Source organism: Oryza glaberrima, chromosome 12, assembly GCF_000147395.1.
Source record: "Oryza glaberrima chromosome 12, OglaRS2, whole genome shotgun sequence".
In the NCBI taxonomy this organism is placed as follows: domain Eukaryota; kingdom Viridiplantae; phylum Streptophyta; class Magnoliopsida; order Poales; family Poaceae; genus Oryza; species Oryza glaberrima.
In genome coordinates this window covers 19949781-20007047 of record NC_068337.1, presented here as the reverse complement: position 1 = coordinate 20007047, position 57267 = coordinate 19949781, and the positions used below count along the sequence as shown (strand labels likewise).

Below are 57267 nucleotides of genomic sequence, written 5' to 3'. Positions count from 1 at the left end.
GGTTTTCACGTATGGCCGCCAGAGAAAAAAAATAAGTCGACGCCATGAAAAATCGATTTTGTAGTAGTGAGCGTGAGGAACGGGTGGAGAGAAACGGTTGAGAGAGAGGAGGGGAATGGATAATATGGAAGGTGGGGGTGCGAGGGCTGGGCGGCGGGTGGAGCGAGGCGTGGGGCGCGGGCGCCCGATATTCTCGTTCCCATCGGGCGCCCGAGTCAAAGGGGTTTCGTAATCTTTACCTATTATTAAAATTTAAGATGATTCTGTAGCCACCCACCTTTCGTCCGTCGTGACATCAGTTTACTGATTTTTCGTAATCTTTATCTATTATTAAAAAAAATTTCCCAGGTAGCCATACGTGAAAATAATCTTCGCCTGGAAAAATAAATGCACCTCGTATGAGAAAATTGTATTCCTAGTAGTGGGTGCTCCCACTGCAGCCAGCACTGCTGTCCAACGCACTTGCGTGCCGCAGCCCAACAGAGCCGACGCCCGCTGCAGTCCATGTCGGGAGCAGAGAAGTTGTTTTTATCGAAGTAAATCGTTTACTCCGATAAAGGTGGGAGCGGGATGGTAGGACGTGGGGTGGGGTAGGGAGCAGGAAAGTTGTTTTTATCCAAGTAAATCGTTTACTCTGATAATGGTGGGAGCGGGATGATAGGACGTGGGGTGAGGTGGGCTTGGCGCTCGGAATATTAGGAGCACGTTGCGCTCCCAGTAGTATCTCTATATAACTCATAGATTTTTCTTTTATTTTGTAAGGTGTACTCCCTCCATTCCATATTATAAATTGTTTTGACTTTTTTGAATTTAACCAAGTTTATAGAAATATTAGCAACATCTACAATACCAACTTAGTTTTATTAAATGTAGCAATGGATATATTTTGATAATATGTTGTTTTGTGTTGAAAATATTGATATATTTTTCTACAAACTTGGTCATACTTAAAGAAAGTTTAACTAGGAAAAAATAAACCTACTTCATATATAAAATCACAAGACCTTTTATCCAAAAATTGAAACTTTCAGCTAAAAGTTCAAAAAAAATTATACTCTTGACTCAAACTTTCAATATAAAATCCCAAAACTTTTAATCCAAAAACTGAAACTTTCCAAAAAAAAATATCAAAAACTTTGTGCTCATGGCTCTCAATCTTTCGATATGAAGTTACAGAATTTGGGAAAACTTTCAACTGAAACTCCTCACGAGGGTGTCAAGTAGGGATGAAAACGGCCGGAAACGATCAGAAAACACAGACTCAAGCATTACCATAACCATATTTTTCTAAGAAACAAAAACGATATCAGAAATATCGAAAAACCAGGAAGAGCAGCTACGCTGGATGGGCTCTCCAATTTATCTTAATTTAATAATTCCCTCAATAACAAGAAAAATGATCCTCAGTCAATTTCTTAACCATTGTTCTACAATTTTACTTATAACCAAATTTTACTTATGACTTTATAAAATCGCATAGCTATGGGTGAAAATGGTCACAACAATTCCCGATCGACCAGGCGCCGTTTCTGTTTAAGGGTACCGTTTCCGACCATACTGTTTTTGGCTATTTTTAAATTTTTTTTTCTAATTTCTTTCTGCATCGTATTAATATCGATATTGAGTAGTATAAATGATAAATATGTTCAATTACCGAGTGATCGAGCATCGTTTCCGAAGAGATGCTAACGATTACGACCGTTTTCACCCCTACCCGCACCAACGTGCTGGATATCACCCAACAAACATATAAAAAAAACATATAAAAAAACACACCATGTTCTAGTGAGCATCTTGATCGTGGTAGGATAGCTAGCTAAATAAAGGGACGGATGCGACAATGGGTGCTAGCGAATAGAGCTTTTTTGCCTTGCTGAATCGTCATTGATACAAGGAAAGATGGGAGGAGGAACAAGCTAGAGGGAGAGGAGCAACAGTTTGGGGGATGATCCCCTCCATTAATTTCTCATTCTGGATCTGTGCTAGGGATGGATAAATAATGTTATCCCAAACAGAAAAAGTTACGTACGGCCGGGTATGTGCTTCACGTGAAATGGGAAATATATGTGCAATCAATGACGACTAATTTGGCAGCATGCATACGTGCTTGGGCCAGTTTGATTCGATCAGCAACCGGACGACTGAGAGCAAAACACATGATGCATGCATAATGCGTTTATATACTCGCTCGTGTATCACGCATATCAATGATCGATCACATGCAACACCGACAAATTAAATTGACCCATATGCATCGATCAATCCACCTCTCTAGCTATGCATGCCTATTTATATACGCCATATGCATGATGATATATACGCAAGCTTACATATATACTCTCTCCAAAGCTAATAATATTGCTGATATATATAGCTCACCATCATCAATCGATCATGGCCGGAGTTGTGAGGTCGGCGGCGAGCTCCGGTGGCGAGGAGGAGCGGAAGACGTCGTGGCCGGAGGTGGTGGGGCTGCCGGTGGAGGAGGCAAAGAAGGTGATCCTCAAGGACATGCCAGACGCCGACATCGTCGTGCTTCCAGTGGGGTCGCCGGTGACCAGCGACTTCCGCCCCAACCGCGTCCGCATCTTCGTCGGCACCGTCGCCAGCACCCCCACCATCGGCTAGCCTCCCTCATCTGCCTTCCTTCAGCGACCGGGCCCCGGCCATCTTTATCTTAATTAAATAATGATCACATGCACGCAAGTGATATGTACTGTGTATGTTTCAATCGATCCATCCCCATCTGAATAATGTTTTACCCTATGTACGTACTACGTGTTAATGTTTTTTCCTACGAATAAATAAAGAGACCTTCATTTAATGCATGGTAGCCACCTACAAATCGAACGTCCCATTTTATTATTTTTCTTCAAAAAGTGGGCGATGTTTCGCCCCTCATAAACTAATGATTTAGCATTTAGAGAAAAAATGTTTCAGTTCTTAAAACAAAAAATGAAACACAATCGGATAGTCATACGAAACAATTTGCTTCAACATGTCATTGAAACATCAATAAGATTCAAGTGAAAATCGAAGAGAAAAAATGAAACACTATAAAAAAAACCCCACGAAAACACTTCGATACATCCATACCATTTTTTTTATTTGTGAGGTGAATTTGTTCTTACTGTGGATATGTGAATTTGTGATGTCAATTTGAGTATGTTCATTGGATCTGTGAATTTGTGGATGATTTTGTGATGTTTTGTGAATGGGGATGATTTTGTTGTTGAGATTGGTTTGAAATCAATATAATTAGCAAAAAAATAATTAAAAATAAAAGGAAAAAAAAGAGTACAGATGGGAACTTCAGCCACGTGGCGCTCCGATTTTTAGTCACGAACCGGGACTAAAAATGGATTTTTTTTTCAACCGGGATTAAAGATATCCATCTTTCCCTGTTATTTCAATTAGGATTAAAGATACCCATAGTCCTGGATTCATAGTCCTGGTTATATAACCGAGACTACAGAGGGTTACGAACCGGGAGTGAAGGCCCTTTCTCTAGTAGTGCACGGTCTCTGATATGCTATTTTGACCAACAATATATATAGAAGTAAAATGTTTTAAATAAAAAGAGTTGCATATTATGATAGTTTGTTTAATGATAAATCTAGTAACATCAATTTTACATAATTGATCTTTTTTATTTTTTTTATTAATTGTCATAGTTAAAAATGTTGGACTTGTCACTATGCTAAAAATGCTTATATTTTGGGACGAAAGAAGTAGTATATATATAGGATAATAGTATGTTTTAAACTCTCTATCAAGAAAGGGCAGCTACGTTGGATTGGCTCTCCAATTTATCTTAATTTAATATATTCCCTTAATAACAAGAAAAATAATCAATTTCTTGACCATTCTTCTACAATTTTACTTATAACAGAATTTTACTTATAACTTTATAAAGTCCCGCAGCAACACACTGTATATCACCTAGTAAACATAAAAGACACACCATGTTCTTTTATGAGCATCTTCATAGTGGTATGATAGCTAGCTAAATAAAGGGACGGATGCGATATGGGTGCTAGCGAATAAAGCTTTTCTGCCTTGCTGAATCGTCACTGATACCAGGAAAGATGGGAGGAGGAACAAGAGGGAGAGGAGCAATAGTTTGGGGGATGATCCCCTCCATTAATTTCTCTTTCTGGATCTGTGCTAGGGATGGATAAATAATGTTATCCCAAACAGAAACAGCTAGTGTTACGTACGGGTATGTGCTTCACGTGAAATGGGAAATATATACAATCAATAATGACGACTAATTTGGCAGCAAGCATGCATGCATGGGCTAGTTAATTAATTATATATGCTAAATGGATTGTTTGCCTCTATCAGCTACCGGACGACTGAGAGCAAAACACATGCTGCATGCATAATGTGTAGGATCGAATAGCAAGAACTAAACCAACCAGAGAAGGGTGAATGGTTGGTGTACCTAGAAACCAAAACTTTTAGCAAAAATAAAAGTTACCCTCAAATTCGACGAATCACGGTCTGACCGAAGATGTTGCGCCGGTCTAACCGCTGAGATACCTTCGGTTTGACCGAGGTAGTAGCTCCGGTCGAACCGCCTAGATCAGCGGATGCCGTCTGTAGCCACCGCCGGTCTGACTACCGTTACTCCGCTGGTCTGGCCGCCGCGATGCTGCCGGTCTGATTGCCGGTATTTCGCCGGTTAGACCGACGAACCCGAGCAAACACAAATCGAAGAACTCTAGATGTAGATGACAACTTTATTACTTCTCTTTGTGTCTACAAAGTGCAACAACAGCGCTCCTCACCAAAATTTCGACTAAACTCGAAACCCTAACTCAACTCTTAACTCAATGCTCTCAAAAGCGATACCGGGAAGCCTCACGCTCCCTTTCTATTTATACATGAGGTAGGCAGCCTAAAGCCACGAACCAAACTCATACAAGAAGGCCTAATCTACCTAGAAAACCTTCCCGTACAATAAACAAACTTTACAAACTCCAATCATACCAAATTTGGATACATTCCAAATTCGACTCCACATCCCATGCGCACACAATATCTCCATCGTATGCCATATGAAATCTTCACCAACCACGTGCATCGAACTCTAGCCTAAGTATCTCGCATGATATCTGACCATCACGGATGTCGTCTTATCCCCAAGTCGACTCTCGATCCATCACCAGCAATACTGTCCTGAGGCATCAAGGCACCTACACATGAATCAAACAAAGAAATCATATTTTGAGACCAAGCTATCTCCAACTTGACTCATTGTTAGCAAACAACAGTATTATATACGTATAGTATCTATCTAGAAGCTATAAACATGAAACAATCACGGATATCCAAACAAACAACCCGAAACCGAAACCAACACAGAGTCGGCTGGTCAGACCGCGCGAATACCTCCGGTCTGACCGGCAACCACTGTCCGGTTTGACCAGTTCTCACCTGTCAGCAGCACCTATTCATCACCTGAAAATACAATCATCTTCAAAACCAGTTCGCTAATAATCTCCAAATATCAAAACCAATAATCACATATGCCAATTGTTCATCACATAATAAGAATAAAACCACTTTAATATTTTTACATAATGCATTTATATACTCGCTCGTGTATCACGCATATCAATGATCGATCACATGTAACACCGACAAATTAAATTGACCCATCGATCCATCTCTCTAGCTATGCCTATAAATATACGTCATATGTATGATATATACGTAAGCTAATTAAGCTAGCTACATATATACTCTCTCCAAAGTTTACATTAATTGCTGATAGCTCATCATCAGTTGGTCGTGTCCGGAGGTGTGAGGTCGGCGATGAGCTCCGGCGGCAAGCAGGACGGTGGTGCGGCGGCGGGCGGTGAGGAGGAGCGGAAGACGTCGTGGCCGGAGGTGGTGGGGCTGCCGGTGGAGAAGGCGAAGAAGGTGATCCTCAAGGACATGCCTGACGCCGACATCGTCGTGCTTCCGGCGGGGTCGCCGGTGACCAAGGACTTCCGCCCCAACCGCGTCCGCATCTTCGTCGACACCGTCGCCGACACCCCCACTATCGGCTAGAGCTACCCTCATCTGGCTGCCTTCAGCATCTTGCTTATCTTAATTAAATAATCACATGCACGCAAGTGATATGTACTGTGCATGTTTCGATCGATCCATCCCCATCTGAATAATGTTTTACCCTACGTGTTAATGTTTTTTTCCTACGAATAAATAAAGAGACCTTCATTTAGTGCATGGTAGCCAACTACCTAGCTAATCTTTAGGAAACAACTACAAATCGAACGTCCTATTTTATTATTTTTCTCTAAAAAAATCGGGCGGCGTTTCGCCTCTCGTAAACTAATATTGGAGCATATAGTGAAAAAATGTTTCAGGTCTTAAAAAGAAGTGGAACACAATCGGATAGTCATATGAAACAATTTGCTTCAACATATTTAAAAAGAAATGGTTACAAGAGTCTCAGTAGCACCATAGGTCCTGGGTTCGACTCCCATGGGAACGAATTTTCCAGGATTCATCGGCTTTGTGCTTTCAGTGGTAGGCGACGTATCCGTCGACAGCGAGGCATCAGTAGTGACTTCGTCAACTCCAGGATGGATTTGCCGGCCCAGTCTTCGAAGATGCTCATAAGGGTAGGGTTTGCGTGCGTGCGTTCATAGGGGTGAGTGTGTGTCCGTTGTGAGTGTCTCTGTGTTGTACTGTGTAATTCTCAAAAAAATCAAAAAGATCCAAATGAAAATCGAAGAGAAAAAATGAAACACTATAAAAAAATCCCACTAAAACACTTTGATCTAACTAATGAAACATTCAAACCATTTTTGTTCGCTGGCATCGAGTTTTGCAAGCAGGTGTGCTAGGACAGTCGCTAGCAAAAATACCATTTTTGCAGGCGGCAAACTAAAGAGGACAGCCAGTGAAAACATGTTTTGGGATAAAAAAAATTGAAAATCGAGATGTTGTCGTATGGTGGCAGGGCAGGGTCGACAGCAGCGGTCGGCCTGCGAGGGTCGACGGCCGTGGTCTGGAGGACCACCACTGCCGGATCTACCTCCTTCACCGCCCCTCATCTTCGCCGCCACGAAGGCGGATCCAGTGGTATCGAACACCGCCGTAGTTGGATCTATCCCCTACACTGTCGCCCCCGATCTCCATTGCCGATACGGAGAAGGATATATGCCAAGGGGAAGCCATAGCCGAGAGGAAGTCGTTGCCGCCAGATCCGCGCCATCGTCACCCGCCACCATCGGATTCGCACCAGCGTGACCCGCTATCGCCAGATCCACGCCCCTGTGACTCGTCGCCGCCGGATCCGTGCCCCCATGACCCGCTGCTGCCGGATCTGCACCCTCACGACCCGCCGTCACCAGATCCAGACCGAGCCAGACCCTCCCCTCCGGCCAGATCTAGGAGGGAGGGGAGAGTCGGGCCACCGCAGCTGCTCCCTATAGTGCGACTGTCTCGTCGTCGCGGCCGCGTGCTGGACGGAACCACACCGCCGCCTCCCCTCTGTTGCCACCGACCTCTGCTACGTAGCTCTCCTTGCTGCCACCAAGCATGGCCAAGTCGTGCCGCCGCCGCCAAGCGCCGCCATCGTTGACCACCGCCACTGCACTCCTTCGCCGCTACTAGCTAAAGAGAGAGAGAGCACGCAAGAGATTGAGAGAGAGACAGAGAGAAATAAAGAAAGAAACAAAGAAACAAAGAGAGAAGGGTTGGATCTGGGGGGTCAAGGAAGAAAAGAGGGAGCACGTGTTGTTTATTCTCTCCCACGATTTTTGCAAGCGGGGCTCCCAACCCCCCGCCAGTAAAAATCGATTTTTTTTTTACTGGTGGCATCTTAAGAGCACTGCTAGTAAAAAATACCTCTATTTTCGCCGGCGGCCCTCTTAACCCGGCCGCCAGCGAAGATCCATTTTTGCAGACGGCCCTTAGCCCCCCACCATTGTTACAATTTCGCTGGTGGTTTTCATGTATGGCCACCAGAGAAAAAAATAAGTTGATGCCATGAAAAATCGATTTTGTAGTAGTGAGCGTGAGGAACGAGTGGAGAGAAACAGTTGAGAGAGAGGAGGGGAATGGATAAGATGGAAGGTGGGGGTGCGAGGGCGTGGGCGGCAGGCGGAGCGAGGCGTGGGCGGCGGGTGGAGCGAGGCGTAGGGCGCAGGCACCCAATATTCTCATTCCCATCAGGCGCCCGAGTTATTAAAATTTAAGATGATTTTGTAGCCACCCACCTTTTCGTCTGTCGTGACATCAGTTTACTGATATTTCGTAATATTTACCTATTATTAAAATAATCTTCCCAGGTGGCCATACGTGAAAATAATCTTCGCCTTGAAAAATAAATGCACCTCGTCTGAGAAAATTGTATTCCTAGTAGTGGGTGCTCCCACTGCAGCCACCACTGCTGCCCAACGCAGTTACGTGCTGCAGCCCGACAGAGCCAACGCCCACTGCAGTCCACGTTGGGAGTAGAGAAGTTGTTTTTATCGAAGTACATCGTTTACTCCGATAATGGTGGAAGCGAGATGGCAGGACATGGGGTGGGGTGGGGAGCAGGAAAGTTGTTTTTATCAAAGTAAATCATTTACTCTGATAATGGTGGGAGCGGGATGATGGGACGTGGGGTGAGGTGGGCTTGGGCTGATGCATGCTTGGCGCTCGGAATATTAGGAGCACGCTGCGCTCCCAGTAGTATCTCTATATAATTCATAGATTTTTCTTTTATTTTGTAAGGCGTACTCCCTCCATTTCATATTATAAATTGTTTTCACTTTTTTTGGATTTAACCAAGTTTATAGAAATATTAGCAATATCTATAATACCAAATTAGTTTTATTAAATATAGCATTGGATATATTTTGATAATATGTTGTTTTGTGTTGAAAATTTTGATATATTTTTCTACAAACTTGGTCATACTTAAAGAAATTTAACTAGAAAAAAAATAAACCTACTTCATATATAAAATCACAAGACCTTTTATCCAAAAATTGAAACTTTCAACTAAAAGTTCAATAAAAAATATATACTCTTGGCTCAAACTTTCAATATAAAATCCCAAAACTTTTAATCAAAAAACTGAAACTTCCAAAAAAAAATTAAAAACTTTGTGCTCTTGGCTCTCAATCTTTCGATACGAAGTTATAGAATTTACGAAAACTTTCAACTGAAACTCCTCATGAGGGTGTCAAGTAGGGATAAAAACGGTCAGAAACGATTAGAAAACAGGCTCAGCCATTACCATAACCATATTTTTCTCAGAAACAAAAACGATATCGGAAATATCGAAAGACCAGAAAGGGCAGCTACGCTGGATGGGCTCTCCAATTTATCTTAATTTAATAATTCCCTCAATAAGAAGAAAAATTATCCTCAGTCAATTTCTTGACCATTGTTCTACAATTTTACTTATAACCAAATTTTACTTATGACTTTATAGTAATAAAATCCCGTAGGCCGCAGCAACGTGCTGGATATCACCCAACAAACATAAAAAAAAAAACATGCCATGTTCTAGTGAGCATCTTGATCGTGGTAGGATAGCTAGCTAAATAAAGGGTCGGATGCGATATGGATGCTAGCGAATAGAGGTTTTCTGAATCGTCATTAATACAAGGAAAGAGGGAGAAGGAACCAGAAGGAGAGGAGCAATAGTTTGGGGGATGATCCCCTCCATTAATTTCCCATTCTGGATCTTTGCTAGGGATGGATAAATAATCTTATCCCAAACAGAAAAGGCTAGAGTACGGGTATGTGCTTCACGTGAAATGGGAAATATATATACAATCAATGACGACTAATTTGGCAGCATACATGCGTGCATGGGCCAGTTAATTAATTATATATGCTAAATGGATTGTTTGCCTCGATCAGCTGCCGGACGACTGAGAGCAAAACACATGCTGCATGCATAATGCATTTATATACTCGCTCGTGTATCACGCATAATAATACTATACTACTCCTATGTATCAATGATCGATCACGTGCAACACCGACAAATTAAATTACCCACCATCGATCCATCTATCTAGCTATACCTATATAAATATACGCCATATGAATGACATATACGCAAGCTACATATACACTCTCTCCAAAGTTTACATTCCTGATATATAGCTCATCATCAGTTGATCGTGTCCGGAGGTGTGAGAGGTCGGCGATGAGCTCCGGCGGCAAGCAGGACGGTGCGGCGGCGGCGGGCGAGGAGGCGCGGAAGACGTCGTGGCCGGAGGTGGTGGGGCTGCCGGTGGAGAAGGCGAAGAAGGTGATCCTCAAGGACATGCCTGACGCCGACATCGTCGTGCTTCCGGCGGGGTCGCCGGTGACCAAGGACTTCCGCCCCAACCGCGTCCGCATCTTCGTCGACACCGTCACCAGCACCCCCACCATCGGCTAGCCTGCCTTCAGCATGCTTATCTTAATTAAATAATGATCACCTGCACGCAAGTGATGTGTACTGTGCATGTTCCGATTGATCCATCCTCATCTGAATCATGTTTTACCTACGTGCTAATCTTTTTTTCCTACGAATAAATAAAGAGACCTTCATTTAATGCATGGTAGCCAACTACCTAGCTAAAAACAACTACAAATCGCACATCCCATTTTATTATTTTTCTCTTAAAAAAATCGGGCTGTGTTTCGCCTCTCATAAACTAATGTTGCAGCATTTAGTGAAAAAATGTTTCAGTTCTTAAAAAGAAGTGGAATACAATCGGATAGTCATATGAAACAATTTGCTTCAACATATAAACAAATGATTTAAAAAGAAGTGGTTACAAGAGGCTCAGTAGCACTATAGATCGTGGATTCGACTCCCCATGGGAGAGAATTTAATGGCTTTGTGCAGCCCTAGATTCAACTCCCCATGGGAGCGAATTTTTCAAGATTTAACAGCTTTGTGCTTTCAGTGGTAGGTAACATACCCGTCGACAGCAAGGCGCCTGTGGTGACTTCATCCACTCCAGGATGAATTTGCCGGCCCAGTCTTCAAAAATGCTCATAGGGATAGGGTTTGCGTGCGTTCGATCATAGGGGGTGATTGTGCGTGCGTTGTGAGTGTCTGTGTTGTACCATGTAATTCTCAAAAAAAAACATCAACAAGATCCAAGTGAAAACCGAAGAGAAAAAATGAAACACTAAATAAAACCCATTAAAACACTTCGATCTAACTAATGAAACATCCAAACCATTTTTGTTCACTGGCATCGAGTTTCGCAAGCAGGCATGCTAAGACAGCCGCTAGCAAAAATACCATTTTTGCAGGTGGCAAACTAAAGAGGATAGCCAGTGAAAACATGTTTTGGGATAAAAAAAAAATTTGAAATTCGAGATGTCAACGTATGAGGGTAGGGTAGGGTCGACGGCAGCGGTCGGCCTACGAGGATCAACGGCCGTGGTCCGGAGGACCACCGCTGCCGGATCTACCTCCTTCACCGCCCCTCATCTTCGCCGCCGTGGAGGCGGATCCAGTGGTATCGAACACCGCCACAGTCGGATCTATCCCCTATACTATCGCCACCCGTCTCCTTTGCCGCTATGGAGGAGGGTATATGCCAAGGGGAAACCATAGCCGAGAGGAAGTCGTTGCCACCAGATCCATGCCATCGTCACCCGCCGCCATCAGATTCGCACCGCCGCAACCCGCTGTCGCCGGATCCACGCCCCCGTGACTTGTCGCCGCCAGATCCGTGCCCCCGTGACCTGCTGCTGCCGGATCTGCACCCTCACGACCCACGATCGCTAGATCCGGACCGAGCCACCCCTGCCCTCCAGCCAAATCTAGGAGGGAGGGGAGAGCCGGGCCATCGTAGCTTGTCCCTGCAGCGCGAACGTCTCATCGTCGCGGCCGCGTACCGGACGGAACCACACCACCGCCTCCCCTCCACTGCCGCCGACCTCCACTACGTGGCTCTCCTTGCCGCCGCCAAGCATGGCCAAGTCGTGTCGCTGCCGCTGAGCGCCGCCATCGTTGACCGCCGCTCCTGCACCACTTCACCGCTACTAGCTATAGAGAGAGAGAGCGCGAGAGATTCAGAGAGAGAAAAATAAATAAATAAATAAATAAATAAAGAAAGAAAGAAAGAAAGAGAGAAGGGTTGGATCTGGGGGGTTGAGAAAAAAAAGTGGGAGCACGTGCTGTTTATTCTCTCCCACTATTTTTGCAAGCGGAGCTCCCAACACCCCGCCAGTAAAAATCGTTTTTTTTACTGGCAGCATCTTAAGACCACCGCCTGCAAAAATACCTCTATTTTTGTCGGCGGCCCTCTTAACCCAGCTGCCAACGAAGATCCATTTTCGCTGCCGGCCCTTGTTAAAATTTCGCTGGTTGTTTTCACGTATGGCCGCCAGAGAAAACAAATAAGTTGACGCCATGAAAAATCGATTTTGTAGTAGTGAGCGTGAGGAACGGGTTGAGAGAAATGGTTGAGAGAGAGGAGGGGAATGGATAAGATGGAGGAGGTGCGAGGGCGTGGGTGGTGGGTGGAGCGAGGCGTGGGGTGCGAGCGCCCGATATTCTCGTTCCCATCGGGCGCCCGAGTCCAAGGGTTTTCGTAATCTTTACCTATTATTAAAATTTAAGATGATTATGTAGGCACCCACCTTTTCGTCCGTTGTGACATTAGTTTACTGATTTTTAGTAACCTTTACCTATTATTAAAATAATCTTCCCAGGTGGCCATACGTGAAAATAATCTTCACCTGGAAAAATAAATGCACCTCGTCTGAGAAAATTGTATTCCTAATAGTGGGTGCTCCCACTGCAGCCACCACCGCTGCCCAATGCAGTTGCATGCCGCGGCCTGACAGAGCCGACATCCGCTGCAGTCCATGTCGGGAGCAGAGAAGTTGTTTTTATCAAAGTAATTTGTTTACTCCGATAATTGTTGGAGCGGGATGGCAGGACGTGGGGTGGGGTGGGGAGCAGGGAAGTTGTTTTTATCAAAGTAAATCGTTTACTCTAATAATGGTGGGAGCGGGATGAAAGGACATGGATTGAGGTGGACTTGATGCATCAAGAGCAGGATGACGGGACATGGATTGAGGTGGACTTGGGCTGATGCATGCTTGGCGCTCGGAATACTAGGAGCACACTGCACCCCTAGTAGTATCTCTATATGATTCATAGATTTTTCTTTTGTTTTGTAATGAGTACTCCCTCCATTTCATATTATAAATTGTTTTGATTTTTTTTGGTTTAACCAAGTTTATAGAAATATTAGCAACATCTATAATACCAAATTAGTTTTATAAAATGTAGCATTTGATATATTTTGATACTATGTTGTTTTGTGTTAAAAATATTGCTATATTTTACTACAAACTTGGTCATACTTAAAGAAAGTTTAACTAGGAAAAAAATAAACCTACTTCATATATAAAATCACAGACCTTTTATCCAAAAATTGAAACTTTCAACTAAAAGATCAAAAAAAAACTCTTGGCTCAAACTTTCAATATAATATCCCAAAACTTTTAATCCAAAAACTGAAACTTCCCAAAAAAAAAATCAAAAACTTTGTGCTCATGGCTCTCAATCTTTTGATACGAAGTTACAGAATTTGGGAAAACTTCCAAAACTCCTCACGTGTCAAGTTGGGATGAAAACGGTCGGAAACGATCGTAAAACAGGCTCAACCATTACCATAACCATATTTTTCTCAGAAACAAAAACGATATCAGAAATATCGAAAAACCAGGAAGAGCAGCTACGCTGGATGGGCTCTCCAATTTATCTTAATTTAATAATTCCCTCAATAACAAGAAAAATGATCCTCAGTCAATTTCTTAACCATTGTTCTACAATTTTACTTATAACCAAATTTTACTTATGACTTTATAAAATCGCATAGCTATGGGTGAAAATGGTCACAACAATTCCCGATCGACCAGGCGCCGTTTCTGTTTAAGGGTACCGTTTCCGACCATACTGTTTTTGGCTATTTTTAAATTTTTTTTTCTAATTTCTTTCTGCATCGTATTAATATCGATATTGAGTAGTATAAATGATAAATATGTTCAATTACCGAGTGATCGAGCATCGTTTCCGAAGAGATGCTAACGATTACGACCGTTTTCACCCCTACCCGCACCAACGTGCTGGATATCACCCAACAAACATATAAAAAAAACATATAAAAAAACACACCATGTTCTAGTGAGCATCTTGATCGTGGTAGGATAGCTAGCTAAATAAAGGGACGGATGCGACAATGGGTGCTAGCGAATAGAGCTTTTTTGCCTTGCTGAATCGTCATTGATACAAGGAAAGATGGGAGGAGGAACAAGCTAGAGGGAGAGGAGCAACAGTTTGGGGGATGATCCCCTCCATTAATTTCTCATTCTGGATCTGTGCTAGGGATGGATAAATAATGTTATCCCAAACAGAAAAAGTTACGTACGGCCGGGTATGTGCTTCACGTGAAATGGGAAATATATGTGCAATCAATGACGACTAATTTGGCAGCATGCATACGTGCTTGGGCCAGTTTGATTCGATCAGCAACCGGACGACTGAGAGCAAAACACATGATGCATGCATAATGCGTTTATATACTCGCTCGTGTATCACGCATATCAATGATCGATCACATGCAACACCGACAAATTAAATTGACCCATATGCATCGATCAATCCACCTCTCTAGCTATGCATGCCTATTTATATACGCCATATGCATGATGATATATACGCAAGCTTACATATATACTCTCTCCAAAGCTAATAATATTGCTGATATATATAGCTCACCATCATCAATCGATCATGGCCGGAGTTGTGAGGTCGGCGGCGAGCTCCGGTGGCGAGGAGGAGCGGAAGACGTCGTGGCCGGAGGTGGTGGGGCTGCCGGTGGAGGAGGCAAAGAAGGTGATCCTCAAGGACATGCCAGACGCCGACATCGTCGTGCTTCCAGTGGGGTCGCCGGTGACCAGCGACTTCCGCCCCAACCGCGTCCGCATCTTCGTCGGCACCGTCGCCAGCACCCCCACCATCGGCTAGCCTCCCTCATCTGCCTTCCTTCAGCGACCGGGCCCCGGCCATCTTTATCTTAATTAAATAATGATCACATGCACGCAAGTGATATGTACTGTGTATGTTTCAATCGATCCATCCCCATCTGAATAATGTTTTACCCTATGTACGTACTACGTGTTAATGTTTTTTCCTACGAATAAATAAAGAGACCTTCATTTAATGCATGGTAGCCACCTACAAATCGAACGTCCCATTTTATTATTTTTCTTCAAAAAGTGGGCGATGTTTCGCCCCTCATAAACTAATGATTTAGCATTTAGAGAAAAAATGTTTCAGTTCTTAAAACAAAAAATGAAACACAATCGGATAGTCATACGAAACAATTTGCTTCAACATGTCATTGAAACATCAATAAGATTCAAGTGAAAATCGAAGAGAAAAAATGAAACACTATAAAAAAAACCCCACGAAAACACTTCGATACATCCATACCATTTTTTTTATTTGTGAGGTGAATTTGTTCTTACTGTGGATATGTGAATTTGTGATGTCAATTTGAGTATGTTCATTGGATCTGTGAATTTGTGGATGATTTTGTGATGTTTTGTGAATGGGGATGATTTTGTTGTTGAGATTGGTTTGAAATCAATATAATTAGCAAAAAAATAATTAAAAATAAAAGGAAAAAAAAGAGTACAGATGGGAACTTCAGCCACGTGGCGCTCCGATTTTTAGTCACGAACCGGGACTAAAAATGGATTTTTTTTTCAACCGGGATTAAAGATATCCATCTTTCCCTGTTATTTCAATTAGGATTAAAGATACCCATAGTCCTGGATTCATAGTCCTGGTTATATAACCGAGACTACAGAGGGTTACGAACCGGGAGTGAAGGCCCTTTCTCTAGTAGTGCACGGTCTCTGATATGCTATTTTGACCAACAATATATATAGAAGTAAAATGTTTTAAATAAAAAGAGTTGCATATTATGATAGTTTGTTTAATGATAAATCTAGTAACATCAATTTTACATAATTGATCTTTTTTATTTTTTTTATTAATTGTCATAGTTAAAAATGTTGGACTTGTCACTATGCTAAAAATGCTTATATTTTGGGACGAAAGAAGTAGTATATATATAGGATAATAGTATGTTTTAAACTCTCTATCAAGAAAGGGCAGCTACGTTGGATTGGCTCTCCAATTTATCTTAATTTAATATATTCCCTTAATAACAAGAAAAATAATCAATTTCTTGACCATTCTTCTACAATTTTACTTATAACAGAATTTTACTTATAACTTTATAAAGTCCCGCAGCAACACACTGTATATCACCTAGTAAACATAAAAGACACACCATGTTCTTTTATGAGCATCTTCATAGTGGTATGATAGCTAGCTAAATAAAGGGACGGATGCGATATGGGTGCTAGCGAATAAAGCTTTTCTGCCTTGCTGAATCGTCACTGATACCAGGAAAGATGGGAGGAGGAACAAGAGGGAGAGGAGCAATAGTTTGGGGGATGATCCCCTCCATTAATTTCTCTTTCTGGATCTGTGCTAGGGATGGATAAATAATGTTATCCCAAACAGAAACAGCTAGTGTTACGTACGGGTATGTGCTTCACGTGAAATGGGAAATATATACAATCAATAATGACGACTAATTTGGCAGCAAGCATGCATGCATGGGCTAGTTAATTAATTATATATGCTAAATGGATTGTTTGCCTCTATCAGCTACCGGACGACTGAGAGCAAAACACATGCTGCATGCATAATGTGTAGGATCGAATAGCAAGAACTAAACCAACCAGAGAAGGGTGAATGGTTGGTGTACCTAGAAACCAAAACTTTTAGCAAAAATAAAAGTTACCCTCAAATTCGACGAATCACGGTCTGACCGAAGATGTTGCGCCGGTCTAACCGCTGAGATACCTTCGGTTTGACCGAGGTAGTAGCTCCGGTCGAACCGCCTAGATCAGCGGATGCCGTCTGTAGCCACCGCCGGTCTGACTACCGTTACTCCGCTGGTCTGGCCGCCGCGATGCTGCCGGTCTGATTGCCGGTATTTCGCCGGTTAGACCGACGAACCCGAGCAAACACAAATCGAAGAACTCTAGATGTAGATGACAACTTTATTACTTCTCTTTGTGTCTACAAAGTGCAACAACAGCGCTCCTCACCAAAATTTCGACTAAACTCGAAACCCTAACTCAACTCTTAACTCAATGCTCTCAAAAGCGATACCGGGAAGCCTCACGCTCCCTTTCTATTTATACATGAGGTAGGCAGCCTAAAGCCACGAACCAAACTCATACAAGAAGGCCTAATCTACCTAGAAAACCTTCCCGTACAATAAACAAACTTTACAAACTCCAATCATACCAAATTTGGATACATTCCAAATTCGACTCCACATCCCATGCGCACACAATATCTCCATCGTATGCCATATGAAATCTTCACCAACCACGTGCATCGAACTCTAGCCTAAGTATCTCGCATGATATCTGACCATCACGGATGTCGTCTTATCCCCAAGTCGACTCTCGATCCATCACCAGCAATACTGTCCTGAGGCATCAAGGCACCTACACATGAATCAAACAAAGAAATCATATTTTGAGACCAAGCTATCTCCAACTTGACTCATTGTTAGCAAACAACAGTATTATATACGTATAGTATCTATCTAGAAGCTATAAACATGAAACAATCACGGATATCCAAACAAACAACCCGAAACCGAAACCAACACAGAGTCGGCTGGTCAGACCGCGCGAATACCTCCGGTCTGACCGGCAACCACTGTCCGGTTTGACCAGTTCTCACCTGTCAGCAGCACCTATTCATCACCTGAAAATACAATCATCTTCAAAACCAGTTCGCTAATAATCTCCAAATATCAAAACCAATAATCACATATGCCAATTGTTCATCACATAATAAGAATAAAACCACTTTAATATTTTTACATAATGCATTTATATACTCGCTCGTGTATCACGCATATCAATGATCGATCACATGTAACACCGACAAATTAAATTGACCCATCGATCCATCTCTCTAGCTATGCCTATAAATATACGTCATATGTATGATATATACGTAAGCTAATTAAGCTAGCTACATATATACTCTCTCCAAAGTTTACATTAATTGCTGATAGCTCATCATCAGTTGGTCGTGTCCGGAGGTGTGAGGTCGGCGATGAGCTCCGGCGGCAAGCAGGACGGTGGTGCGGCGGCGGGCGGTGAGGAGGAGCGGAAGACGTCGTGGCCGGAGGTGGTGGGGCTGCCGGTGGAGAAGGCGAAGAAGGTGATCCTCAAGGACATGCCTGACGCCGACATCGTCGTGCTTCCGGCGGGGTCGCCGGTGACCAAGGACTTCCGCCCCAACCGCGTCCGCATCTTCGTCGACACCGTCGCCGACACCCCCACTATCGGCTAGAGCTACCCTCATCTGGCTGCCTTCAGCATCTTGCTTATCTTAATTAAATAATCACATGCACGCAAGTGATATGTACTGTGCATGTTTCGATCGATCCATCCCCATCTGAATAATGTTTTACCCTACGTGTTAATGTTTTTTTCCTACGAATAAATAAAGAGACCTTCATTTAGTGCATGGTAGCCAACTACCTAGCTAATCTTTAGGAAACAACTACAAATCGAACGTCCTATTTTATTATTTTTCTCTAAAAAAATCGGGCGGCGTTTCGCCTCTCGTAAACTAATATTGGAGCATATAGTGAAAAAATGTTTCAGGTCTTAAAAAGAAGTGGAACACAATCGGATAGTCATATGAAACAATTTGCTTCAACATATTTAAAAAGAAATGGTTACAAGAGTCTCAGTAGCACCATAGGTCCTGGGTTCGACTCCCATGGGAACGAATTTTCCAGGATTCATCGGCTTTGTGCTTTCAGTGGTAGGCGACGTATCCGTCGACAGCGAGGCATCAGTAGTGACTTCGTCAACTCCAGGATGGATTTGCCGGCCCAGTCTTCGAAGATGCTCATAAGGGTAGGGTTTGCGTGCGTGCGTTCATAGGGGTGAGTGTGCGTCCGTTGTGAGTGTCTCTGTGTTGTACTGTGTAATTCTCAAAAAAATCAAAAAGATCCAAATGAAAATCGAAGAGAAAAAATGAAACACTATAAAAAAATCCCACTAAAACACTTTGATCTAACTAATGAAACATTCAAACCATTTTTGTTCGCTGGCATCGAGTTTTGCAAGCAGGTGTGCTAGGACAGTCGCTAGCAAAAATACCATTTTTGCAGGCGGCAAACTAAAGAGGACAGCCAGTGAAAACATGTTTTGGGATAAAAAAAATTGAAAATCGAGATGTTGTCGTATGGTGGCAGGGCAGGGTCGACAGCAGCGGTCGGCCTGCGAGGGTCGACGGCCGTGGTCTGGAGGACCACCACTGCCGGATCTACCTCCTTCACCGCCCCTCATCTTCGCCGCCACGAAGGCGGATCCAGTGGTATCGAACACCGCCGTAGTTGGATCTATCCCCTACACTGTCGCCCCCGATCTCCATTGCCGATACGGAGAAGGATATATGCCAAGGGGAAGCCATAGCCGAGAGGAAGTCGTTGCCGCCAGATCCGCGCCATCGTCACCCGCCACCATCGGATTCGCACCAGCGTGACCCGCTATCGCCGGATCCACGCCCCTGTGACTCGTCGCCGCCGGATCCGTGCCCCCATGACCCGCTGCTGCCGGATCTGCACCCTCACGACCCGCCGTCACCAGATCCAGACCGAGCCAGACCCTCCCCTCCGGCCAGATCTAGGAGGGAGGGGAGAGTCGGGCCACCGCAGCTGCTCCCTATAGTGCGACTGTCTCGTCGTCGCGGCCGCGTGCTGGACGGAACCACACCGCCGCCTCCCCTCTGTTGCCACCGACCTCTGCTACGTAGCTCTCCTTGCTGCCACCAAGCATGGCCAAGTCGTGCCGCCGCCGCCAAGCGCCGCCATCGTTGACCACCGCCACTGCACTCCTTCGCCGCTACTAGCTAAAGAGAGAGAGAGCACGCAAGAGATTGAGAGAGAGACAGAAAGAAATAAAGAAAGAAACAAAGAAACAAAGAGAGAAGGGTTGGATCTGGGGGGTCAAGGAAGAAAAGAGGGAGCACGTGTTGTTTATTCTCTCCCACGATTTTTGCAAGCGGGGCTCCCAACACCCCGCCAGTAAAAATCGATTTTTTTTTTACTGGTGGCATCTTAAGAGCACTGCTAGTAAAAAATACCTCTATTTTCGCCGGCGGCCCTCTTAACCCGGCCGCCAGCGAAGATCCATTTTTGCAGACGGCCCTTAGCCCCCCACCATTGTTACAATTTCGCTGGTGGTTTTCATGTATGGCCACCAGAGAAAAAAATAAGTTGATGCCATGAAAAATCGATTTTGTAGTAGTGAGCGTGAGGAACGAGTGGAGAGAAACAGTTGAGAGAGAGGAGGGGAATGGATAAGATGGAAGGTGGGGGTGCGAGGGCGTGGGCGGCAGGCGGAGCGAGGCGTGGGCGGCGGGTGGAGCGAGGCGTAGGGCGCAGGCACCCAATATTCTCATTCCCATCAGGCGCCCGAGTTATTAAAATTTAAGATGATTTTGTAGCCACCCACCTTTTCGTCTGTCGTGACATCAGTTTACTGATATTTCGTAATATTTACCTATTATTAAAATAATCTTCCCAGGTGGCCATACGTGAAAATAATCTTCGCCTTGAAAAATAAATGCACCTCGTCTGAGAAAATTGTATTCCTAGTAGTGGGTGCTCCCACTGCAGCCACCACTGCTGCCCAACGCAGTTACGTGCTGCAGCCCGACAGAGCCAACGCCCACTGCAGTCCACGTTGGGAGTAGAGAAGTTGTTTTTATCGAAGTACATCGTTTACTCCGATAATGGTGGAAGCGAGATGGCAGGACATGGGGTGGGGTGGGGAGCAGGAAAGTTGTTTTTATCAAAGTAAATCATTTACTCTGATAATGGTGGGAGCGGGATGATGGGACGTGGGGTGAGGTGGGCTTGGGCTGATGCATGCTTGGCGCTCGGAATATTAGGAGCACGCTGCGCTCCCAGTAGTATCTCTATATAATTCATAGATTTTTCTTTTATTTTGTAAGGCGTACTCCCTCCATTTCATATTATAAATTGTTTTCACTTTTTTTGGATTTAACCAAGTTTATAGAAATATTAGCAATATCTATAATACCAAATTAGTTTTATTAAATATAGCATTGGATATATTTTGATAATATGTTGTTTTGTGTTGAAAATTTTGATATATTTTTCTACAAACTTGGTCATACTTAAAAGAAATTTAACTAGAAAAAAAATAAACCTACTTCATATATAAAATCACAAAACCTTTTATCCAAAAATTGAAACTTTCAACTAAAAGTTCAATAAAAAATATATACTCTTGGCTCAAACTTTCAATATAAAATCCCAAAACTTTTAATCAAAAAACTGAAACTTCCAAAAAAAAATTAAAAACTTTGTGCTCTTGGCTCTCAATCTTTCGATACGAAGTTATAGAATTTACGAAAACTTTCAACTGAAACTCCTCATGAGGGTGTCAAGTAGGGATAAAAACGGTCAGAAACGATTAGAAAACAGGCTCAGCCATTACCATAACCATATTTTTCTCAGAAACAAAAACGATATCGGAAATATCGAAAAACCAGAAAGGGCAGCTACGCTGGATGGGCTCTCCAATTTATCTTAATTTAATAATTCCCTCAATAAGAAGAAAAATTATCCTCAGTCAATTTCTTGACCATTGTTCTACAATTTTACTTATAACCAAATTTTACTTATGACTTTATAGTAATAAAATCCCGTAGGCCGCAGCAACGTGCTGGATATCACCCAACAAACATAAAAAAAAAAACATGCCATGTTCTAGTGAGCATCTTGATCGTGGTAGGATAGCTAGCTAAATAAAGGGTCGGATGCGATATGGATGCTAGCGAATAGAGGTTTTCTGAATCGTCATTAATACAAGGAAAGAGGGAGAAGGAACCAGAAGGAGAGGAGCAATAGTTTGGGGGATGATCCCCTCCATTAATTTCCCATTCTGGATCTTTGCTAGGGATGGATAAATAATCTTATCCCAAACAGAAAAGGCTAGAGTACGGGTATGTGCTTCACGTGAAATGGGAAATATATATACAATCAATGACGACTAATTTGGCAGCATACATGCGTGCATGGGCCAGTTAATTAATTATATATGCTAAATGGATTGTTTGCCTCGATCAGCTGCCGGACGACTGAGAGCAAAACACATGCTGCATGCATAATGCATTTATATACTCGCTCGTGTATCACGCATAATAATACTATACTACTCCTATGTATCAATGATCGATCACGTGCAACACCGACAAATTAAATTACCCACCATCGATCCATCTATCTAGCTATACCTATATAAATATACGCCATATGAATGACATATACGCAAGCTACATATACACTCTCTCCAAAGTTTACATTCCTGATATATAGCTCATCATCAGTTGATCGTGTCCGGAGGTGTGAGAGGTCGGCGATGAGCTCCGGCGGCAAGCAGGACGGTGCGGCGGCGGCGGGCGAGGAGGCGCGGAAGACGTCGTGGCCGGAGGTGGTGGGGCTGCCGGTGGAGAAGGCGAAGAAGGTGATCCTCAAGGACATGCCTGACGCCGACATCGTCGTGCTTCCGGCGGGGTCGCCGGTGACCAAGGACTTCCGCCCCAACCGCGTCCGCATCTTCGTCGACACCGTCACCAGCACCCCCACCATCGGCTAGCCTGCCTTCAGCATGCTTATCTTAATTAAATAATGATCACCTGCACGCAAGTGATGTGTACTGTGCATGTTCCGATCGATCCATCCTCATCTGAATCATGTTTTACCTACGTGCTAATCTTTTTTTCCTACGAATAAATAAAGAGACCTTCATTTAATGCATGGTAGCCAACTACCTAGCTAAAAACAACTACAAATCGCACATCCCATTTTATTATTTTTCTCTTAAAAAAATCGGGCTGTGTTTCGCCTCTCATAAACTAATGTTGCAGCATTTAGTGAAAAAATGTTTCAGTTCTTAAAAAGAAGTGGAATACAATCGGATAGTCATATGAAACAATTTGCTTCAACATATAAACAAATGATTTAAAAAGAAGTGGTTACAAGAGGCTCAGTAGCACTATAGATCGTGGATTCGACTCCCCATGGGAGAGAATTTAATGGCTTTGTGCAGCCCTAGATTCAACTCCCCATGGGAGCGAATTTTTCAAGATTTAACAGCTTTGTGCTTTCAGTGGTAGGTAACATACCCGTCGACAGCAAGGCGCCTGTGGTGACTTCATCCACTCCAGGATGAATTTGCCGGCCCAGTCTTCAAAAATGCTCATAGGGATAGGGTTTGCGTGCGTTCGATCATAGGGGGTGATTGTGCGTGCGTTGTGAGTGTCTGTGTTGTACCATGTAATTCTCAAAAAAAAACATCAACAAGATCCAAGTGAAAACCGAAGAGAAAAAATGAAACACTAAATAAAACCCATTAAAACACTTCGATCTAACTAATGAAACATCCAAACCATTTTTGTTCACTGGCATCGAGTTTCGCAAGCAGGCATGCTAAGACAGCCGCTAGCAAAAATACCATTTTTGCAGGTGGCAAACTAAAGAGGATAGCCAGTGAAAACATGTTTTGGGATAAAAAAAAATTTGAAATTCGAGATGTCATCGTATGAGGGTAGGGTAGGGTCGACGGCAGCGGTCGGCCTACGAGGATCAACGGCCGTGGTCCGGAGGACCACCGCTGCCGGATCTACCTCCTTCACCGCCCCTCATCTTCGCCGCCGTGGAGGCGGATCCAGTGGTATCGAACACCGCCACAGTCGGATCTATCCCCTATACTATCGCCACCCGTCTCCTTTGCCGCTATGGAGGAGGGTATATGCCAAGGGGAAACCATAGCCGAGAGGAAGTCGTTGCCACCAGATCCATGCCATCGTCACCCGCCGCCATCAGATTCGCACCGCCACAACCCGTTGTCGCCGGATCCACGCCCCCGTGACTTGTCGCCGCCAGATCCGTGCCCCCGTGACCTGCTGCTGCCGGATCTGCACCCTCACGACCCACGATCGCTAGATCCGGACCGAGCCACCCCTGCCCTCCAGCCAAATCTAGGAGGGAGGGGAGAGCCGGGCCATCGTAGCTTGTCCCTGCAGCGCGAACGTCTCATCGTCGCGGCCGCGTACCGGACGGAACCACACCACCGCCTCCCCTCCACTGCCGCCGACCTCCACTACGTGGCTCTCCTTGCCGCCGCCAAGCATGGCCAAGTCGTGTCGCTGCCGCTGAGCGCCGCCATCGTTGACCGCCGCTCCTGCACCACTTCACCGCTACTAGCTATAGAGAGAGAGAGCGCGAGAGATTCAGAGAGAGAAAAATAAATAAATAAATAAATAAATAAAGAAAGAAAGAAAGAAAGAGAGAAGGGTTGGATCTGGGGGGTTGAGAAAAAAAAGTGGGAGCACGTGCTGTTTATTCTCTCCCACTATTTTTGCAAGCGGAGCTCCCAACACCCCGCCAGTAAAAATCGTTTTTTTTACTGGCAGCATCTTAAGACCACCGCCTGCAAAAATACCTGTATTTTTGTCGGCGGCCCTCTTAACCCAGCTGCCAACGAAGATCCATTTTCGCTGCCGGCCCTTGTTAAAATTTCGCTGGTTGTTTTCACGTATGGCCGCCAGAGAAAACAAATAAGTTGACGCCATGAAAAATCGATTTTGTAGTAGTGAGCGTGAGGAACGGGTTGAGAGAAATGGTTGAGAGAGAGGAGGGGAATGGATAAGATGGAGGAGGTGCGAGGGCGTGGGTGGTGGGTGGAGCGAGGCGTGGGGTGCGAGCGCCCGATATTCTCGTTCCCATCGGGCGCCCGAGTCCAAGGGTTTTCGTAATCTTTACCTATTATTAAAATTTAAGATGATTATGTAGGCACCCACCTTTTCGTCCGTTGTGACATTAGTTTACTGATTTTTAGTAACCTTTACCTATTATTAAAATAATCTTCCCAGGTGGCCATACGTGAAAATAATCTTCACCTGGAAAAATAAATGCACCTCGTCTGAGAAAATTGTATTCCTAATAGTGGGTGCTCCCACTGCAGCCACCACCGCTGCCCAATGCAGTTGCATGCCGCGGCCTGACAGAGCCGACATCCGCTGCAGTCCATGTCGGGAGCAGAGAAGTTGTTTTTATCAAAGTAATTTGTTTACTCCGATAATTGTTGGAGCGGGATGGCAGGACGTGGGGTGGGGTGGGGAGCAGGGAAGTTGTTTTTATCAAAGTAAATCGTTTACTCTAATAATGGTGGGAGCGGGATGAAAGGACATGGATTGAGGTGGACTTGATGCATCAAGAGCAGGATGACGGGACATGGATTGAGGTGGACTTGGGCTGATGCATGCTTGGCGCTCGGAATACTAGGAGCACACTGCGCTCCTAGTAGTATCTCTATATGATTCATAGATTTTTCTTTTGTTTTGTAATGAGTACTCCCTCCATTTCATATTATAAATTGTTTTGATTTTTTTTTGGTTTAACCAAGTTTATAGAAATATTAGCAACATCTATAATACCAAATTAGTTTTATAAAATGTAGTATTTGATATATTTTGATACTATGTTGTTTTGTGTTAAAAATATTGCTATATTTTACTACAAACTTGGTCGTACTTAAAGAAAGTTTAACTAGGAAAAAAATAATCCTACTTCATATATAAAATCACAGACCTTTTATCCAAAAATTGAAACTTTCAACTAAAAGATCAAAAAAAAAACTCTTGGCTCAAACTTTCAATATAATATCCCAAAACTTTTAATCCAAAAACTGAAACTTCCCAAAAAAAAAATAAAAACTTTGTGCTCATGGCTCTCAATCTTTTGATACGAAGTTACAAAATTTGGGAAAACTTCCAAAACTCCTCACGTGTCAAGTTGGGATGAAAATGGTCGGAAACGATCGTAAAACAGGCTCAACCATTACCATAACCATATTTTTCTCAGAAACAAAAACGATATCGGAAATATCGAAAAACCAGGAAGAGCAGCTACGCTGGATGGGCTCTCCAATTTATTCTTAATTTAATAATTCCCTCAATAACAAGAAAAATGATCCTCAGTCAATTTCTTAACCATTGTTCTACAATTTTACTTATAACCAAATTTTACTTATGACTTTATAAAATCGCATAGCTATGGGTGAAAATGGTCACAACAATTCCCGATCGACCAGGCGTCGTTTCTGTTTAAGGGTACCGTTTCCGACCATACTGTTTTTGGCTATTTTTAAATTTTATTTTTTCTAATTTGTGTCGTATTAATGTCAATATTGAATAGTTTAAATGATAAATATGTTCAATTACCGACCGATCGAGCATCGTTTCCGAAGAGATGCTACCGATTCCGACCATTTTCACCCCTACCCGCAGCAACGTGCTGGATATCACCCAACAAACATATAAAAAAAACACACCATGTTCTAGTGAGCATCTTGATCGTGGTAGGATAGCTAGCTAAATAAAGGGATGGATGCGACAATGGGTGCTAGCGAATAGAGCTTTTCTGCCTTGCTGAATCGTCATTGATATAAGGAAAGATGGGAGGAGGAACAAGCTAGAGGGAGAGGAGCAATAGTTTGGGGGATGATCCCCTCCATTAATTTCTCATTCTGGATGTGTGCTAGGGATGGATAAATAATGTTATCCCAAACAGAAAAAGTTACGTACGGCCGGGTATGTGCTTCACGTGAAATGGGAAATATATGTACAATCGATGACGACTAATTTGGCAGCATCCATACGTGCATGGGCCAGTTTGATTCGATCAGCAACCGGACGACTGAGAGCAAAACACATGCTGCATGCATAATGCGCTTATATACTCGCTCGTGTATCACGCATATCAATGATCGATCACATGCAACACCGACATATTAAATTGACCCAGCATCGATCCATCTCTCTAGCTATATATGCCTATATATATACGCCATATGTATGATATATACGCAAGCTACATATATAGTACTCTCTCCAAGGTTTACATTGCTGATATATAGCTCACCATCATCAATCGATCATGGCCGGAGTTGTGAGGTCGGCGGCGAGCTCCGGTGGCGAGGAGGAGCGGAAGACGTCGTGGCCGGAGGTGGTGGGGCTGCCGGCGGAGGAGGCGAAGAAGGTGATCCTCAAGGACATGCCCGACGCCGACATCGTCGTGCTTCCGGCGGGGTCGCCAGTGACCCTCGACTTCCGCTCCAACCGCGTCCGCATCTTCGTCGACACTGTTGCCGGCACCCCCACCATCGGCTAGAGCTAGCCCTCATCTGCCTTTTCCTTCAGCGCCCGGGCCCCGGCCATCTTTATCTTAATTAAATAATCACATGCACGCAATTGATATGTACTGTGTGCATGTTTCGATCGATCCATCCCCAGCTGAATAATGTTTTACCGTTAATGTTTTTTTTCCTATGAATAAATATGGAAGAATCTTCTCCCATCGGGTACCCGACATTCCAAAAAAAAATCAGTCGGTCAAATATTCTCGGTGACCAACGAATGAAACATCAATTATATACGATGAAATAAAAGAAATTAGCAACTGAAAACATTTAAAAATTTTACCATTTTCATTTTCGTTTCAATCAATTACTATTTCCTTATGGCTTGGCCAGTAGAAAGTCAGAAACGAATGTCGATCAGCTAAGAGTTTCTGTTACCGTTATCACCCCAGTATCAAGATTTGACGAAGAAGTTGTCGGGTCTCCTCAACGTCGCTGAGGAGTGACTAGTGAGGAAGGGCTCGTAACGCCTCGCCGAGTAGAGTAACGAGGAAGAAGGGAACCCGGCTCGCCCAAATATCACTGCGTGCCATTGGGCCGTGCTTGGGCCGGCACGAAGCACGATGGGCCATGCCGTGCTAGACCGGCACGGCCCAAGTCCCCACAATTACCTGAGTGTGCCCAACGCTCCAGATTTAATTTCGCATGTTGAGGCAATATGCTTTATGGCTAATCTCAAACACAAGCACTTAGCTGGTTTTTCACCTATAGTCTTGATTTTGAGATTTTATTTATTTTCGGCTATGAAGTAAGAAAATTATCAATGCCTTCAGTGTCCAGACTTTCAGGTGTTGAGAGGCTTGAGGTACAAATGAGAGCTTCTGGGATGAAATATCAAGCAGTAAAACATTATCTCAAGAAATGCAAGCACCAAAAAAGAAGATCAAACGAGTAGCCATTAGCCTCCTCATTTGTGGGTTGAACACCAATACGGTGACAATTTCATAACTGTTGATCAATATTTGGCTCATCAGCCAAATGAACTCTGCAATTCTGCACGAGTTCACCTCTGCTGGGAGCAGTAGTACAACAGTGACAATCAGTCATCGGTCAACTGCCTGAGATAATTTTGAACACATTCATCTGCATAATGACTTGGAAGTTGGAGCTTTGCTGGTATTGTTCTGAACCAATTACAGACATGCCAAGAGATTTGACAACAGAGAGTAATCGGTCAAACGCAAAAAAGGGAATGTTGGGTATTACAAAAAAGGGGAATGCCAGGGTGTACAATCATGAGAAGGCCGAGCTTTGGTATAGGCTACTTTGCTGATCTGGACTCATACATAACCCCTCAAATCAAGAACAAGCACTGCATCCAGTTCTTGCACTGATCTGGGAGCATTACTCTACAAGCCATGGTGTCAGAACAGATTCCCATTCGCAGAGTTCGCCTTCTTTGAACCATAGAGCTACAGACAGAAAATATGTAATGAGTTTATCATCTGTTTGTAAAGAACAAAATAGCAGGTCACAATAAAGCCAAGTCCAAGCTAACAAACATGCACGTCTCTAAAAAAAACATGATCCTAATCGCTGTGTCAACTACTTCATTCTTCGTAGTACTTAAAACTCATGATTCTATGCACCTTATATTGTTATACCATGACTACTGGGAAAAGGAGTAGAACTTACCGATTTCACGCTTGCCGTTATCAGGACTGTCACTTCCATGGACAACATTCCTGGAAAGCAGAGTCCATAAGAAATTTAATTTCTTTGACAAAGAGATATAGGGTGTGTTTAGTTCACGCCAAAATTGGAAGTTTGATTGAAATCAGAACGATGTGACGAAAAAGTTGGAAGTTTGTGTGTGTAGGAAAGTTTTGATGTGATGGAAAAATTGGAAGTTTGAAGAAAAAGTTGGGAACTAAACCAGGCCATATATGCAGAGATATCCGCTAAAATGTGAAAGATGTGGTAGATATAATAGTGTTAAAACATGAAAGATTGTTTGATTCCAACCTCCCTGTTTGAACTGCAAGATCACCCCGTATGGTCCCTGGTTCAGCTTGAAGGGGATTAGTAGCTCCTATTAACTTGCGAGCTGATGCAACAACACCATCTCCCTCCCAAGCCTTACAGAACAGAACAACAATAAATTAAATTGGAAAACAGTTTACTGATCAAATTGCAGAGTTACAAATATGTTTGGTTCTTTACAAATATATATACCATGCAAACAACAGGGCCAGAAGTTATGTACTCGATCAGACCGGGAAAGAAAGGTTTTTCCTTCAAATCCTTGTAGTGCTCCTGTGCACATAAGAGAGAATTAGCAGCTCGTTGATTAAACATAATATACTCCTGGTGATTCCCTTCCTATGTGAAAACAAAGATAATACTGTATGCTCTGACGGTGAGCAGAAACCAGGTTTGACCACAAATTTCGATGGCATTTCTACAAAATTTTCTCCAGCTGCTTGGATATTTAATGGATAACTTTTCGTTGGCTGAATACAAGAAAAAGTGACTCGAAAGAACTATCTCAGCAGTCAGCAAAGAATGAGTACTTTGGATGATCAAGGCTGTCCTAAAATAACATACCAGACAGACATGCTATTTATCATTTATTCGTTTGTGAAATATCCATTCACAACAATAAAACTGTGATCTCCTCAAATAAGTCCATTCAAGTCTTGGCAAATTGCCCACTACCAAGTAAATAAACTGGGCATGATATTTTGTCATGCCACGCAAGCATGGTATATTTTGAAATGGTACCATTGCTCTCCAACAATGATTAAATGGTGAGTCCCCAGATGGTGGAAGAAAACACTTTACTTTTGAAGAAAACAGTGGATATTGAGAGGCAAACCTGTGCCAAGTCCTTGGGGCACTGAAAAAGCTTTAAGCCCTTCAACACAAAGCCTTTCTTCTCGAAACGGGAAATAATCTCGCCAACCTATATGAACGAGTCAACAGGAGTGTTTATCTGAGCTGAAAGAAACTATAATGGAACTACAGTATTCAGTAATGGAATCTATTACGTCAAAAAAAGTAATGGAATCTAAAGTTAGAAAAGTAAGTAAAATGATATACCAGGCCTCGCTGAACACCATCAGGCTTGATCATAATATAGGATTGCTCAACCTACAGAAAAAAATAGGTTTAATCTTATGGTTGATCAGGAAGAGATCACCTAAGTGGAGAGTTCTCAACTTCTAACTGAAATAACAGAATATTGAGGTAATCAGCAATGTCTGACATCTATTATATACTAAAAGTCCATTACACTTCCTACAAACGCTCCTAAGCCGCCACGTGTTCTCCTACAAATGCTCCTAAGATGCCAAGTGGCAGTCTAAAAATCTAACCGTTGATTTTCCTTTAAATTGGTGGGTCCAATATTTTTAACCATTAGATCAAATAAAAAAATAAAATCCTCCTCTCCACACCGGTCCCCACCACATGTACGTTCCCCTCCTGGCCTCCTGTACATACGTACTCCCTCTCTCCCCTCATCTCCAGTTGGCATATTATATGTCACCTTAAATAATTCTACAAATATGTTTCGTTAAATTATATCGATGATATCCAATCTATCTATTATATAGTAAAAGTCCGTGAAAATTTCTATAAGTGCTTCTAAGCTGTCACATGATGCTTATATAAATGCTCCTATAATACCACGTGGCGCTCCAATAAATTAGAAAAAATCTGAAAAAAAAACCTAGCCTTTGATTTCACTAAAATTAATAGGCCCATCACTCCAAGCCGTTGGATTAGATTGATTTTTCTCTTTCTTACAAAGAGGCGTCCCCTCTTCCCGTGTATACGCATGTACATAACTCCTCTTCGTTTCTCTTTTAAGGAAGTTTTTTTTCCTATCGGATGAAATTATATGTTCTATTTGTGTCATTATTATGACTAAAATCACAAATTAGAATTTAATACACCTCTTGACTATATTTTTTGTAAAAATTATGAAAAGAAAGTGACATTATCATATTGTTTCATGCTATATAATAACTTCACTGGCATGTAACTAAAATAGATCTACAACGTCAGAAAAATGTAGTTTACACTAGTATAATTTTACTTGTAGAAATATATTCCCTAAAGAAACATGTAGAGATATATTAGACACATTTCGACAACTTGCATGCCATATCTATCCATTATATGCTAAATGTCAACTAAAATTCCTACAAAATACTCTCAAACCACCACGCGGGACTCCTACGAACACTCCTGAGCCAACATGTGACACTACCACTGGTGGAGAAATGGTCTTTCCTCCCAGTTTGTAACCCCCCATACTCCCGGTTTTGCAAGCGGGAGTATGAATCCGGGACTAAAGATCCCTGGTGAAATAACCGGGACAAAAAATCAATTTTTAGTCCCGGTTGGTGTTACTAACCAGGACTAAAAATGCTAGAGCCAGAACCAGCGATTGGCAGTTTTTTTAATTGTTTTTTTTCATATTGATTTCACTAATCACTACATCCCCAAATAAAGAAATCCCCAAATCATCTCCAAATCACAGATCAAATTCATCATAAATTCTAAAAAAATTACATCACAAATTTTGAAAAAACTATCACAAATACATCACATATTCACAACATGGATCACATAACAAATTCTCAAAAACAATCATCACAAATCCTAAAAAAAGAAAACAAATTCTGAAGGCCGTCGCGCACGCCTCCCCAGGCCGGCGGCCGCCGCCGCTAGATCTAGCAGAGGGAGCGGGAGGCGCCGCCGCTCCCACCCGATCCAACGCACACTCCCGCTCGGGGAGGGGGAGGGGGATCGGAGAGAGGAGGCCGATCGAGAAGGAGAATGCCCGAGATTGAGATGGGATCGAGGAGGCTGGAGAGTGGAGATGGTTTTTAATGAGAGAGGAAGTGGAGATGGTTTTTATCGGTCTTATCGATAAGACCGAGAGAGAGGACTCGACATGCGCTCGGGAGGATTTTTGGTCCCGGTTGGTATAAAGAACCGGGACTAAAGATCTATTTTTAGTCCCGGTTGTTTATACTAACCGGGACTAAAGATAATTGGGGCCTAACTCGACCCGATAACTTCTTTGAACCGGGACTAAAAATGATCTTTAGTCCCTATTGCTAACACCAACTGGACTAAAGATCAAAAAGTTTTTAACCGGGACTTTTTAGTCCCGGTTCCTATTCGAACCGGGACTATTGTGGTTTTTGGGCGACCAACCAAAGATGGTTTCTCCAGTAGTGTACAATAAATCTTAGAAATTCTAAAGAAATTACATAATACACCTAACCATCGATTATTTTAACTTAAACATGGTGTACCAATTATTTTCTACTGCTATCTTAACAATATAAAAACGGAAAAGACCCACTTCCCACCCCTTCACACATCATGTATGTGTTCAAGTGACGTCTCCATATGTACATTATCTCTTCTTCTCTCCCTTCACATCCTCTCTTTTTTTCAATGGACAACATTATGTAAAAAAACAATAATTAGAAAGATTAATGATTATAATTTTAAAAGTTGTAGTTCGTTTCAATTGTTGTTTTATTTATAACTAAATAAATAATTCAAGTTCCATATTATCCATTATGTCATACTAAATCAGTCTACTTGATAAAATTTGATTAAACGTCCCATATTGCACTTGTAAGTAACCATGTATCATGTCTCAAAAAATAGAAAACGATCCAACTTAACTCGATGGATTTCATTATTTTCATCAATTAGATCTATTTTTGAAAGAACCATAAGTAACACATGTAATCTATTTTTAGAAAAAAAAACATAAGACAACACGTGTCATGTCTTACAAGTTATAAAAACAATAAAAGAAATGCTGAGAAAAAAGAAACATCTCTCATCGGTTTTCACTAAAATCCCTTCACCTCCTCCTCCATCTCACATTTAGAAAACACTGGCCACCCATTCCTTATTTTTGTAGCTACTAAACTAGAAGAGAAACAATCAATGTTGAGACAACTACAATTTTTTTATAAGCTATACATGTATGATTTCTATCTAATTATTCTCTATTTATAATTAAACTAACAATGTAATATTTATATATGCATATATTTTGCTGTATAAGAATTATAGCATTTGGGCACAGTCCACCCATGCACTTTGCACCACATCTAAATACCTTAAAATTTTGACAATAAATATTATGTCATTATGAAACATTCTACAAACATGCATAGCAAAATTAAATCAATAGTACCGGAACAAAATTTTCATATTTAATTTGCCAAAAGAAAAAGAAATAACTCAACAACACATAGTCGCACCATGATATGTTTTGAAACAAGTATAGCTAAATTAAACGTACACTTCGTAAAAAAATAACTAACTAAAATATGAATAGTCTGAGCCACTGCATAAAACATTGAGTTCCTTTAATTAGAGAAAATAGTCCAATTACTTAATGTTTTTTTCTAAATGTGCTCAAATAATCCAAATAAATAAAATGATCTTTTATAAGTTCCGATTAACATTTCATCATTATAAGTTCTCAAACGCAGTCTACGATGCATGCACCTTCCTAGTTTCATAAATAGACAGATCCACACTTGTTCTGTGAAAATAGAAGCGATGAACTCAGGTTCCATACTTAAGCTAAGTGAAACAGCATCCGTAATACCTCTCAGATATAGGCATACATCGTGCCATGAAAAGAATAAGTGGACATAAAAAATGAAACAGTTCTACAAGTTCTGCTGATCTGCATCTTTGATTTCAGGGATTAAATGCGTAAGATTAATAAAACCAACATTGATGCACTAACACGTAACTGAGATTAGCAAACAGAAAATGACTTTATGCTTGAGGGGAATAATGAAAAACTACTAGAACAAATTTGACATCCCTTCAACATAACTCAATTTTCTCAACTATGCATAAACAGATTTAGATTGTTCTACAGTACCCCTTCACTGTGTATTTAAGACATTGCAAGTTGCAACAACTGTCATGCTGCATTGCAAAATGAAATTGCCTAAGGAAACTTGGACCTGTTCAAGTACTGGAATTGAAACACGTTGTTGAATAATTCAAACAATATCACAGTAGAACCACAGAGATCATTGCATTTATTAAAAAAAATGAAGACCAAATTTTGGAATTCTGATGGGCACAAAAATTCTACATAGTGACATATATAGCAAACATCTTCAATTGTACTGCACGGAGTAGGCAGCAAAATTTGATAGTCATCAGAGCATCCAAAATAATCGTCATGACCATATCCATATGCACATCACGGTACAAAAGCAACTCCTACTTGGCAATCAACACAATGTAGCATGCCTAAGTGCCATATTTTCATCAGTACTGTCTGCCGCTGACAGCAGCAAGGCAAAATTCTTACTTTCAGTTCAAGTTCGCTTCCTTTTTTTCCAATAACTTATGTCAATAGCCATAGAATATTCCAGAAACGGGTACTAAAATTTTAGACTGACTCTTCTCAACCAAAAAAAAAACAGACTGGCCAAAGCAACATATGAATATGTGGGGCATTTCAGTGAATTATCTGTTCAGTTTTTGCAGCCAACAGGGAGCCAAAAAACTGATTATCTTCATCTGTGCTCATCTAGTAGCATGTCTTTTTCTTCTCCAATCTATCAAAAAGAATACGAACTCGGCCCAATACAACAGTAGATTGAAAGTCTGAAACCAACATCAAAACCAAACCAAACTGCCTCTCTCTCAACCCATCGCTTATAGTCCTCTAACACAAAAAATGGAACAAATCTTTTCCTGCAATTTGGACCGAACGCGAGTAGGTAAAAACAAGGGGATTAATTCGAGAGGTGACCAACCGACGACGCGACGATGCGGCCGGCGGCGGAGACGCGCCCCCTGGCCGCCCTCCCGCCCCACGCGGCGCTCAGCGCGACGCGGCCGCGGGACCCCGGGGGGGCGGCGGCGGCGGCGGCGGCGAAGGAGACGGCCGCCGGGCGCCGGGACACCGCGGGGGAGGTCGTGGCGAGGAGGGTCGGGGCGGGGCGGGAGGTCCTCGCGAGCACGGCCATGGCGTCCATCCCGGTAGCTGCTCCTCCTCCAACGTCCGCGCGAGCGAGCGAGCGACCAAAGCAGCCGCCTTTTTTTGGATTAGGGAGAGCGGAGAAGAAGAAGATGATGAGCAGGAGCAGAGCAGAGCAGCGGCCATCTCGTCACATTTTTCAAGATTTGTTTATTCTCGAGTTGTGAAGTGCCGAAAATACCCCTGCCTCTCATTTTCCTCCTGCATGTGGGTGAAAAAATGGACCTGATTTGTCCTCATTTTCGAATCGTTTTCGTCGCATGCTATATACCTTATTCGTTTGTGAAAGTTGTATTAGGAGTAGTCTTTTTAAGGTTAGCTGAACATAAAAGTAATAATTTCTATGCAATGTCGAAGAGTCCTCATGTAGTAGCATTGTTCATATTGTTACAACCTCTAGCATATGGTCAATGGTTTGTTGTCATAAGTTTGCTCGATTGAATTTAGTACTAAGATGTTTGAATTTTTTTCAATAAAAGTACTTTTTCGAGATAAATCTATTTATATTGTTTTATGTTTTCAAACTAAAAGCTATTCCGATTATTGATAGGCCAAGCATTAAAAAATAACCAGATTTATCGTAGAGCACAAATATTTGTGATCACAGGGTGTACGCACCCTTGTTCCAAACAGAAATAAATGTATACGTGCTTCATACACCACTATCGACTCCTTGATTGATCTCGCCTCTACCATGTACAACATGTTAATAGTCGTTTTAGATTGTTTTTCCTCGTCCCCTTTCTCTCTGGTTGAAATCAATAAGGTTAATATGGTATGAGTTTTTGATATAGCCGTGTTCTATATGGTTTTATCCATCGGGAGATACCATTCTTCTATAAATTAAGATAAGATGTACACCGCTCTTCTACACTATGCTGGTCCTCGAATCATCGCTAAACGGTGATGCTTACCTTCTTGGCATGGTACATGTATATACATGTGATGTGATGCTTATTTTACACGTATATGCATTGATACTTGGAGTGAAGAATAACATACTTTTCTTTAATGTTCACTTCATTAGAAGAGAAAAAAGATGCCTCTCCATCCAAATGCCCAATAAACCATAGCTGCACAATGATTGACTTTCCTTACACCCCTTATGGTTGCATACTTAATCAACAATTGCCATCCAAAAAAGTGTGATTCCACAAAGAAAAATTGTGAGCATCTATCATGAATGTATATCTGCTTCATCCTAGTATCCTATATGTACGGCAAGTATAATAACTTTAGTTTACATGCAAACGTTATCACCCAAGCCATATCAACCTACATCCTACATGAATGAGAAAGAAGTAATCATATGTTCGTTGAGTGTGAGCGCATAGCCACCAAGTACTAGCTGTTGTGCATGAGCTAGTCCAAAGTAAAAGAGAAAGATTTGAGACTCGGTAAAAGATAAAATAATTTTTAAAGAAAGCGTTGAGAAATATTGTTGTATATGTATATGGCTTTCAAATTTAGGTGATTATTCTTTAGAGCCAACAAAAGGTCATCTTATTGGCTATTGCCAATTTGAAAGTGAGTTTAGCTTTTGCAACTCGTTCGTTTACTGTGAGTATGTTTCATAAATTATTAGACGGTGTATTTTTAAATAACTTTTTATATAAAAGCTTATTTTAAAAAAAATCAAACAAATCTTAGCTTATCGATTTAATACTTAATTAATAATAAGTTAAATGCATTTCTTATTTCACGTGCAGAAAAAAGCTAAGTCAAATTGTTGCCACTGCTTCCTCCACACTGCCCACTTGCCCAGTGGTTGCCGAGGTGCTTATTCCTACACCTAATTTGTGGAGGTCAATAACAAAATTATTATTGTAATATACTTTTTTTATATAGTACTAGCTCATTTCACCCGTTGTTATGTAAACTCTTTAGCCCATATTGTATATGTGGCATCTGACGACCGTCCAGTATAAAAAGCATGAGGCCTACTGGCCTACTTACCGTAAAAAGTCAAATGATACACTTTGTATTCAAAACACATGTTACCGGTGTACACATGCATAGACCAAACGGAACACCTCATTTTAGTAAACCTAGTCTGACGCTTTCTATACAGCAACGCGGTACCTCAAGGTTTACGCCTTCAGGCGGATCACGCACGGTGGAGACGGACGAGCGCGAGAAAGGAACAAACCGAACAAGTGGACCCACCCACCCGTGGGCCCATCCACTTCGTCCACCACACCGCATCGCACAAACCACACAACACCGGTTCCGACCAATCACATCCGTCCACGTACCCCCCAAACATCCCCCGGCCCCACACACCGAATCCCCCCGCACAGCGCGTAAGCCGCCACCGACGCGCTGGCACTCCCACGTTCAAGCCCCCCTCACCACCCTCACACCTCACAGACAGGTGGGACCAACGAAAACCAGACCCACCTGTCAGTGACGCGGTTCGGACGAATCCCCCGTAGCCGTAACACGATCTCCAACTTTCCTCGTGGGCCCCACATGGCAGTGGGTAAAGCACGGGTCCCGATGATATCGCCCACGTACCCCCCGCTCCCCGCGGGCCCGCTCGCCAGACAGACACCCCCCCACCAAGACAGCCGCGTGAGACACACCACCTCTCTCTCTCTCTTCTCTCTCCCCATCTCTCTCTCTCCTCATCGACTCACCGTCTCTCTCTCTCTCTCCGGCGATCTCTCCGGCGGCGTCTCCGGCTACCAGGCCACCGCCGCCGCCGCCGAGGAGCGCTCCCCTCATTCCCCAGATCGGTAGCCGCCTCGTCGCCGTCCCCGATCCTCCTCCTCTTCCTTTCCCCCAGATCCACACCCCCCTCGCGTACTCGCTCTTAGTATCCGCGGCGGGAGGTGGTGGTGGTGGTGGTGTGGGCGGGGGGTGAGCTCGTTGAGTCAGATCCGGTGATCTGTGCGCTGTTGCGGTTGCCATGGACGACTTCCAGGGCCTCCTGGCCCGCGACTTTGGGCTGCGCCCGCAGGGGAAGGCGGCGCCCATGTCGGCCGCCCGCGCCGCCTCGTCCTCCGGATCCGCCTGGTCCAACTCCAGATCCGCGTCGGCGTCCGCCGCCGCCGCCGCCACCGCCCCGCCCGCGCCCTCGTACGATGACCTCTTCGGGGCCGCGCCGCCCTCCGCCCCGCCGCCCAAGGCCGCGCCCTCGCCCTCCCTCGACGCCATCTTTGACTCCTTCAAGGAGCCCTCCGCCGCAGATGCCCCACCCAAGCCGAAGCACTCGTCCATGCCGGTGTTTGACAAGCCGGTCTACGATGACGACATCTTCGATGGGGTTCCCGGGGTGAAGAGCAGCTCCTCGGCGCGGTTTGACGATGTATTCGGTGGCAGCCACGCGCCGCCGCCACCTGCGTACGATGATCTGCTTGGGGGATTTGGGAGCAAGCCGGAGGTGAAGGAGGTGCTGCAGGAGGAGAAGAGGAAGCCTGAGCCGGCTGCTTCATCGGCTGGGTTTGATGATTTGATCCCAGGGTTTGGCGGGAGGATCCCGATGCGTGCCAGGTGAGCACACCTTTTTGCATGGGAATTTCGGGCGTTACATTGTCTACATGTGCAATCTAGGAGTAAATTTAGTAGTAGTTTGGATCAAGCGGAAGCTTTGTCGGTATGCGCCGACTCGGCAACGAGAGAACCATGTGATAATTCAGTTGAGTTGGACAAATTATGGACTTCCATATCTAATTTATGTTGCATTTGCTTAGATTTTAGCTTGTTAATGTGCACGTGCGATTGTTTGAATTGGTAACTTATACCAGTTGAGGTAGGAAATGCATTGATGGCTTATATCTTCAAATCTATTTGGTAATTGAATTTATAGGCTATTTTCCATTAGGTATGATCTGTGTTGACCATTGAATATCAATGGCATCTTGTGGATAAACTTATGGGCATCTTGTGAATTTTATGGGCTCTACTTCGATTTTACTATTAGAAACGCCTAGGAACATATGCTATGCTTTTTATAAGCATTCCCTACTTTCCTAGAGATACCAGTGCACTTTCTCAGGCAAACTTGCTTTGGCCTCTATATTGCGTTATGTGGATTATACAGTGTATGCTAGGTTTATTATGGTTTATTTAGATTGCACATAGTTCATAGAGAATGTTCAGCATGCATTAATGACCGGATGTGGTAGGTTCATAGGCTGCACAACTTTGATTGCAAATTACCTTAGGTTCAAATATAACGCTTTATAGTGATGGAATATGTAGTGAGTTATGCAAGAAGAATATCTACGAGGTTCTGAAATTGCTTTGTTTAAAGAATGATTTGGATCTTTTTACTCTAAAATATGTCAATTATATACAGACTTGTTACCATACATTCCCTCATCCTTTTTTTTGAATCATAGGGAGACCGTTGGAACTAAAGATAAGAATGCGTCCATGTCAATGTCTAAGCCAGCTAGCATGGCAAGTGACCCATTTGATGTTCTTGGTACAACTTCAACCTCAAAGCATACATCTTCAGGGATATTCACGGATCCCTTGGATGAACTGGGCAGGCCTGCAAAATCTCAAGGGAAAAAACATGATAATACTGCTGTTGACAGTGGCCTATTCGAGGACTCAAGCACTTTTAATCAGGTCCCAAAATCAGAACCTCTGTTTACCTCAGAGTTGAATGATGACTTGAAAGATAGGAATGGCTCCACCAAAGACCGAGATTCAAGTCCTGTGCAAAATTTTTCCAGAAAAAATACAACCCAAAAACCTTCTGTGGAGAACTTCGAAAATATCTTTCCTAAGTCACAGTCTGCTCGATATTCTGATGTTCATGTTGACATTGGTGCCTCTGGTTCAGAGAAATACAGTGGGAATGGTATGGATGACCAGTCTCCAAGATCTGATGAGTCCGAAGATGAGATCTGGCTTACAGTTTCTGAGATTCCCCTCTTCACACAGCCAACTAGTGCCCCACCACCTTCAAGAACACCACCACCTCTTGCTGTTAAGCAAAAACCACATGGATCACAAGCAAAAAGAAAAGATGACAATTATCCACGCCGGTCTAACCAAAACCATAATCATCACAGAAGCTCGTCAAATCAAGCTGGTTCTTCTTCAATAGATGAACTGGAAGATTTTGCCATGGGCAAGTCTCAAAGTTCTGCCTATGACAATGCAAATCCTTTTAATGAGGAAGAATTTGAGCATAGTTCATCAGCAGCAGCATCTGCAGCTGCTATGAAGGAAGCAATGGATAAAGCTGAGGCAAAGTTCAAGCATGCGAAGGTTGTACGGGAAAGGGAACGCGATGCAAAACTTAGAAATAGAGAACAGCAGGAACAAGATGATGAAGCAAGGTTCAACACCCAGGATCATGAAGAGAGAGATAGGCAGGAAAGACTAGAACGGGAGAGAGAGATGAGACAAAGGGAGGAAAAGGAGAAAGAGCAAAGAAGACTTGAAGAGGAGAGGGAACTTGAGAAACAGAGAGAAAGAGAGAGGGCTGCTAGGCAAGCTGTGGAAAGGGCTACAAAGGAAGCACGGGAAAGAGCAGCTGCAGAAGCACGTGCAAAAGCAGAGAGGGAGGCACGCCAGCGTGCAGAGCGGGCTGCTGTTCAAAGAGCTCAAAAGGAAGCACGTGAGAGGGCTGCTGTAGACGCTAGGGAACGAGCCGAGAGGGCAGCTGCTGAAGCGAAAGAGAGGGCTGCTGCTGAAGCCAAGGAGAAGGTTGCAACTCAAGCCAGGGATAGGGCTGCAGCAGAAAGAGCTGCAGTGGAGAGAGCTCAACAAGAAGCAAGGAGGAGAGCTGAAAGAGCAGCAGTAGAGAGGGCTGCTTCTGAGGCTCGGGAACGTCAAGCTGCTGAGGCTCGAGAAAGGCAGGCTGCTGCTGCTGCAGCAGCAGCTGCAGCAAAAGAAAAACAGAGTAAACCGGACGATCTTGAGTCTTTCTTTGGTATGGGAGCTCGAGCCAATAGTGCGCCGAAGCAAAGGGCTCCAACAGCGGTGATTACTCTACCAAAACATGCATGCTAAAATTTTCTTCATGGCAATTTTTGGGTTATTGTTTTACCAACTGTGGACGTTTCAGGATTCGATGTTCAATTCTCAAACTCAAAATAGAGGGGCAGCATCTTCTGCTTCAGCATCTATGAGGAAGGCATCATCAACAACAAATATTGCAGATGACCTATCTGCAATATTTGGAGGAGGTACGGATCAACCCAAATGCAGCAGTTCTGAACATACAAGGTTTTGCAATATTGGCTATCGCAATAACTCATTTGGTTGATTTCTTTTCTTTTAGCTCCCACATCATCTGAAGAATTTCAAGAAATTGAAGGAGAGAGTGAAGAAAGAAGACGTGCTAGGTTCGAACGGCATCAAAGGACCCGTGAACGAGCGGTAATGTTGCTAATGATTTTAGTAACTAAAATAGATATTTGTTTGTAACTTGCTGTTATAATTTGGTACTGTGGACATTCATTTTATGTTCCTGATTTTTATCATTTACATGTTATTTTTGTCTATTTATTAAGAGTTGTGATGCATGAATTTGAGTTGCAGTGCCTTTTATTAACTTCACCGTGTATGCAGGCAAAAGCCCTGGCTGAAAAGAATGAACGGGATATGCAGGTTCAAAGGGAGCAGGCTGAAAGACATGTAAGTATTTTTTATCTTTCAATTGCCTAATTTTACTTCTTTTAAATGCTTGTCATACTGGTTAGTCTCCATTTATTTTCATATACAAGTTTATTGATGATGCTGTGGTGCATTTTATTTGTCGAGTAAATTACACTCATGGTACATGAACTTGTGTGGTGGGTGCAAATAGATACAACCACTTGCAAATTGCTCACTTTGATACAATAACTTGGCTAGTTGGTGTTTACCGGGCCAAAATGATCCACACAAGTAAAATTGCTCTAAATTAGCGCACACTAATGACATGACAGCATACACGTATGACTGTGATTTGGAGATCTTATTTCGAATCCAAATAAAAAGAGGAATTAGATGTGTAAAAGTTTATTTTTCATGTCCAGGATAGAGTATTTATTTCATTTATTGGGAAAATTTGATCCTCTATATAACTCATCTAATGTTTATTTATCTGTTCAACACCAAGACAATTTTTATCTGTACATTTAACTCCTAAAAGAACACTTTAATTTTCATGTTCATGTTCAGATACTCTTTCATCGAAAGTGTATTTTAATGATTGGGCTTTTTTAATTATTTTACTTTTTTGTTGATCTAAATCTTGAAAAAATCATGCGAATAATAATAATAATAATACGTTGTCAGTATAAAATTTTGATGTTTACACACCAGTATGTATCATATTAGATCAATTTTACTTGTGTGGATCGGTTTGGCCCAGGTTTGCACAAACTAGCCAAGTTATTGTACTGGAATAAGCACAAACTTGCACCCACCATGCGAATAATAATAATTTGCAAGTTATTGTACCTATTTGCACCCACCATACAAGTTAGTGTACCATGAACGCACTCTCTATTAATATTTTGCTAATGGCTAGTTCCTTTGTTTCGTTATCTGTTAATCCAGAGAATTTCAGAAACAATGGACTTTGAGATTAAGCGATGGGCTGCTGGAAAAGAAGGCAATTTGCGTGCATTGCTATCAACTTTGCAATATGTAAGTCCTTATTCTTGATGCTGCTAAAAATTGAATCAATTATCCTTGTCTTCTCAATTTTTCTGTTCATTCTCTCGGTGTTATTCTTGCAAAGAAAGTTGCTTGACTCTTTTGCTTGTCTTCTGGAAACCATACTTTTCCCTGATCAGTTTGGTAGTGCAATTTTTAATGTAGAGTGTGTTCCTTTATCATGGTCACATTTCAACACATGATATTTTCTATCCAAGGGTAGTTCCGAGGTAATTTTGTTAAGCATGCAGGTTCCAGTAATTGTATTCCCTGCTACAGCCTTTTGTAAGCTTTGTTTTCACCTGAGGTGACCAAAACCATGGTATTGAGGTGAATAGGTGATATCAGATAGTTTTGGTTTCTTGCTGATGTTTGAATGTAACATAGCTGAGTGGCTCAAAGACCAGATTGCTGGATGGGCTGAATATCTTTTGTTTTTCTAAGTCTTCCAGTAAAAACGTTTATCTGGTGTTATTCTCTTGGTTTGCCATTACCTGCATACAGTAGCTCCTTCCTCGCAAGCTATAATACATACTCTGTATGTAAGTAAATAGAAAATTGTGAAGGACTAATAATTACTCCTATTCAACAAACATTACATTTTAGGGCTAGTTTGAAGAGAATTATTATTAATTCTGTTCTTTCTGACAGGTACTTTGGCCAGAATGTGGATGGCAACCTGTATCCCTGACTGACTTGATTACTGCTGCTGCGGTTAAAAAAGTATATAGAAAGGCAACATTGTGCATACATCCTGACAAGGTGCAGCAAAAGGGGGCAAATCTACAGCAGAAATATGTTGCCGAGAAGGTGTTTGATCTCCTTAAGGTGTGTATGCTGCCAAAATATATTCACAAACCATAATAGCAGCATGCTGCTTCACACTAACAATTGGTCAACCGTATGTTTTTATTTCCCTTTTAGTTTATTGTGGAGACATTAGGGACTGCCTAGCTACAGAGCCTAACAGGACTTATTAATGTGTTTTTCCAATTTTAGGACATTGGCCTCTACATGGAAACTAACTATTTGTCAATGATGAATATTTAGGATCTTTCACCGTACATTTTGAGATATTATTATTCATGTGTGGTCCATTGAGCCAAATAAGGCTTCCTCTATGATTTCACATGGAAAGTGCCAAGGTTTGACAGTTTTCATATGATTGATGGTACACTAGAATAACCCATATTAATGCAAACTTTGGTTTGTGTCCACCTGGACCATCACCTGGTGCCAACGCAAGTATATCTGGCATGCCCTGCCTACTATGCCCACAACCAAATTAATGCAAACCTTAGTAATGGCCTGATAGTCTGCCTAGAGGAACCCAAAAGCAAATGCTTGACATATACACGATACAATGATTTAATACATCAGTTTGATCTTGTTGATATTTAGTACTTTGGCTAGTGTATCTTACATTAGCTTATTTCTTTATACAATGTTGCATATTTAGGATCTTATTATTTATTTTTAGCAAGAAAAAGGAGCTTGTACTCACAATTGTTTTCCCTAAAATTGTTTACCAAGTGCCAGGACTTTTTAGTTCTATTTTCTAGTGTTTCCCATTACATCCTTTTGGTATAAAATTTAATTAAACCTCCTCTATGTTTGCACAAAACAGGAGGCATGGAACAAATTCAACTCAGAGGAACTCTTCTAAACGGCCTGCGCAAATGAAACATATTGCTCACCAATCTTCACCTGCATGAGGCAATCGAGGTGGGACAGCACCTCATAGAACAACCGAGCTGGAGCAGTCGGTCGGCGGACCCATGAAACGATGAAGCGAAAGTTCCACCATAATTACAATTGTATTGTTATTACCAATATTGTTTGTTTTATTATACACCCTCATCTTCTCCCTTCTGTATGTGTTGATTCAAATGACATTTCACAGCCACATGTGGTGGCCCTGCGGCAGACCCTCATCCAGTAGGTGTATATTAGCGTTCTTTTTGCTCGGTTGATCCAGGGTTGTGTAGCAGCGGATTTGGGGTGGCCAGTGTTGTGGTTTTTGGATTAGGCACAGGGTTTATTTACCATGGTGGGCCCAAATTGCATGGATCATGAATGTTGCCAGTTTGATGCCATGGGCTTTTCGTAAGTTCAATTATCTTGTTTATAGTGAACTTCTGGAACACACATTGGGGATGTTCCTCTGATTCCTGTGTGATTTTGTATAAAGTTGATCTGGAATTTTGATTTCCTCTTGTTCTCTGTTACCGCTTGGTTATTTGCTCGTTCCTTGAACCTATAACGCTAGTGTCACAAAATCCTGTAGAGTTTCCTTTAAAGAGTAAATTTTACGGAACTAAATGTATTAACCAAATGTGCATAAGTCATTAGGTGTTTTGGCATGTTGCATATAATGGTATTATGCTCGTACAACTTCAGAAAACAGCTGCATTAACCAAAATTTCAACTATCTACCATTTATGTAAGTTTTAAACTTACTTTTGGAATTTCTGAGTTCTTTAATTCCATCATGTAAAAGTTAGTCATCTAAGTTATTTTTTTTATATTGCTATAATATTAATTCAGATTGATTACTAGTGTGGTTTTGTGAAATCTAATACCGGTGGTCATTGTGCAATATGCCAAAACCCATATATGTTCCATTTTAAACTATAATAAATGGGGTTATGTGACATTTGATAAAACAAATCTATTAACTCAAATAAAGGTTGAATTGGAAAGTGTTTTAATAGTTTAAAGGTTGAATTAGGAAGTGTTTAATAGTTTATTGGCTTGATGGAATCATGGGTCTGCCACCGTGTAGCATCTCCCAAATTCTTTTCTCGTTTCACTCGCATCCTCTTGATCTTCTTGTTACTTGTACCTACAAATATATGGCTTCTCACTGTTTTACATCTTCTGCTCCTTAAAAGGACGATGATTTTGGTGTATTCCCATCGGGTCCAATAACTCGTGTAATCAAGCTCAACCTCATCCCATTTTGCTTCTCTTAACTATTTCCATACGTCAGGGTGTCCTTGGTCATGATATCTTAACCACGTCTAGATAGCTTGCTTTTCTCAATCATCTCCATAGTCCATACATCCGTCAAGGTCATGATATCCTCCACATTCACAGTAACATTATGGTTGTGTTTGGTTGGTAACCTAGATACTACACTTGTAACAAGTCTAAACAACATCTGAAGAGTTACTTATATGAAGAGTTGCCTGACTCAGGCCACCGAAAATGAACGCCTAACTCAGGCATGGTATGTGCCTGCTTCTCCTTATCAATATGACTACTGCTAATTCTTGTGAACACTTAACTCTTGTCACCATCCGACTCAAATAAATGTATCTTTTATCTATACTACTTTAAAATGCAGTAGTGGTGGCAATGAACATGTCATCATCACCTCTATCACTGACGTATGGTGCCTTCTTATCGGTGAAACTCACGTGCTCACTAAATTCAAACGTCCCAAAAAATATGTCTAAGCAAAATAATATCACAATTCTTTGGTAAGGTCTAATAAGGCTGTGTTATTCCCCATGGGTTCTCAACCCATCTCCCTCGTTTTCCGCGTGCACGTTTTTTAAACTACTAAACGGTACACGTTTTGTAAAAAAGTTTATATAGGAAAGTTGCTTTAAAAAATATATTAATCCATTTTTTAATTTTTTTATAGCTAATTCTTAATTAGTCCATCTTCCTCGTTTTCCGCGTGCACGTTTTTCAAACTACTAAACGGTACACGTTTTGTAAAAAAGTTTATATAGGAAAGTTGCTTTAAAAAATATATTAATCTATTTTTTAATTTTTTTATAGCTAATTCTTAATTAGTCACATGTTAATCTATCGCTCCGTTTTCCGTGTGGAGGGGAGGGGTTCCCAACCCCTCCAAAAGAACACAGCTTAAGAGCAGGTACAATAGCAGACTATTAGCTAGCTATAAGTATATTGTAATGAGATAAAAGATGAGAGAAAAGAGCAGCAGGCTATAGATCTGTAGCCAGCTGCAGCACGGACTCCAAGACGCAATATGTGTATGACAGGTGGGACCATATATTAATAGTATAGTAAGCAACTATTGTATAAATTGGCTATTACATTGACTATATATGAATTAGAGCTAGTAGTGGGCTATACTATTAAACTTGCTCTAAGTATGTAGGGAATTAATTCATATACTAGTTTAAAGGATTGGAAAGAGACAGTTTGCAGATTCTTCAAAAGATAAGTGTGCACAACATGGGTTTTTTTTTTCCATTGCAACACATCGACAATCTTGTCATGAAATAAAGCTATTTTTTTTCACTCTTCCTCTCCTCTCAACAAATCACAACCATTTTTCATTTAATTATCTCACCTATCATCTATTCTGAATCAATTACAACCTTACTTGAATTGTTTCTACCAACTTTTTTAATACCCAACTCACAAAAAAAACCTACATTCTGAATAGAGGTAATATGAATTAAGTACTCCCTCCGTTTCATATTATAAGTTGTTTTGACTTTTCTAGTCAAAGTTTTTAAAGTTTGCCCAAATTTATAGTGAAACATAATAGTATTTTCAATACAAAATAAACATATCTCTATTATTATAAAAATTAAAGATGTTTTTATCAAAATTTTGGTACGTCATCTATGTTTGAGTTAGTTTTTAAGTTGTTATATACCGCATGTATATCTAATTGTACACCCTATCCTAGCCCAACTTAACCGACCCACACCATCCCACCACCCCATCTCAAGCGCCCCTCCCCCAATCAGTGTCTTTTTCTTTCTCTCCCTTTTTTTTCTCATTTTCTTTTCTCCCCGACAATCCTAATTCTCTCACTCTCCTTTCAATCTCCTTCGTTTTCTCCTTTTTCCTCTTTTTTTTCTCTTCTGAATTTCTCTCCTCATAAGATTTTCCTTTTAAACTTATCATTGTTTAAGGTGTGTATAGGCAAGTTTGTTACTTTGCAAATGCTTTTCATCTATAATAAAAAATCTTTTGCTAATTGAATAATCAAAATTTTCAATTTTTGGTCATGAGATATAGCAAAATGCAGATACACTAATTTATGGAATAGTTACCCGATCGATTTGTGAGGCTATGGAAATATGTACATAAGAAATTTTTCGTGTGATGACGCATGAAACGAGCACAACCGAGTTCAATGCTATATATGATTTCTGACTTTGGTTTGCTATTGTTTTGTTGTCTTGTTTCAGTTTGTTGTTAAATTGAGAGATTTTTTATCAGTCATAATAATTGTCTTCACCTGTTGCAGTACATTGGTATTTTAACTAGTTATTAAAATATATTCAATGCTAGATTTAATTAAACTAATTTAAACTAATTTAGTGTTTTAGATGGTGCTAAGTTCTTCTATAAATTTGATCCAACTTAACAAATTTTGACTAAGAAAAATGTCAAAGCAGCTTATAGGCACTGTTTGGGGGAGCTTCTAGCTGCAGCAGCTTCTCCCAGAATCAGAAGCTATCTTAAATAGTAGCTTTTAATCCAGATTCTGAGAAACTGTAGTTGTATAATTCAGAAAATGAATTAGAAGTCAGAAGCTGGAAAACCTAACTTTTTCATAATACTAGAAGCTAGCCAACAACCAGCTATTTCTCAGAATTTTAAGCTACCAAACACACTCGTAATACTCCATAAAGGCTGTGTTTAGTTCACACAAAAAATGAAAGTTTGGTTCAAATTGAAACGATGTGAGAGAAAAGTTGGAAGTTTATGTGTGTAGGAAAGTTTTGTTGTGATGAAAAAATTGGAAGTTTGAAGAATTATTTTGTAACTAAACACGGGAAAGGTAAAACAAAGAGTAGTATATTCTAGACCCACATTATCCTCTAGGCTTCTAGACCCACATAAACCCATCCAGCACACCGCACCAACCTCTCTCCTCATCCAACCACAAAAATTTCAAGTTTCAAATTCCCGCACTCCCTCCTCACCCCCCTCGCCGCCGGCCATGGACGCCGCCGACGAGATGGACATCGACGCCGCCGCCGACGAGGCGGGATCCCCGCCCTCCGCCTCGGGATCCCTCTCCACCTTCCTCTCGGAGCTCGCCGCCCTCCACCGCCGCTCCTCCGGTACCTCCTCATCCACCTCGACCTCCCCGCCCCTCTCCCTCGCCTCCCTCACCTTCCTCTCCTCGGCGGCGTCCCCCTCCTCCTCCATCTTCCCCCGCCTCGCCGCCGCGGGCCTCCCGGCCTCCTCCCTCTCCGCCCCGCTCGCCGCCTCCCTCTCCTCCGCGCACCACCCGCTCCCCGCCGCCGTCGCCTACCTCCGCCTCCTCCTCGCCCCGGCCTCCCCTCTCCTCTCCCTCTTCTCGCCGCTCCCCTTCCTCTCCCTCCTCCTCGCCCTCCGCAAGTCGGCGTCGTCGTCCGCCGCGGCGCACGATGGTGCGGCGGCGGCCAACCCTAGCTCCGGCTCCGGCTCCGGCAAGGGGAACCACCGGAACCGGAAGCGGAAGAGCCACCAGCAGCGTCAGTCTCCGGCGGCGCAGGCGGCGGCCCCGTCGCTCCTCCCCAAGGCGCTCGCGCTCCTCGCCGACGCCGCGGGGAGGCTGCCGCTCGGGGAGCACCCGGACGCGCGGAGGTCGCTCGTCGACACCGCCGCGGAGCTCGCCGCCTTCGATGTCCTCGTCGCCGTCCTCGGATCTGGCTACTACGCCGAGGCGATGCCCGATCTGGTGCGCGCGCTGGCCCCCGTGGCGCTCTCAGGGTCCAGATCGGCGGCGCGGGCGGCCGCGGTGGAATTCTTGGCGAGGAAGGTTGTGCCATTGTGTGTGGAGGGAGGGGAGGATGGGGTGAGGAAGGCGGTGGGCTACCTACCGAGGTATCTGGCGGCGAAGGCGCCGGAGAAGTCGGAGGCGAGGGCGATGGCGGTGGAGGCCATAGTCGAGGTGGTGCGAGCAATGGGGCAATTGGAGATGGAGGGATTTGCTGGGTATGTGGTGGCTATGGCAAAGGGGAAGGCGAAAGGGCGGCTGCTTGCTGTGGATTTGATCTTGGCGATGCTGCCATTGCTGCTGCCTTCGGAAGGGGATGATTGTGGTCTACAGGAGGGTTCTTGGGGGCTGAAGTTTGTCCGGGTGCTTGTGGAGAGGTGCTCGGATACGGTGGGAGGGGTCAGGGCTCGGGCCTTGACGAATGCAGCCCATGCGCTCGATGTTTTGTCCGAAAGAGGCATGGAGGTTGACTGGTTGCAGGAGGTGATGAGGATAGGGAACATTGGCCTTGGCGAGTTGCTGAGGCTGCGGTGCGCTGATGATAAGGCTGCTGTGAGGAAGGCTGCGCTTGTGCTCATTACTAAGTCAATCAGATTGATCGGGAGGCCTGTTGACGAGTCGCTACTCACTGCAATGGGGGCTGCGTGCTCTGATCCGCTTGTCAGCATACGCAAGGCAGCTCTTGCAGCCATCTCAGAGGTGTTCAGGAACTTCCCGGATGAGAGGGTAACAAAAGAGTGGCTTCAGGCTGTGCCACCGCTGGTTATTGATAGTGAGACAAGTATCCAAGAGGAATGTGAGAATTTGTTTCTTGAATTGGTCCTGAACAGGGTCTGTCAAGCTGCCAATTTGAATCTAAATGATGAGTCCAATGACATGGAGGAAGTGTTTCCTAAAGGGACACTGCATTTGCTGAAAAGCATCTGTGATGGAGAGGTTGCGCCATGCATAAAAAAGATATGTGCAAGCCTTGGGAAGAAGAAAAAGCTGAAGCCACTGCTTGCAAGTTCATTGCAGAATATCATAACAATATCCGAGTCCTTGTGGTTGAGAGGTTGTAAACCAATTGAGATGTGGACTGCACCAGCCGGGGCATGGTGGCTTCTTTCTGAGGTCTCATCATTTGCACCTAAATCAGTTAACTGGAAATTCCTCTCGCACCACTGGAAACTCCTTGATAATGTTGGCCAAGATAAAGGCAAAGTTTGTCCTAAAGGGGAACCAAATTCTGCACTATGGGCTGTGGATCGTGTTTCACTCTTGCAAACTATTTCAAATGTTTCCATGGAGCTGCCTGTGGAACCTGCAGCAGAACTTGCACACAGCTTGCTCACACGGATTGAGAATTTTGACATGAACCTTAGTGAGGTAATCATTTAATGTATCAATTGCAAAATTTAGTCTAGTACAATAGATTTATTACATAGCAACAAATCATGTACTCTGTTTGTGGTCAGGACTAGGCTGCAATTTAGTTGTAAAAACCACTAAATCATTAATCATCTTGATTTGTAAATCCACTACGGCACTACGCTGAAATCTACCATGCCACATTGCATTCCACCCTAGTCATGTTACGCTGTTGGAAAAGGGACTAGGTGAGTATTTATTTTTATGAAGAATTTGAGCTAGCCAGTGCTTTTAGTAGTGTCGTCAATTTGAATGAAGGTGAACATGTCAGTGATCTATAAGGTAGAGACTGGGTTTATATACCCATAACTATAATAATCCACAATATTTTGAATTAGTTTTCTGAATGAGGTATCCTTCTAGCTTATCTGAAGGTTCACATCATAGTCCCAACTCCCAAAATTGCTCTGTGGAAACCTACTTGTTATGACAAGATTATCCTGTATCTGTATGCTCAGATTATTTGTTACCTACCTTGTTTTTTCCTGCCCTTTTTTTTTCTCTCCATAGTTCTGCAATGGTGTTACTTATCCACTTGCATTATTTTTATTCATGGCATTGCTACCTTGAGTACCTTCTTTGTTAAATGAATACCATTTTTGTGTACCACATCGCTCTTGATATAAGTAATTCATTGTGATATGTGCACCATAATGTCTTATTTTCATACACATACAGGTTGATGCTCATGTAAAATCCCTGAAAACGTTATGCAAACGAAAAGCAAAAACAGCTAAGGAGGGCGAAACACTGATCCTGAAGTGGGTGCAGCAACTTATATGTAAAGCTGTTAACATTCTTGATGAATACATAAAGGAGACATCAGAAGCTGCTAAGGGTCCTAAATTTTTTACACCTTTGAGTGGAAAACTCAAGGGAAGAAAAGATGCATCTGCACAAAAGTCAATGTCACGTGCAGTTATTGCTGTATTCACCATTGGATCGCTGATCCTAGCTTGCCCCACTGCTAATGTGCAAGGCGTCATTCCTTCGCTGCACACAATCATAACATCTGGAAACTCTCAGCCAAGACCAAAAAATCTTGCTGGTGGGACTGTTTCTTTCAAAGAGCTAGCTCCATCTTTATATATACAGTCCTGGGATACAATGGCTAAAATATGCCTTGTGGATGACAAACTTGCAAAAAGATATATTCCACTTTTTGTTCAGGTGCGTAGCCTTGCATGGTTGCACTTCCATGTCTACTCTTAATAGAAACACTCAATGCTACTTCTTTGACTCAGGAACTTGAGAGGAGTGATTTGGCTACCCTCCGGAATAACATCATGATTGCATTGGCAGACTTTTATGTCCGTTATACCGCAATGGTTGACTGGTGAGCTTACATCTCCATTGGTTGACTTTTATGTCTGTTATGTCCTTCCAAAATCCTGTTACTGTGTTTCTTTCAAGTGGATTTGCATTTGCTTGCTTAAACAGTCACATAATATAAAGCATAGATATCACTAGTGTGTGCATACTTTGTAAAATTAGCACATACTGTCAATATTCACAAAATTTGGGTTTATCTTTGTTACAGCTTCAGTTGCAAAAGACGTAAAACTGCTTTACTGTTTGATTAAGATCTTATCAGTTAAACCGCACGTGGGAAACAGGGAAAGCATTAAAATAGTTCAACTTCTAACTGACCTCCCCTTTTTATTCACTCTGCAGTTATATGTCAAAAATAACAAAATCGTTGCGTGATCCCTGTGAGGTAGTGAGGAGGCAAACATTTATCCTACTCTCAAAGTTGCTGCAGGTGCTAATAATTTTCTTAATATCACTTCCACATGTTTGGATCATGGTTTATTGAAACTTTTCTTTTATTTAGAGGGACTATGTAAAGTGGAGAGGTGTGCTCTTCCTTCGGTTCCTGCCATCTTTAGTTGATGAGTCAGAGAAGATAAGGCATTTGGCAGACTTCCTTTTTGGGAACATCTTGAAAGGTTTACCCTGCGTTCTGTTTTATCTTTTACCTGATTTTTTTATTTGAAATTTGAAAAAAAATGTGGCTACGCGTTTTCTTTTTCCTTGAGAAAGAAAGCACTCAAGTTCTTTTTCTGAAGGATTTACCCCCTTTCTGTGTTATCTGTCTAATGTTGACGTAAATTTTGCAGCTAAAGCGCCACTCCTTGCATATAATAGTTTCATAGAAGCTATCTATGTCCTAAATAATTGCTTGGGTCATGGTGCGCAACCCGAATCTCAGGGAAGGTTGGACGGAGGACCAACCCTTTTCGCAATACGGTAAAATATGTAGAAATGCCTCATGCGTTTTCGAGAAAAAAAAAGATATCCAGAAATGTCCACTTTGCTAAAAACTGTGCTTCATCCTCTCCTGAGTTCTATCATGGTTTTTTTTTTCTTTTTGCTGCAGAGGCACTGATGAAAGATCAAGGTTGAAAAGAATGCACATATATGTATCTTTGCTGAAGCAAATGGCACCAGAGCACCTTTTAGCTACGTCTGCCAAGTTATGTGCTGAGATCTTGGCAGCTGCTTGTGATGGCTTGCTAAATGTTGATGATGCCGCTGGAAGGGCTGTACTTCAGGTACATACCATGCCAACATTGAAATCTTGGACAAATTTCACGCTAATGTGAAGTAAATTATTCATGTACATGCAGCCAAGGAACTGAGATTAACTTTCATGCTTACAGTTTACACACTTTTAATGTGTGTTCAGCAATTTCCTCCATTCAGCCGTGGCTTCTCTCCTTTGTGACCATTTAGCTATTTGAACAGGATGCTCTGCAAATACTGGCATGCAAGGAGATGCGCATCCACCCCAACATTTGCACGGACAATTCCGAGATGGATGAGGAAGGCGGGGATGGCGGGTCGACCAATGCTGCTCTCCAGGCGGCGAAAGGGAGAGCCGTCACCCAGGTCGCGAAGAAGAACCTGATCCAGATCGCCATCCCGATCTTCATCGAGCTGAAGCGCCTTCTCGAGAGCAAGAACAGCCCGCTCACCGGCTGCCTGATGGAGTGCCTGCGAACCCTGCTCAAGGACTACAAGAACGAGTTCGACGAGATACTGGTGGCGGACAAGCAGCTGCAGAAGGAGCTCCTCTACGACATGCAGAAGCACGACGTCGCCGGCAAGGGCAAGGCCAAGGCTGCGGCTGCGGCGGCTGGGCCAAGCGGAGCCTCGCCGGCGGTGAACGTCGGCGGCAAGAGGGTGGACGGCTCGGCGAGGGCCACGGCGAGGTCGGTGCTCAAGGAGGTGAACCGGAACACGCCGACGCCGCCGCTGAACTCGATGAGCGTGCCCAAGGTGAGGTCCATGCTGGGCGGCGGCGGCGGCGGCTCGCGCCGGCCCGCCGTGCTGGAGTCGGTCCGGCGGCTTGAGCCGTTTGGGTCCGACGATGAGAATTAGCGTGCCATATGGCAGAAGCTTTAGGTTGGCCTGATGGTCAGTATTAGGCTGTGTTTATGATGCTAACATTAATCGGTTTAGGAAAAAAATCACAAGCTCAGTTTCTCACTGACGATTTGTACATGATGAAGTATATATTTAACGCATTTTAGTGATGTTAAGAGAGACGAAACAATTTTACTGTCGCCTTTTCTCTTCAGTTTGGATGTGACATGAAAGTGTGCTTTACACCGAAGATTGCGATGTCTCGACTGAATACTCAACTTCTTATAGTGGAATTCAGGTTCACAAGCAGGAAATGTATAAAAATCATGGCTACAGATGGGCGAACTTGTTGAAAAAAAAACAAACTCAAACCACACCAGGATACATACAAATTGATATGGGAGCAATTTTGACATTTCATCTGATGGTGTGCTAATGAGCGAATTAGATTATCAATATGACTTTCTCAAAAAAAAAAATCAATATGGCATTTTAGCAAAGCCAACCAACTTCATGGTATTTATAGGATGCCATCAAACTATGTGGCAAAGGAGCGATAATAGCGAAGGGTTCCAAGTATTTTTCTATATTTGTTTCGAAAAATAGTGGAAAATGGTTTAGTGGAAGCTGTTGATTATTTGAAACGGGAAATGGGCAGTAAAAACGGAACTTCTAAAATAATCAAATCCTAGAAACTTCTCTTATGCTTTTTTAGCTAGAGAGTAGTAAAACATTCTCATTCTTTACTTGTAGGCTTATCAGTTGGAACCAGAATTTAAATTTAGAAACACAATTTTAGAGTTAATTTAGAATTATTTTATTGTAGTTTATTTGTAGCGTTGGCTTTTAAACCACAAATAGTAAAGATATAAAAGTTTTAACCCTAAATTAGTTTTTGTTTGCTTGGTTCATATTTATACGGCTTATAGCCATAGCTTAACTAATCACAGCAAATTACCATTAACTTAGGACCGAGGCAGAATCCCAACTAACCAACTTACGGCATCAGGGACCGAAGTTGCCCAAAACCTGACACAGCTTGGCTCTAATTTCACACAAATCTAAGCAAAACAATTCAGCAACCCTATTTGAATTGAGATATGTCTACGCCTAAATTTTTTTTAGATAATGGGCAGCGCCCGGCCTCTGCATCATAAGATGAATGCACACGGCCAAACAAAGTACAAATAGGTACATAAACCCCGCAGTTTTAACAAAATGATGGCACAGCCAACCTAAGGATTACATCCAAATAGAGATTTTGTACGCTAGATATGATTAGGACTGTGAAATATAACGGGTTGTCAAAATTTTGTACGTACAGGAATCGAGTTTTACTTTTACTTAAACCAGAACCAATTCTCTTCTTGAGAAACAAGAACCGATTCTGATGAGTCCATATAATTGACGACCCCCCTCCCCCAAATCGATCTCTTCCATATAAATCAAACCAATTTGATTTATATAATTCGATTGATTTGATTTGAAAGAGAGAGAAATTAAGCGGCTACTAGCGCATCACACATGGCGAAGAAGAAGAAGGTGTTCATATTCAGGAAGGCGGCGGACGTCGCCATGGCCGTGTCCGCCGCCTACGCGCCGTTCGCCGCCGCGGTGTCCTACCATGCCGCCGCCGCGGCGCCGGCGGCGCTGGCCTTCGCGCTCGGCCACGGCGCGCTCCTCTTCATGCTCCCCTTCTCCGTCTACGCGCTCGCGTTCCTCCGCGCGCCGCGCGGCCTCCACCAGACGCCGTACCCGATGCTCGCGTGCGCCGTCGCCGCCCCCGCCGCGCTCCTCGCCGCCGTCCTGGCCGTGCCCGTGCTCGCCGACGACGTCGCGCTCGCCGCCGCGCTCGCCTGGGCCGCGAACGTCTCCGCCGCCGCGGCGCTGTGGTGGTGCCTCACGAACGGCGGGTACACGGCGGTGGCGTTCTCGAGGGTGGACCAGTACGCCAGCTTCATGGACGCGGTGGGGCAGACGCCGGAGATCGCGTTCCCCCTCGTGTTCGACGTCCCCGCCACCGCCGCGGCCGCCAGGCGCGACGCCGTCCGCTTCGCGGCCGCCCTGTCCGCCGCATGCGCGGTCGCCGGCGGCGCGGCGGTCGGTGCCCTCTCCTCGGCCGCCGCCGCCATTGCCGCCGCCCTGTGCATCTTCGCGCTGCCGATGTGCCTCCTGTACGTGCCGGAGAATCACATGGACCCCTACCCCACCATCGACGGCGTGCTCCAGCGCAACCCGGCGGCGGCGTGGTGCGCGCTGCTGGCGCCGGTGGCGCTCGTGCTGTTCGGCCTCGTCAAGGCCTCGGCCGCCACGGCCGGCGCCGGAGACGTTGGCACGTTCGCCACGGTCATCGCCGGCGCGTTCTGGGCAATGGACGCCGGCGCCGCCGTGCTGCTGGGGTGGGTGATCGCGGGGGAGATCGCCATGGCGAGGGAGACGGGCAAGCGCTCGATCTACCGGTCGAGCTCGTCGGAGATCGCGTCGGCGTTGCTCATGGTCTGGGTGCGGTATTTCGTGTACCTCCATGTTTTCCACCTCATTGCCTGCGGTGGGCACCTCACATGGTTCAACTCATCTCACTAGCTTAGCCTAGGCTGTGTTTAGATCCAAAGTTTGGATTCAAACTTCAGTTCTTTTCCATTACATCAACCTGTCATACATACACAACTTTTCAGTCACATCATCTCCAATTTCAATCAAAATCTAAACTTTACGCTGAACTAAACACAGCCCTACTAAAGTTCGAAGTCCCAAATACAGAGTA

The 57267-nt window shown here is 43.1% G+C and overlaps 10 protein-coding genes across 10 annotated transcripts; 9 read left to right on the top strand and 1 right to left on the bottom strand.

Annotated features, from left to right (window-relative positions):
- Positions 1 to 2311: 2311 nt before the first annotated feature.
- LOC127757644 (subtilisin-chymotrypsin inhibitor-2A-like) lies at positions 2312 to 2824 on the top strand. The gene has a single exon (XM_052283211.1). The coding sequence runs from the start codon at positions 2395 to 2397 to the stop codon at positions 2626 to 2628; it is 234 nt and encodes a 77-aa protein (XP_052139171.1). The 5' UTR covers positions 2312 to 2394; the 3' UTR covers positions 2629 to 2824.
- A 2908-nt stretch (positions 2825 to 5732) lies between these two features.
- LOC127757746 (subtilisin-chymotrypsin inhibitor-2A-like) lies at positions 5733 to 6235 on the top strand. The gene has a single exon (XM_052283312.1). It carries the CDS (start codon positions 5824 to 5826, stop codon positions 6061 to 6063), a length of 240 nt encoding a protein of 79 aa, XP_052139272.1. The 5' UTR covers positions 5733 to 5823; the 3' UTR covers positions 6064 to 6235.
- Positions 6236 to 10089: 3854 nt separating this feature from the next.
- LOC127757791 (subtilisin inhibitor CLSI-I-like) lies at positions 10090 to 10568 on the top strand. Its single transcript, XM_052283367.1, has one exon. The coding sequence runs from the start codon at positions 10175 to 10177 to the stop codon at positions 10409 to 10411; it is 237 nt and encodes a 78-aa protein (XP_052139327.1). The 5' UTR covers positions 10090 to 10174; the 3' UTR covers positions 10412 to 10568.
- A 4135-nt stretch (positions 10569 to 14703) lies between these two features.
- On the top strand, positions 14704 to 15212 carry LOC127757645 (subtilisin-chymotrypsin inhibitor-2A-like). Its single transcript, XM_052283212.1, has one exon. It carries the CDS (start codon positions 14783 to 14785, stop codon positions 15014 to 15016), a length of 234 nt encoding a protein of 77 aa, XP_052139172.1. The 5' UTR covers positions 14704 to 14782; the 3' UTR covers positions 15017 to 15212.
- A 2911-nt stretch (positions 15213 to 18123) lies between these two features.
- Positions 18124 to 18623, top strand: LOC127757744 (subtilisin-chymotrypsin inhibitor-2A-like). The gene has a single exon (XM_052283310.1). The coding sequence runs from the start codon at positions 18212 to 18214 to the stop codon at positions 18449 to 18451; it is 240 nt and encodes a 79-aa protein (XP_052139270.1). The 5' UTR covers positions 18124 to 18211; the 3' UTR covers positions 18452 to 18623.
- Positions 18624 to 22480: 3857 nt separating this feature from the next.
- On the top strand, positions 22481 to 22961 carry LOC127757756 (subtilisin inhibitor CLSI-I-like). The gene has a single exon (XM_052283329.1). The coding sequence runs from the start codon at positions 22564 to 22566 to the stop codon at positions 22798 to 22800; it is 237 nt and encodes a 78-aa protein (XP_052139289.1). The 5' UTR covers positions 22481 to 22563; the 3' UTR covers positions 22801 to 22961.
- A 4112-nt stretch (positions 22962 to 27073) lies between these two features.
- LOC127757710 (subtilisin-chymotrypsin inhibitor-2A-like) lies at positions 27074 to 27570 on the top strand. Its single transcript, XM_052283277.1, has one exon. It carries the CDS (start codon positions 27144 to 27146, stop codon positions 27375 to 27377), a length of 234 nt encoding a protein of 77 aa, XP_052139237.1. The 5' UTR covers positions 27074 to 27143; the 3' UTR covers positions 27378 to 27570.
- Positions 27571 to 28469: 899 nt separating this feature from the next.
- LOC127758002 (nucleoside diphosphate kinase 2, chloroplastic-like) lies at positions 28470 to 35528 on the bottom strand. The gene is made up of 7 exons (XM_052283599.1): positions 35181 to 35528; positions 30448 to 30498; positions 30224 to 30310; positions 29581 to 29661; positions 29371 to 29483; positions 29041 to 29090; positions 28470 to 28817 (listed from the first exon to the last, which is right to left on the bottom strand). The coding sequence occupies exons 1-7, from the start codon at positions 35400 to 35402 to the stop codon at positions 28750 to 28752; spliced, it is 672 nt and encodes a 223-aa protein (XP_052139559.1). The 5' UTR covers positions 35403 to 35528; the 3' UTR covers positions 28470 to 28749.
- Positions 35529 to 37962: 2434 nt separating this feature from the next.
- LOC127757026 (auxilin-related protein 1-like) lies at positions 37963 to 45226 on the top strand. Its single transcript, XM_052282437.1, has 8 exons — positions 37963 to 38899; positions 39751 to 41350; positions 41436 to 41556; positions 41652 to 41749; positions 41942 to 42007; positions 42917 to 43006; positions 43667 to 43843; positions 44643 to 45226. Exons 1-8 carry the CDS (start codon positions 38316 to 38318, stop codon positions 44679 to 44681), a joined length of 2775 nt encoding a protein of 924 aa, XP_052138397.1. The 5' UTR covers positions 37963 to 38315; the 3' UTR covers positions 44682 to 45226.
- A 3646-nt stretch (positions 45227 to 48872) lies between these two features.
- On the top strand, positions 48873 to 54810 carry LOC127757968 (uncharacterized). Its single transcript, XM_052283560.1, has 8 exons — positions 48873 to 51092; positions 51813 to 52304; positions 52379 to 52470; positions 52809 to 52896; positions 52969 to 53083; positions 53255 to 53384; positions 53515 to 53689; positions 53883 to 54810. The coding sequence occupies exons 1-8, from the start codon at positions 48960 to 48962 to the stop codon at positions 54516 to 54518; spliced, it is 3861 nt and encodes a 1286-aa protein (XP_052139520.1). The 5' UTR covers positions 48873 to 48959; the 3' UTR covers positions 54519 to 54810.
- Positions 54811 to 57267: the final 2457 nt, after the last annotated feature.

Bases quoted from the DNA above. Each gene is read 5' to 3' on its own strand.
- LOC127757710 (XM_052283277.1), top strand. From the start codon at position 27,144: ATGGCCGGAGTTGTGAGGTCGGCGGCGAGCTCCGGTGGCGAGGAGGAG.
- LOC127757026 (XM_052282437.1), top strand. From the start codon at position 38,316: ATGGACGACTTCCAGGGCCTCCTGGCCCGCGACTTTGGGCTGCGCCCG. The intron at 38,900-39,750 runs GTGAGCACACCT...TTTGAATCATAG, and splicing joins AGGATCCCGATGCGTGCCAG to GGAGACCGTTGGAACTAAAG. The intron at 41,351-41,435 runs GTGATTACTCTA...TGGACGTTTCAG, and splicing joins AGCAAAGGGCTCCAACAGCG to GATTCGATGTTCAATTCTCA.
- LOC127757791 (XM_052283367.1), top strand. From the start codon at position 10,175: ATGAGCTCCGGCGGCAAGCAGGACGGTGCGGCGGCGGCGGGCGAGGAG.
- LOC127757744 (XM_052283310.1), top strand. From the start codon at position 18,212: ATGAGCTCCGGCGGCAAGCAGGACGGTGGTGCGGCGGCGGGCGGTGAG.
- LOC127757756 (XM_052283329.1), top strand. From the start codon at position 22,564: ATGAGCTCCGGCGGCAAGCAGGACGGTGCGGCGGCGGCGGGCGAGGAG.
- LOC127757968 (XM_052283560.1), top strand. From the start codon at position 48,960: ATGGACGCCGCCGACGAGATGGACATCGACGCCGCCGCCGACGAGGCG. The intron at 52,471-52,808 runs GTGAGCTTACAT...TTCACTCTGCAG, and splicing joins TATACCGCAATGGTTGACTG to TTATATGTCAAAAATAACAA. The intron at 52,897-52,968 runs GTGCTAATAATT...TCTTTTATTTAG, and splicing joins TACTCTCAAAGTTGCTGCAG to AGGGACTATGTAAAGTGGAG.
- LOC127757644 (XM_052283211.1), top strand. From the start codon at position 2,395: ATGGCCGGAGTTGTGAGGTCGGCGGCGAGCTCCGGTGGCGAGGAGGAG.
- LOC127757746 (XM_052283312.1), top strand. From the start codon at position 5,824: ATGAGCTCCGGCGGCAAGCAGGACGGTGGTGCGGCGGCGGGCGGTGAG.
- LOC127758002 (XM_052283599.1), bottom strand. From the start codon at position 35,402: ATGGACGCCATGGCCGTGCTCGCGAGGACCTCCCGCCCCGCCCCGACC. The intron at 29,662-30,223 runs GTTTGCCTCTCA...TTATGTGCACAG, and splicing joins GCCCCAAGGACTTGGCACAG to GAGCACTACAAGGATTTGAA. The intron at 29,091-29,370 runs GTTGGAATCAAA...TCTGCTTTCCAG, and splicing joins CTTGCAGTTCAAACAGGGAG to GAATGTTGTCCATGGAAGTG.
- LOC127757645 (XM_052283212.1), top strand. From the start codon at position 14,783: ATGGCCGGAGTTGTGAGGTCGGCGGCGAGCTCCGGTGGCGAGGAGGAG.